The sequence below is a fragment of the Eptesicus fuscus genome, chromosome 6, assembly GCF_027574615.1.
Source record: "Eptesicus fuscus isolate TK198812 chromosome 6, DD_ASM_mEF_20220401, whole genome shotgun sequence".
Taxonomy (NCBI): Eukaryota; Metazoa; Chordata; class Mammalia; order Chiroptera; family Vespertilionidae; genus Eptesicus; species Eptesicus fuscus.
The window spans coordinates 24,963,103-25,035,191 of NC_072478.1; the positions used below are offsets into that span (position 1 = coordinate 24,963,103).

At 40.5% G+C, this 72,089-nt stretch overlaps 5 protein-coding genes and 1 pseudogene across 5 annotated transcripts in view; 2 read left to right on the plus strand and 4 right to left on the minus strand.

Annotated features, from left to right (window-relative positions):
- Nucleotides 1-4,376: 4,376 nt before the first annotated feature.
- LOC103304457 (olfactory receptor 18-like) lies at nt 4,377-5,333 on the plus strand. Its single transcript, XM_008161347.2, has one exon. The coding sequence runs from the start codon at nt 4,503-4,505 to the stop codon at nt 5,331-5,333; it is 831 nt and encodes a 276-aa protein (XP_008159569.3). The 5' UTR covers nt 4,377-4,502.
- A 12,650-nt stretch (nt 5,334-17,983) lies between these two features.
- Nucleotides 17,984-18,916, plus strand: LOC103304458 (olfactory receptor 7D4-like). Its single transcript, XM_008161348.2, has one exon. It carries the CDS (start codon nt 17,984-17,986, stop codon nt 18,914-18,916), a length of 933 nt encoding a protein of 310 aa, XP_008159570.2.
- A 10,513-nt stretch (nt 18,917-29,429) lies between these two features.
- On the minus strand, nt 29,430-30,374 carry LOC103304459 (olfactory receptor 18-like). Its single transcript, XM_008161349.2, has one exon. The coding sequence runs from the start codon at nt 30,372-30,374 to the stop codon at nt 29,430-29,432; it is 945 nt and encodes a 314-aa protein (XP_008159571.2).
- A 16,270-nt stretch (nt 30,375-46,644) lies between these two features.
- Nucleotides 46,645-47,578, minus strand: LOC129149299 (olfactory receptor 7D4-like; annotated as a pseudogene).
- Nucleotides 47,579-53,515: 5,937 nt separating this feature from the next.
- Nucleotides 53,516-54,463, minus strand: LOC129149300 (olfactory receptor 18-like). The gene has a single exon (XM_054716896.1). The coding sequence runs from the start codon at nt 54,458-54,460 to the stop codon at nt 53,516-53,518; it is 945 nt and encodes a 314-aa protein (XP_054572871.1). The 5' UTR covers nt 54,461-54,463.
- Nucleotides 54,464-71,471: 17,008 nt separating this feature from the next.
- LOC103304925 (olfactory receptor 7D4-like) overlaps nt 71,472-72,089 on the minus strand; it is a 918-nt gene continuing 300 nt past the window's right edge. The window contains exon 1 of the mRNA XM_054716897.1: nt 71,472-72,089. This exon is cut by the window's right edge and continues 300 nt beyond it. Coding sequence (XP_054572872.1) covers nt 71,472-72,089 — 618 coding nt within the window.

Below are 72,089 nucleotides of genomic sequence, written 5' to 3' on the forward strand. Positions count from 1 at the left end.
TAACCACAGGCAAATATATCAATCATCTGGAAATAAGAATCACTGGTTTACATTACTGAACCCAGTTAATGCCTTTATTGTATGTAAACTTTTAAGATTTGGTGGACATGTGTATAGATTAAGGTGACCAGATTTTAACATTGGTAAAGCAGGACACCATTGACTGGGGGGACGGGGGAGAGGAGGGGTTCTTTATTTTTTGCAGAGAGGAAGAGAGAGGGATAGAGAGTTAGAAACATCGATGAGAGAGAAACATGATCAGCTGCCTCTTGCACACCCCCTACTGGGGATGTGCCCGCAACCAAGGTACATGCCCTTGACTGGAAAACCTGGGACCCTTGAGTCCGCAGGCCGATGCTCTATCCACTGAGCCAAACCGGTCCAGGGGTATGCGGGGGGGTGGGGGGGGGTCTTGATTAAAAGTTTGGTCTATATTGCAATCGCTTTTGTTTTTTTTAATTAAAGGAAATTCACTTCTTAGATCATCGTTGAATTTGCATCCTCTTTTCTTATGTTAAAAATCTAAAAAAAATAATTTAAAATTATATTATAAATTATTACATACATATTGCTTAAAAACACAGTAAGTAGGTACATAATTACATGAACATATTTTATTGTTAGTTTATAAATTAAATTAATTTGATTGTTATAAAGTAACTATATTTTAAAAATTATTTTAATCCTATATTTCTTTCTAAATAATAACAATACTAACTTGTATTATTTTTCCTCTGAATTTGCTTCTAAGATAAGTCGTGTCACTTTCAAGGCCGGCGCTAGACGTTTTGCCGCCACTATAAAATATAAATAATACGAGTACTGTCTGCTAAATTCAAGAAAATTTGTGTATTTATGAAATAAATAAATTACTTACCTAAATTATCTGATTACCTGATTTGTAATGACATCACTTGTTTAACTAGCTTACTAGCATGCAGTACGATGTGTATCATCTGAGAGACAGTTACAAAATGTTTTCATCGTTGCCAATCCTAAAAAACGCAATTGTTCATTAAGTTCAAACAATGGTGGTCGAATTCTAACAACTGATCAACAATGCGAACTTTGATAAGCAGTTCTCGATAATCAGTTCTCAACAATTATTTGATATTATTAAAGTTTAACATTATAAAATTAACAAAAATAATATAAAACTCATATCCTGGCTAAATAGCCACATGGCTGCCGAAAACTGTATATTCCCTTCCCATTCTCCCGCCTTTTCCTAGCTTGTCGTGCATTCTTTCCAAAAATCGGGACTTTTTTAAAATGCCGCAGGACGCGGGACAAATTGTTAAAAATCGGGACTGTCCCACCAAAAGCGGGACGTCTGGTCACCTTAGTATAAATACACTTTTCTTGTGGCCCCCCAGACAAGCCTTGCATATAAATTCACTGGTTTATGAAAACTGCCACCTCCCGGTCTGTAGTGAGCTTTCTGTGGTCTCTCCCTGCTTTGCATGCATGGGGGGCTGGCTCAGATTTCACCTGGAAGTTCCTTAGACTGAGAACCAATGGAGTCTCCCTTGTCAAATATTAGTTGCCTATGTATGCAGTGGTTTATTTCTGGGCTCTTGATTCTGTGCCATCGGTCTCTGTGTCCATTTTTAATCCATTCCTACATCCCATTGTGGCAATCCCTGCTCTTCTTTGCTTTTAGCTGTGACTTTATGTCTAAGCTTGGCCATTCTCTGGGTGGAGTGAAATAAAACAGGTCTTTCCTATGGGGCACTAAAAAGCTTGCACACTGTAAATCCCAATATACAATACTTATGTCTATTAAAAGTAAAACCTAAAAAAGAGAAATAGACTTTTCCTTTTAAAGACAGAAGATTTAACAAAGAAAATGGAAAGAGTTAAAGGTTCTTATTAGAGAAGGCCTAATTGTCCCTAATTTACATGGTTAATACAATAATTTTGCAGATGTCACACTGAAAAGTCATAAATTGAAAGACTCTGCATTCTATGTAAAGATTCTTGAAATTGTAAGTCAGAAGCAAAGTGTACAGATGCACTTTACCCTGAGAGGAGGGAAGTTCCAGACCCATCTAAATACATTCACTATTCTCCATTTCCTCTTTGTTAATATTAGGAAGTCCTCAGAGGTTAGGAAAACAATGGACCAATTTCACTAATTATGAGCTCTGTGCATTGAGCGCTCAAGGCCATACAGGGTGCCAGTCCCAGTTAAGAGTCAGGTGTGTGGCTCTTCCTCCCAGAATTGAGACCTGCTTCAGGAGATCCATTGCTGAGTCTGTCTTCACACCATTCCTGAGAACAGAGCCTCAGCCTTCTCATTACCAGGCAAGAGACAGCAGTGGATCCAAACTCCTAAGTCATGACTCAGCAGAGAGACAGCACAAACCAGTGAGTGGCAAGGGATAAATGGTGGATGGAGGGGGAATTACGGAGAAACTTGTTTCCTCATTATCAAGGCAGCAGGACAGCTGAGATAGCCAGATGGGAGGGCATCGATAAGCAGAGTTACAGCTCAGAGGCCTATGAAGTTTATGTTATTTTTTCCATTGGGGATTTTAGAACTCTCATTCAGAATTCTGCTCTCATTCAGAATTGTGCCAGATTCAGAGCTGTGTTATGTAACTTCCATTGTCACCTGCATAATACCCTCAACATCAGGGTATACAACCATTGTTATTTTCGAGTTAAGGAAAGGAGCAAAATATTCCTATTCAATTTGTACCCAAGTCCTTAGGTATAAAGGGTGGAGTCAGATTTGGATCTGAGCAGTGGGACGCTGTTCACAGGACACAGGGTGCAGATGTCTTTCCCTACAATTTAGGTTTACATAGCTATTGAGCTCTTCAAATGTGGCTAGTCCCAACTGAGATGTGCTGTCCTTATACTAGTAAAGCACCGGGTTTTGAAGACGTATATAAAAAGACTGTAAAATATCTCAATTGTGTATATTGGTAAAACTATGTTTTTGGTATAATGGGTTAAATCAAACATGAAAATGAAAATAAACCGAAAAAAACCTCCTGGCAAACCTACTCAGTCTCTCCTTTCTCTTTCCAGGTCACCCCAGGCAGCATGCCTGTGGGGAAGCAACTTTGTCTCATTTATTTCTGATTGCCCAGCACCCACACTGTGGTTGGCACAGAGTAGGCAACTAAAACAAACAAAAACATTTATATAATCTGTTACATATTGAGTATATGTTGTTAGTGTATAATAACACAGCATAGTCCATATGGCTGACACACACTGGCGTTTTTCTGCCTGGGTTTTCATCACTTCTAGGGATGTCTTGTGACTAAAGAAATGAATGATAGTTGTCATTTCCCTCCAAGCACCCTTCCTAGAATGACTAATTGAAACTGATGAGGGGGCTTTGAGAACTTCTGATTTGTAGCTAAGTTGAACTGAAGACTGTTTTTATTTTGTTTGTTTATTTTGCTCTTTAGATTCTGCATACAAGTGTAATCATATCGTATTTGTCTATCTCTGTCTGACTTATTTCACTTAGTATAATACCCTTTAGATCCATCTATTCTGTCACAAAAAGTGAGATATCATTCTTCTTTGCACACAAAAAAATGGACTCATACAGTTATTACATAGTTCTTATCTTGACTAATTAAATAACATTGCAATAAACACAGAGGTATGAATACTCTTTCAAATTATTGTTTCAGTTTTCTTCAGAGATATTCCCTGAAGTGAAATTGTTGAGTCATAAGACAATTTAATTTTTTTAGGAACTTCCACAATACTTTCCATAGTGGTTGCACCAATCTGTATTCCCACCAATAATGAACTAGGGTTCCTTTTTCTCCACATCCTCACCATCAGGTTTTGTATCAGCTAGCCTGGACCAGAAGGAGAAGACAGAGAAATGGTTTAAAAACTGTTAGTAGCCAAACATCACACACACAAAAATGGACTCAGATAGTTTATCACATAGTTCTTATAGCGTGCTTATTAATACTACAAATTAAATTAATTAATCACACTGCATTTGAATAAAACAAAGTACATTTAACGGCATATTAGTGTCCTTGAACTAATAAGGACAATAATAAAGAGCATATTTTTAGGAGAGATGGCTAGTTCTCATTCCTTTTTTTTCTTTCTTAGGAGGGTACTGATAGGCTAGTGTGTGCTTATGAATTTATAAAGCTCTAAATAACCTTACTCCTCTCATTTATTTGGCCCCTTCTTTTGCAAAGTGAAGAATGCAGTAATAGGCTCATGGAGCAAAATGCAATATGCAAAGAGTTCCAAGAAGAATGTCTGTCATAACCAAGAAATATTACTAAAGGGGCATTGTTCTTAAGTGTGAAAACTATGAATTGCTTAAATTCAAAATATAGACACACTAATGTGCTTGTTTCCTTTATACCAGCTCTCCAGTATTTTCTCAAAGGTGTCTCTGCTATGTGGAGCCCCAGAATCTAACAGGTGCATTGGAATTCCTCCTTCTGGGCTTCTCAGATGATCCGGAACTGCAGCCTCTAACGTTCAGCCTGTTCCTGGCCATGTACCTGGTCACTCTGCTGGGGAATCTGCTCATCATCCTGGCCATCGGCTCTGACTCCCGTCTGCACACCCCCATGTACTTCTTCCTCTCCAACCTGTCCATGGCTGACATCGGCTTGTCTTCCACCACCGTCCCAAAGGTGCTTTTGGACATTCAAACTCATAGCAGAGTCATCTCCTATGCTGGCTGCCTGACTCAGTTGTCTTCTTTAAATTTTTTTGGATATTTGGACAGTGCACTCCTCACTGTGATGGCCTATGATCGGTTTGTTGCTGTCTGTTATCCCCTGCACTACCTGGATATCATGAACCCCCATGTCTGTAGCCTGCTGCTTCTGCTGTCCTTTTTGATCAGCCTTTTGGACTCCCAACTGCACTGCTTGATGATTTCACAGCTTTCCTTTTGCACAAACATGGAAATTCCTCATTTCTTCTGTGACCCTCCTCAACTTCTCCAGCTTGCTTGTAATGATACCTCTACTAATAAAATATTACTCTATTTTATAGGAGCGATCTTTGGTGGCATTCCAGTCTCAGGAATCTGTTTCTCTTACTACAAAATTTTTTCTTCCATTTTGAGAATTTCATCATCAAGTGGAAAGTATAAAGCCTTCTCCACCTGTGGTTCTCACCTGTCAGCTCTTGGTTTATTCTATGGGACAGCCCTTGGGTTGTACCTCAGTTCCACTGTCTCACATTTTTCCAGGAAGGCTGCAGGGGCCTCTGTGGTGTATGCTGTGGTCACCCCTATGCTGAACCCTTTCATCTACAGTCTGAGGAACAGGGACATCAAGAGGGCCTTGCAGCGATTCCTCAACAGAATAGCCTAGTCTCACTACCTGGGCCATTGGAGATTTTTTTCTTATTCATTTATTTATAATAAATTTTGTCTGTGGATTAGAAATGACTCAAAACCAAACATTGGTAGTTTGCAAACATACCTTTTCAGTCAGACAATTTTTGCAGCTTATGGTATTCATTCCACTTGATGTATCATGTCTAAAAATAGTTTATTTGGGCACATCCTTGATGGGATTAAGGAAGTATTCTGGGATCCTATGTATGTCAAAATCACCACCCAATTGAATTCTATTACAATATGGAATTTTCTGTATTTGTTACCTATGACTCAGGCATTCTATAGAAATTCACAACTCTTTTTTAATGTGCATGTTATATATGATTCTCAACCATTTCGCTGTCCATGCTATTTTTTGTGTCTGTGCTATTTTTCATAAAATTTTGCCTTTAATCAAATCTATTAGTGCAGGTGTGTGAGAGAATGTGTGTCACTGATCTTCAATCTAGGAAGCATCTGATGAACTTTAAAAATCTTCATGCCTTAGTCCAATAATCATATATTAAGATTTAGCTGAAATGGAGAGTGAAAAGAGTATAATATTTTTTAACAGTATCCCAGTTGGGTCTAATGCGTATTTAGATACGGCCGAGAACTACTGAATTTTGTCTGACCTTTTATTAAAAAAGGACTTGTATGTCTTCGGTTCTTTACTGTTCATTATCAGATAGTGAAGATCTTAAAGTGATCAGAGCTCAGAAGAAGCAGATATGAAAGAGCTTCCCTTGGTAACAGTCAATGTGATTTCCTCCACTCACACTCTGGGTAATATCTTTTTTTGTATATCTTCTCCCTCCACACTCCACAGCTGTCTCTCAGTACTTGATATTAAGCTATAGTTTTTCTGCTCCAAACCTACCCATTTACTCTTTCAGTTGTTACACTGTGTTGCGGCCTCTGATTTCCCACCTGGCTTCTCTTTAGATTCTTCCAGCAATTGTCAATAAGAGGAAAGGTTCTTCCAACCATTTCCCTTGCCCCTTATCCTTTGTGGTTGTCACTACATCTTGCAGTTATGACACTATATTACCATATTTTTTTCATTTATGCCTTACATCTTTCAAAAACTATTTAATCATACCTATATTAAACTATTTCCATTAAAAATGACTAGTGTGGCTACTCTCTCCTTACTGAACCCTCACTGATAAACTCATAATCTGAGGAATAAAGCTATGGTGTGATATACAATTGGAAGAATTTAAAGTGAGCTGAGGAACAAAAGATAATTGTAATGTAATGTCTGGGTCAGGGGCATACAATTAAGGTTTAAAATAGTGGTATGATATTTCCAGTGGCTGTGTTATTTTCATTGTGCCTGTAGGTTGTTAAGTCTCCCAAGTCATTATGAATGAACTTAACTCTATTTTCATTTTCATTACTCAGGGATAGCAAAGGACCATGTCTTCAGCAAAGGGTACATTTTTCCTTTCACTGGTAACTGCGTCCTTAGTATTCCACTTTGTAACCATCATTCCTTCCCTATAATCATGGACAATCAGTCCTTGATCTCCTATTTTCTGATTCTATACTAGAGGCAAAGTGCACAAAATTCATGCACTGGTAGGGTCTGCAGCAGCTTCGGGTTGCTGGCCAGGATCTCCCTCCCTTCCCCTGGGCAGCCCCACCACCTGGTTGAATTCCTGGTCAAGGGGGTAATTTGAATACTATGCTTTTATTATATAGGATACTTAGGTATCTTTGTACATATCAATTTTTCCTTAAAAGATACTATACATATTTGCAGAGGTAGAAGTCTGAGCTTTCCGAGAAACTATCCAATAACTCATTTAGTTTAACCACTACACTATATAGCCTACCAGCTTCAGTACAGTGAATTGAGTATCTAATTGGCTCAGTTTACTATTACACTTTTCCTCCTACCATAGCATTCTAAAATGTGCCAACACTCACATCTCCTTGTTCACTTTCCTATACTCCTGCCATTTGGTCCTTTGGTATCACCAAAGTTTTCCTCTGCCATTTAGGAAAACACACATAATTAGCATACTTGTCTTGATTGAGACAGGAGGGGATTCACCCTTTCCGCCATAAAATGGCATTACATTTTTGGAATTCTTTTTTATTAGTAAGCACATATCCTAATATTGATTGAAATCCTTTGTTAAAAAATGATCAAAACTTTCTTGACTTCCAAACTTCCCTTAGGTGCCACACATGGTCTAGAGATGAATGTTAGACTGGCCATTTCTAAGAAGGAATGCAAGCACAGCGATTCTGAGATTTCCACACACTCCCCATGGAGGGCATGAAAGATTCAGGACTAAAAATGGATCTCCTTATTCCCGCACCAGGGCACTGTCACCTCCACTTTAGCTAAGGAGTGGTTCTTTCAAACCTACTTCGTCCCCAATGGGAAAGGGAGGGAGAAGAACTAATTTATCCCCTTTTGGTTCAGTGAGTTCACCTGTGAATTAGGAAATGTGTCAGTGATTTATAGGGGCCATAATGTCACAAACATTGTGGATTTTATGGCTTTCTATAAATAGTCATGCATTGTACAGTCCAGTTTTGAAATCTAAAATGGAAAATAAATTGCTATGAAGATGAAAATTTCATGTGGAGCTCTCTGGAATGGTTATTATAAAACAGACTTCAAGGGTACTTTCAAATGCATACCCTTATAATAAAAGGATGTGGTTAATAGAAAAGGATTTTTGTATTGGAACAAGAAATACTGTCAATTAGGCGTTAGTTAAATTGCACATGTACCAATTTGTTGGGAGCACAAGAGACTTGGTTGGAAAGTTGTAAGGAGGACCTTCTGATAAAAGGGAAGTGTGTGGAAGGCCGCCTGATCTGTTTATTGGCATTCCCACCTAAAGGAGATTTAGGGGAGTGTGGAAGGCGGTGCCCCTAATTATTCCTTGACTTTTCCAAACAAGTCTGTGTGAGTTTAGACCCCTGGGTGTTTAATGGAATCCTTAATCTTAATCCCTGGATGCCCTTGCCTAGAGTACAATGTGAGCACATGTGTCCTCCCAAGATTACTCACCCTACTGATTGCAGGACTCCAGCAGCAAGGTAACCTACAGGAGTGTCTGCCCCTGGTGGTCAGTGAGTGTCATAGTGACTCACCGAGTGGTCGAACCAATGTTCGGACACTTAGCATATTAGACTTTTAATATCCTATCTAATAAAAGAGTAATATGCATATTGACCATACCTCCACTACACCCGCAAGCCACGCCCACCAGCCAATCAGGAGCAAGTATGCAAATTAACCCAACCAAGATGGCTGTGGCCACTGAGAGAGCAGGAGGCTTGGGTTTCCCCACCAATGGAGGAAGCCAAGCTTTCCGCCTATCCTGGCCTGCCTTGGCCTCCGCTTAAGGCTACAAAGTTTAAATTATAGAAGATAAATAAATCCCAACAAAAATGGCGGCATCCACTGAGCTGGAGAGAGCAGAAGGCTTGAATTGCCCCAGGTGATGAAGGAGAAGCCAAGTTTCAGCAGCCCTGGCCTGCCTTGGCCTCCACTTTAGGCTACAAATTTTCAATTATAGAAGATAAATAAATCCCAGATACCAGGGCCTCTGCTTGGGTCGCTGGGGGGCATAGCCAGCCTGCAAAGCACCACAGGCCCCTCACCCAGGCCGCCCCATACCCCAAGGGAACCCCCACCCAGATCCGGGACACCCTTCAGGGCAAACCAGCCAGCCCCCACCCGTACACCGGGCCTCTATCCTATCTAATCCTCCTATCTAATAAAAGAATAATATGCAAATTGACCATCAATCCAACACACAAGATGGCTGCCGCCATGTGGTCACGGATGACTGATTCCATGTGGACATAAGATGGCCACCATAACATGGCCAGCAGGGGAGGGCAGTTAGGAGGGACCAGGCCTGCAAGGGAGAGCAGTTGGGAGCGATCAAGCCTGCAGGGGAAAGCAGTTAGGGGTGACCAGGCCGGCAGAGGAGGGAAGTTTGGGGCAACTGAGCCTGTATGGAAGGTCAGTTGTGGGGGACCCAGGCCTGTAGGGGAGGGCAGTTAGGGGTGACCAGGCCTGAAGGGGAGGCCAGTTAGGGGTGATCAGGCCTGCAGGGGAGGGCAGTTAGGGGTAAACAGGCTGGCAGGGGAGCAGTTAGACATCAATCAGGCTGGCAGAGAAAGAAAAGCCTGGCTGCTGGCGAAGATCAGAAAGAAAGAGGGAGAGAAAGAGAGAGGTAAGTACACCGATCAACAGCTTCCACTGAGGCTGCAGATCAGACCCTGACTCACTTTCTGGGTCTCTGCCACCTGGGCAGTCAGTGCTGGGTCACCAGGCTGCAGCTGGGCAACCCAGCGCTGACTTCCCGATGGTCAGCGTTTAGTCGTGAGTGGTTGTTACAATCCTGGGCTTTTATTATTAAGATAGTCCAATCTATCAATCCATTCCTTGATAATTAATTCCATTAATTTTACAGTTAGATTATACTTCCCCATTCAATACTTGAATTTTATTATTCTAACTATTGTATTCTTAAAATTTTTTTAAACACATTTTTATTTATTTCAGAGAAAGGAAGGGAGAGGAAGAGAGATAGAAACATCAATGATGAGAGAGAATCAGTGATTGGCTGCTTCCTACAGAGCCCAACTGGGGATCGAGCCTGCACCTGGGCATGTGTCCTGACTGGGAATGAACCATGACCTCCTTGTTCATAGTTCGACGCTCAACCACTGAGCCATGTCAGCTGGGCTGTATTCTTATTTTTGTGTTTTTATCTTTTTAGTCCACTTTCTCACAGCCTACATTGAATTAACATAATCCTGGTAGGAGTTTTCTGAAAGTCTGCCATTGGTATTTGAATTATATTCTAGTAAAATTGCTGCATGGAGATCAAAGGAAGCAATATACATGCTGTCCTTGGTAGTGATCAAAGTTCCGTCTATTGATGACTGCCCTGGTGTGCCAGGGATTTTGACAAACTAGAGCACATTAAGGCAGGATTACCATGACGATAACACTAATAGTCAATATTAAAGGAATCATACTAAGAACATCACATGCATTATTTTATTTGCATCACAGCCCTATGTTGTTCGGTAGAGTGTTAGAGAATAGTATTATGCCTAATTTAGAGGTAAAGTTACTGAGCTCTATTTAAACAAGTCAGATAGGGGAAGAAGGTTAAGACTTAACCCTGCTTTCAAGCTAACACATTAGCCTGATAAGAGTCATAGATGCCAGACTCCTGGGTCAGAGACAAAGGACTTTATTACTCCCATGCTGCATGAGCTTGAAGTCTGCGGCAGTTTTCCTTTCCCTCAAGCCCATGGGAGTGAAACCAAACAGGCCCACGTGGACACCGTGCATGAAGTGCATTTGTCACAGCTGAGGAACCCCAGGCTTAGGAAACCACAACCATTAAAGGGGCCACAAACATACCTGTCTAACTTTTGCTCCTGGAGGGAGACATTATCTTTCATATATCAGGCCTGTAGGGGAGGGCAGTTAGGGGAAATCAGGCTGGCAGGGGAGCAGTTAGGCATCAATCAGGCTGGCAGCAGAGTGGTTAGGGGGTGATCAGGCTGGCAGGCAGAAGCGGTTAGGGGCAATCAGGAAGGCAGGCAGGCAAGCAGTTGGGAGCCAGCAGTCCTGGATTGTGAGAGAGATGTCCAACTGCCCGTTTAGGCCTGGTAGGATCGGGCCTAAACAGGCAGTCGGACATTCCTCGAGGGGTCCCAGATTGGAGAGGGTGCAGGCTGGGCTGAGGGACACACACCCCCATCATGAATTTTATGCACTGGGCCTCTAGTTTGTATATATATATATTATATATAATATATATGTATATTATATACATAATATATATATTATATATAATATATATATTAAACATATAAATAAAAAAGAGTAAACCATTGCAATTTTTTTAAAGTAGAATTTCAGACTCTACACCTGGAGATGTTAACTAGATGAGTTGAGGATATGTATAAGTCTGGGAAGATATATATTAACAAGAGTCTCAATTAATAGTTTTGATAAAGCTAAAATTATGAAACATTACTGCAGGGCAATGGGTCTCAGTGGATTGTCATAGGGACCAGCAAAATTTGGTTGTGAAAATTCCTAATTATCATATCCAAACTCAGGTCTACCAAGACAGAAATTAGGGAATGGAAGTCTGAAATCTGTCTAACAAATCCTCAAGGTCATCTTAGTGCAAGCTAATGATTGAGAACCATTACCCTAATGAATCCTGGGACCCTTTGCTACTCAAACATCTCTCCAGTGAGGAAACTGTAAGTCCAAAAATGATGACACTTGTTCCCAAGAGGAGATCCAAGAAAGACTAGAGTAATTCTTTCCAGAGAAAAGAAATCCAAATGAAAAAAAAAAAAAAAAATCAGAGCTGGTCCTTTTGTTTATCTCCAGGGACAAGGAATTGGCAAGACAGAGACCTTTTCCTTTGTGAACCCTGTTCCTGAAGAGTCAGCCTGATAAGGGAATCAAAAATCCATTGATCAGTTTGTCTAACAAGCTTCAGAGGGGATTCTGCCCCCAGGGCAACAAACCTGTAACGTCAGCTTATAGTAACCAAGGCTCTAATGTGCCACACCCAAGACACTGACGCCTTCTCCAGAAGGAACCTGCAAATCCCTACACCACAAGGCTGGCTCTGTATTCCTTTTTTCTTCATCACCGACTTCCATAAAAGAACAAGATTCAGAGGAGTTGGCCCCTGTGTTGGTTCCGCATTGCCAAGCCTGCAGAGCCCAGTAAGTGCTGTAGGAAAGAGGGAAATGAGGTGGTGGAGTGAATAGTGTATTGACTGTTGTTAAACAAAGGGCTGTCTATGGAGAATGAGCTCTAGAGGTTACTTACTTGAGAGGGTGAATGGCTAGACTCCTTGTTTGACGTTACCATTGCATGAGGAGTGTTTATTTCAGTTACCGGTATATGATATTTGGTTAGATGGTTGGTGGAAATTATGGGAAGGGGGAGGAAGAGGCCACTCTGACGCCATAGCACTTTTCAGAAACACACTGTATATTGGTATAGTTACCAGTGTTTGTTTTACAAATGGATGCCCCAGATGCTGATAGAGAGTTAGGTTCTTTATAGCCTCTAGATCTCTTCTTTTCTCTTATTACCTGGTCCAAGAGCTCCAGAGCCTTCATCTTCACTCAGCCTAGACAAATCTTTCATAATTCTTCTTTGCCACTTCCTTTACTTGGGAACATTTCCTGTTTCTAAAAAATGATCTTTTCTTCCCATCCTCCCACATGCACCCTTATCCTTGCTATTATTAGGGACCTTCCAGAGGGAAGGGTCTGAGGTCCCTGGTATCTAGGACCACAGTGTATACAGACTGGGGAACAGTGGGTGAGAGAGGAAAAGGAAAGGATGTAGGAAAGTCCAACATCTAATCCCTTATTGACATCTTACCCTTTTGCTCTGGGAATTCTAGGAAACACTAAAACTCACATGTCCCTTTCCCATAGTTCCCCTTGATTCTATTTGGGTGTCAGGTCTCATTCTTAATCGGGGATATGGAAACATTAGCAATATCAGAATTACTTCTTCACCGCTTTTGGCCTTTGTTCCTCTTCTTTAAAACAAGTGAGTTGGCTCTTGAACTCTAATGATGTGAGAGTTCCCCAACCTATTCCCTCTGCCCTTAGTTTTGTTGGCTTTAAACCCATCTTTCACTCAAGACACAAAGGAAAACTGTGACACAAATCACATCACTCCTTTGGTTGCAGTTCCCCCACAACCCCCATTCCTTATTCATTCTTCTTTTCAAGGTTCCCAGGTCACCTCTCTAACCTAATCCTTCCCTGTTCCCATCCCCCACTGTGTGCTTCAGAGAGTTGTTCAAAGCACTCTGTCCCATGCTGCTTCTTGCTTATAGACTTTCCCCCTTGCTCTCTTCTCTGCAAGGAAAGACCCTACTCAATAATCCACCTGTATAACTACTTACCCAGGGATCTCTTACTCTAGGAATTCTTCCCTGACTCCATCAGTCCAGGCTGGATTTGGGACTCCTCTAGGTACTATACTCTCCTGATGCCTTCACCTTATCATTTGATTCACTGTATTACAATGACCTGTTTGTGCATCCATGTCTGGAAGGCGGGCTCCCTGGGGATAGGGACCATGTCCCAAAGAAGCCCTCCTTGCCAAGTGGCTTCCAGAAGTTTTTCAGTGACTGACAATCAGCCTGGTTCAGTTCTCTACTTCCAAGAATGACTCAACAGAATTGCTCACTGACATTAGATTCTAGAAACAGAATAGGACATATGTATTTGGTGCATGAGTAAAGAGGAGCGTGTAGGTGACAAATGGCTGTATTCTGCACTTCTGATTTCTAAACTCTGGTCCTAAGGTAAAAGGTTTCTATTGTGTGGGAAACTCTTTCTTAAGATGAATGTGATTACTCATTTCATGACCCGTTTAAATCATAACTCAGTTGCTTCTGCAACTCCAGGTGGGACATATGGCGGGGATGTAGGGGGGAGAATCATTGTAGTGGATTTGAATTCCAGAACCTAAGAAAAAAACCCTGCAGCATCCAGTCCCTCCACCCCCTCCCCAGCTTTGTCCATCAGAATAAGATGCATTCTCATTAGTTTCTCTCCCTCATTCCCATGATTTTTTTCATTGGATACCTTTCACTGTCTCAATCTCTTTATTTGGCTCAAGGAAGCAATATTTTACTAGGCATAAAATAATCTCTTTGGCCAAATAATTACATTCTTCCCTTCATCAAACACACGTCTTTCTTAAACCTGGAAGGTTCCCATGAGCCATTCATCTCTTCCTCCAAGGAAGCAATGAGCATCGGAGAACACATCCCAGCTTCAGAGGATGACCCCTTCTTTAACCATTCCTCAAATCAGCAAAGATCATGGGAAGAATTTTAATACTACCCCCCATGGTGCTCATGAAATACACTAAGTCCTCTCTTAATTTTCTCAATAGGTTCCTGGACTGTGAAGAAGCAACAGGTAACAACACCAATTCTAACACAGGCTAATCTAATTGCTACAAACAAGAGTTAAGTTCCTATAGCATCTCATCAATGTTATAACAAAACAACATTGAATGAAATAATGTTATTTGAGGACCTGGTGTACTTGTAAGAAGAGAGAAATTGCACCAGGATGTTTGCATATCAGTCCAAAAGGATGAGGGTCAGACATGAGGTGATGCTTAAAGCAACACTGAGAAGATGGAGAAAGGGGGCATTTGCCAATGTCTGCCTATCTTCTGGCTCTCTCGTTCCCAGGCCCTGGAGGTCCTGTAATCAGAGGTAAAAGAATGGGCGTTGTTATTCACTTTCCTGTATAGCTCTCTCTTGCAAATTGTATCTTCAACTGTTTGAGGAGGGAGCACACAGGAGGCACTGGCTCCTCATACAGGGATGAAGAGTGGTTAGCGGTATCACATGCAAGTAAAAGGACTGAGAGTAGGAATGTTGAGGGACTTCCAGGAAGGGAATTGGAAGATGATGAATATCTTCATTTATAATCCCAGAAAAAATAACTGTGACAATTAATTATTTGTGACATGTTTGTACACTTGTCATTTCCCTATTTAGTCTCTCACTCACCTTCTGTTTGTGCCTCTGGATAATTATGACAGAAAGCCAGGAATGTATATGTAGGCATTTCAGACAAAGGCTGTGGAAAAGCAGTTGTTGATGCAACTATGGGTAAAGATCCCAGGTGATATGTAAGAACAAAAGAAAATTGGGACCTGGAGGGTCAACATTGGGAATGAATATTGCCCAGGTCTGAGAAGAGGACCTGGCAAATTAACGAGCAGAAACTTTATGTTCCTTTTCTGTCTCCCTTTCTACCTTTTCTCCATCAACATCTTATCCTCTCCCCACATAGAAACTTCTTTGAGGGTAAGAAGTGGTAAAGTTTATAGAGTAATGCACATGCAGGGACTACATGATGAGCTGCAGCAATGGGAAAATATTGGCTTGCAGGCTCATCCATTTATTAAATCTGCCACCAACCAATATGGAGAGTCCTATTGTGCTAAGAACTCACAGGTGTTGAGAATGAGGCGGTTGGGAGTTACCTAAGTAGGTAGGAAATCAAAAGAACCAGCTAGAGTGAGGTTTAGGCAGAGGGAGGAGGTCTTGAAAAGTTTCAGAGACATAAGGGAATATGGCCCATCTGGGCAAAGAAAAGCTTTTCAGAATGATCAGAATCCTATACAATAAAAGGGTAATATGCAAATAGAATGAACAATAGAATTCCCATAGCCCCTACCTCTGGCTGGCTCACCCCTCAATAGCCCCCCCCCACCCTGATCATGGGGCAAGGCCCACCTGCAAACCCCTTCTCGGCCCCTCTCCCTGGCCAGCCCTACCCCTGATCAGCCCCCCACCTCAGCCAGCTGACCCCCAATGGCCCCCATCAGGGCAGGCCTGCTGGACCCCACCAGTGCACTGGACCTCTAGTTTAGTATAAAAGCTGAGATGTACAGGAAGGCAGGGGAGGGTAAGAGATCAACCAAAGGACTTGTATGCTTGCATATAAGCATAACCAATGGACACAGACACTGGGGGGCGGGGGAGGGGGGGGAGGGCATGTGCCAGGGGTTGGAGGAGGCCAGGGGGAGGTCAATGAGGGTAAAAGGAGACATATGTGCTACTATTTGTAATACTTTAAACAATAATAATAATGATTTTAAAAAGCTGAGAAGTGGTGAGAAATAAGGCTGGAGGATCAGATTGGAGCCCTGATACACCAAGGAGTCTGTATGTTCTCAGAAGGTGGCACAAAGGCATTCTAAATATTTTAGGCAGTGGGGTGACACCATCAGATTTCTCATATGAAAATCTCAGTCAGACAGTTGTGTGAAGGAATGTAAGGTGAAACTGGAGACCAGGAAGGAAGCCCCTGCAATAGGCTAGTAAGAAATGAAATAGTTTCCTCTTTTCCAATGCAGTTGATGCTTTTAACCCACAGCACAGTCAAGGGAATATTCAGAATCCCAGGAAGCTCCCACACACTCACTCCTATTCTGCTCAAAAAAAAAAAAAAAAAATCAATGCAAGACAGCAAGCCACACTTAGCAAAAGTCAAGAGAACCTTTTACAAGCAGTCATACTTTAGAAATGTGTCATTACAACTTGCTCTCAATTGATCAGAAACTGCCAGAGATTATTGCAAACCACCCCTCCCCCAAAGGGTCAAACAAAGATATTCATCCGTTGCTAAAATCTTTGCATCTGATATGGCCATTTTTATACCACCTAGAGACACTACCTGCTTTGTGGTTTTAAAAACTGAGACATAATTGACATGTAACATTCTATAACATAATGATTCATTATTTGTATATGTTGCAAAATGATCACCACAATAAGTCTAGCTAACATTCTTCACCATAAATAGTTACAAACATTCTTTTGTGTGTGTGTGATGGGAAATTTTAAGATCTACTCTTTTAGTAACTTTCAAAAATGCAGTACAGTATGTTTGTCCCTTTTGAACCCCTGCCCTCCCACTTTGATTTTTATACTACAGAAGACTGACAGTGATGACAGCCAATGGTGATCTCTATTGTGGTTAGGGGAATTACGGAATAGCAAGTGTAGAAAAATACTTACAACAAGGTAAAACAGAACACCGAAGATCCATGTATGGTTGTTATGCTGTTCCTTGTCCCTGGTTACAGGACCCATTTCTTGATTACAAGACCCTCAGGACTTGTGAAGAGAGTCAGAGGGTAGATGGGCTCTAGATGAGTGTCCCCATGCTCCCAGCCCCATTCTAAGCATCACCACCATGTGCGTGCCAAATCTGAATCTCATCCTTTCTGGCTCGTATGTGAAAATCCTGGTGCAATTTATCCTTCCCTCAGTGTTCAATGAACATTGTAGATAACATGACTCAAAATTCTGTATTACATGACCTTTGTAGTTGTGTCTTAGGGTCCTGCAATGGTTTAAGCCTTGAAATCTGCTCATTCTTTGGGCATTTTAACCAATCTCTTAACTTCACAGATGAAGGATATTTGGTCAAATGACAAATATCCAGGAAGCATCTGGCCCTGATCCTACAAGATGTGACTGGTCCCTGGTAGATTAAGCATTAAGCATTTGTGAACATGGTTTTTTATTTAGTGAAAATATTTTCTTTTGTTTCTCTTTTTTCTTTTCCTTTGAGAAGTAAACCTACATTCTACTCATCCTTCAATACTCTGTCCAGATATTTGAGATACTCTCAAATTTTCTTACCTCTGAGAAATGGACCCTTTTCTGAGTTCCAGAGAATGCAGACAACCCAGATCAAGTTACTGAGCTTCACCAGACCTCATGGTCCACAATTTGTGTTAGAGTGAGTACAACCATTTCTTCTCTAAGGCCCAAAGTTGCTCTAAACTGTTTAGAGATAATGCTAAGCCAGAGATGAAGAAGATGTATGAATGTTCCAGAGGATAATGGGCAAGTGTTGATCAACATTACAAAATATTGCATGTAACAAATAGCAGAATAATGAATTTCTAAATTTTGCAGTTAAGGCTTTTATGCCCATCATTTACTTTTAAAAAAATTTTAAGTTAGAAGCAATCTACAGTCTGTCCAGTGTCTATTTCATGTTATTTTCTTTCCTCAAACATCTAGATGATGTGTCAGCAACATGGAACCAGGAAATCAAACAAGTGTTTCAGGTTTTTTACTTCTGGGATTTTCCCAAGACTCAGAGCATCAACCCATCCTATTTGGGCTGTTCCTGTCGATGTTTGTGGTCACCATGCTCGGGAACCTGCTCATTATCTTGGCCGTCAGCTCTGACCCCCACCTCCACACGCCCATGTACTTCTTCCTCTCCAACCTGTCCTTTGTTGACATCTGTTTCACCTCCACCACCGTCCCGAAAATGCTGGTGAACATCCAGACACAGAGCAAAGCCATCACCTATACAGGCTGCATCACCCAGATGTATTTTTTCTTGGTTTTTGGAGGTATGGACACTTTTCTCCTCACTGTGATGGCTTATGACCGGTTTGTGGCCATCTGTCACCCCTTACTCTACCCAGTCATCATGAACCCCCGTCTCTGTGGCCAGCTGGTTCTTGTGTCCTGGTTCATCAGCTTAACATACTCCCTGATCCAGAGTCTGTTGATGTTGCGGCTGTCTTTCTGTACCAGCCGGGCAATTTCGCACTTTTATTGTGAACTTGCTTGGGCCCTCACGCTTGCCTGCTCAGACACACTCATCAATCACATCGTACTGTATATGGTGACTGGCCTTCTTGGCATTATTCCCTTCTCAGGCATCCTTTTCTCCTATATTCAAATTGTCTCCTCAATCCTGAGAATCCCATCAGCAGATGGGAAATATAAAGCATTTTCTACCTGTGGGTCCCACCTGTCCGTGGTTTCTTTATTCTATGGGACAGGCCTTGGTGTATATCTTGGTTCTAATGCATCTTCCTGGAGGGGCATGATTGCCTTGGTGATGTACACTGTGGTCACCCCAATGCTGAATCCCTTCATCTATAGCCTGAGGAACAGGGACATTAAGAGGGTCCTGCAAAAAGTTCTTGGGAGAACATTCTATGTTCAATAAATGGGAACATTCGTCTTGGGATTTCAGGCTGAGTGTGGTAGCAGCAGTTGGCTAAAGAAATTCCACCTCTTAATCACATTGGATTTTGCCTCTCATCCAATTCTCTGTAAGTGACTTTGGTTAAAATTGCCTTTTAAGCTCTGTCTTAACCTCTTATGGTGACTCCTCTGTTATTCTCAGTTCTACTCTCCTCAAGCTTTCCTTTTACTTATCCATTATTGCACCTCAGCATGGATTTCCAGCCCTGCAGGTCGAGACCAGCCACTTCAGAAATCAACTTGGAACAGCTGAATAAGAATTACAACATAGTGCATTTTATTGAGAACCATTGTTAATTCTTACTAGAGTCACTAATTCAACAATAATTATTGGGCACTTTTGGTGTGCCATGCTGTTGTAGGTGTTGGGAATACAGCAGTGAAGAAAAAAAAAAAGATTAAAACTTTGCCCTCACAGAACTTAAATCATGTCTCAGAGTTTATCATATAACATTATATGTCCAACAGAAAATATTCTGGTGGATTCATTATTTATTTGGTTATTAGTGAGGTTGAACTTTTCTCCATATGTTTGCTTAGTTCATTTCCAAAATAAGCTATAAAAATGTATCAGTGAAGATAGGAAAACTATAGGACCCAGAATATTATATTTGATCAGGTGCTAGTAAGTTATTCAGTCTAGTCTAATTTTGTAGGTGAATTCACCAAGACTCAAATAGAAGAGTCCAAATAGTGACAAAATTTGGGTGAAAGGGACATATCTCTAAGTATGATTTCAGGATAGAGCACTGTATTATAATTCAGAAGAGCAATAATTGAGCCATAGAATTGCCAATCTATGTATATGATGCTGAGAGGCTTTGGGTGATACAGAGTATGTTAGGACATGTGGATCTCCTGATATGTCATGTTTATTTGCCTATCTTCTTAACCATAAAGAAATTGGATGTTTTAAGTCTTTGGGTGGTGGTGTTTGCTAAGGAATGCAGACAGGAAAAGCAAACAAAAATGTGTAAATATTCATCTTGGTAAAAATGAATCACTGCCCACTCCAGAATGGAAGGAGTCTAACGGAATCATCTTACCCCCAAGTGGTGTCCTTGAGGGATATTACCATTTCAAAGAACCATATAATTGGCTTCCAAAATGCAGGAATAAAATCCCCATTGATCTCCAGGATTTGAGTCTGAAAACAGACTTGGGTTTGGAAATTGGAAGATGAATAAATAATTTTCAATTGTGATAGCTGCCATGTGATTTTTTTTTTTCTGCCCTTGATATTTTTGGTTCTCTCAGTTAAAAAATACTTTCGATATCTGCTCCTCTATAATATGTTGCCACCACCACAGATCCCTGTAGTTCTTGGACCCCAGTTGCCATTGTGGATTTGTTGTTCAATAATTTATCTACCTTGCCTCTCACAGTTACTGCTGCCATTTTATTTTAGAACTCAAGAAACTTGTAAACATAATTTAAAACCTCTGCTTTGGTATGGAGATTCATTAATGGAACCATATTTAAAAAAACAACACACAAGAATTACAAAGTTAAAACAACAGTAGAAATTGTGCATATCAATTGATTTAACATTTACCTCAGCTTAGCTAAACTTGAAAGCAATTTATTCCTTGATTTAGGCCCCTGAGCTCTCTTTTTTAAAGCATTTACTTTAGAAAACATATCATTGCAGATTCTTTTCATGCCCCTTTTGTTATTGGTGGAAGTAGGTCCTAGGGGTACCATTGAAATAAGAATTTCCAGAGGCCCCCATGGGAAGATGAGGTATCACAGAAAGTTTTATTTCTGTGGAACTGAAACCAAACACAATGGGTCCAAGGCCACCTGTCACTACTTGAGCCAAATTAAAGAGACAGAGTTGAATCACATATGAGAGTTAATGCCAATAATGCTGGTAGTATAGGAGAGCAGTCGGTCACCCTGGAAATTCTGCTCTGACCCTCCTCACCAGTTGGCTGATTATATACTCATGGGGAGAAGATAGCTAGGTGCAGCTATGAGTCGCAAGTGTAACATGGAAAAGGGAGGGTAGAGACAGCAGTCCAGCCTTCAGGTACTCAAAGTCCAATAACAAGGTGGCTAATCTTCTATGATGTTACAAACAGCTCAGCTCATTCCTGGGACTGGAGAATGGTCAGTTCCTGAGAAAATTCCCCAAAGGGGTCAGGGTCTGGGCACAGTAAGCAAATCAAAGAGTATCCTGTCCTTGGTCTGTTCTCAAAATGTATTTCTTTTCTGAGTAATGGACCCATCAAGGCATCCTATCTTTCTACAGCCTTGTTTCATCCTCTAGTTTCCCAGGGTCTGTAAGAAAACTTCTTATCTATAGGTAGTAAGGTGAATAGTTATTAGACAACTGTGGTTCTATTCTTATTCCATGCCCTTCCCCATTACCAGGATCACACCCCTGAGTTTCCAAAGTCCCATTTCTCTTTGTTCCACCAAGAAAGAATGTATCTGTGGCTTCAGTAGGGCTGGAATATGAACCGTTGTCCAGAGTTTCCTTTTCATGTTAAGGCAGAGTCCATTGCAACATCAGGCTAGCCTAGTTTGGTTTCCCCACTGCAGTCTATTAGTCCATTGCATGCGGGGTCTTTAAGGACACATGGCTATGAAGGAAACAGACAAATGCAAGGAAGCCCAGAGTAAGCCACAAGCCAAGAGCCTAGACTAGAGTGATCTCCTTTGTTTAGAGGATTATGTATCCCCAAATTTTTGCAGACTTGCATTGATTTTACTTATTCTGGCCCAACCAGGATTCTCCATGCTTGACTGACAGGCCTTCCCTATTCACCTCAACTTCATTGTGCATGTGTCTCTCATGGTTAGGCTCCTCCTTCCCAGTGATTCGGCAGGGAATGGGCAGGTGATTCCCTAGGGAGTGTAAAGTTGCAGCTTCCTGGTGAAGCTGCCCAAGTGACATGCCTATAATGTCTGGCCTTCCCTTTGCTTCTTTCCTATCTTACCTTATAATAGACAAATATGCAAATTAAACGCACCTTTGCTACGCCCAAGCCACGCCCACCAACCAAGCCACGCCCATCAACCATGCCCATCAGGAAACCGTTGCAGGGACACTGGGGTGCGGCGGAGCCCAAGGCCACCACCCAGGGCCAAGCCGGGACCCTGAAAGAAGGTAGAAGGCGGTGGCCACAGCCAAGGCCTGGGTCCCCGGTGCCCGCAGAAAACTGGTGCAGGCAGCCAGGTGAATGAAGGTCTATTGCACGAATCTTTGTGCAAACGGGCTACTAGTTATTAATAAGTAGCTAATTACAATGGTACCACTTTGAAATGTAAATACATTTAGGAACATCTTCTTAAATACCTGGGAGTTTTCCCTTTGAAATGTAATCATCAAGAAAAATAACATTCCCGTCTCCCATCTTCTGCAGGAGAGTAAGAGCCGAAATTCAATAAGTAGCACTTAGCAAATAGAGATGGCCTAATCATATTAACAAACTTCCTGCTAACATCTCATAGTACTATTCTTATTGTGTGATTTTTAGCCCTCAATTGAGGATATGTTTTTCACTGATCCCAGAGAGAGGAATAGAGAGGGAGAGAGAGAGAGAACCATCAATTGGTGCTTCCTATATGTGCCCCAAACAGGGATCAAATCCACAAACTGGGTATATGCCCCGACCTGGAATCGAATCCATTACTCTTTGGTGCATGGGATGATACTCTAACCAACTGAGCGACACCAGCCAGGGCTTCCAATACTTTTCTATTAGCTCACTCTATCTTTAAAAATACCCCTGTCTATGACCGGCCAGCATGACTCAGTAGTTAAGTATTGAACTATGAACCAAGAGATCACAGTTCGATTCCTGGTCAGGAACAATGCCTGGGTTGCAGACTCGATCCCCAGAGTTGGTGTGCAGGAGGCAGCAGATCAATGTTTCTCTCTCATCATTGATGTTTTTTTATTTCTCTCTCCCTCTCCCTTCCTCTCTGAAATCAATATATATATATATATATATATATATATATATATATATATTTAAATCCCCCTGCCTTAAATTAGAGAGATACATGCAAAACAAAAAGAAAGAAACTAGACCAACTTCTTATACTATATACAAGAATAAACTAAAAATAGATTAAAGATGTGAATATAAGGCCAAAAACCATAAAACTCCTAGAAGAAAACAAGCAGTAAACTCTCCATCATTGCTCTTAGTATGTTTTTCTTCTGATATATCTCCTCAGACAAGGGAAACACAGGGAAAAAAAAATAAATGGGGCTATTTCAAAATAAAGAGTTTTTGAATGTCAAAGGAAACCACTAATTATATGCAAAGGCAATCTACCTATTAGGAGAAGATGCATCTGATAAGGGGTTACTATACAAAATTTATAAAGAACTCCTACAACTTAAAACAAACAAACAAACAAACAATCCAATTAAAAATAGGCTGAGGACCTGAATAAATATTTCTCCAAAGAGGACACACAGATGGGCAATAGACATGAAAAGATGCTCAACGTCACTAATCATCAGAGAAATGAAAATTGAAATCACAATGAGATTCACCTCACACCTATCAGGATGGCTATCATCAAGAATTCAATAAACAATGAGAGCTGGCAAGGATGTGGAGAGGGCAGCCCTTGTATACTGTTAGTGGGATTGCAAACTGGTGCTGCTACTGTGCAGAACAGTCTGTTCAGAACACTAATTCAAAAAGACATGTGCACTCCTATGTTTATTGCAGCATTATTTTCAATAGCCAAGATTTGGAAGCAGCCTGGGTGCCTATCAATAGACCAATTGGACAACGGGGAAGTGGTACATATACAGGGTGGGGCAAAAGTAGGTTTACAGTTGTTCAGATGTAAAATAATACAATAATTAGTAAATAGCAATACAAGAATAAACTCTGAGTTTTGTATACTCACAACTGTAACCTAGTTTTACCCCACCCTATATACAATGAAATATTACTTGGCAATAAAATAGATGGATGAACCTAGAGGGTATTATGATAAGTGAAATAAATCAGTCAGAGAAAGACAAATACCATATGATTTCACTTATATGTGGAACCTAGAAACAAAATAAATAAATAAAACAGAAACAGACTCATAGATACAGAGAACAAACTGATAGTTGTCAGATGGGAGGGGAGTTGGAGGATTTGGTGAAAAATATAAAGAGATTAAGAAATACAAATCAGCCCTAACCGGTTTGGCTCAGTGGATAGAGCGTCGACCTGCAGACTCAAGGGTCCCAGGTTCGATTCCGATCAAGGGCATGTACCTTGGTTGTGGGCACATACTCAGTGGGGAGTGTGCAGGAGGTAGCTGATCAATGTTTCTAGCTCTCTATCCCTCTCCCTTCCTCTCTGTAAAAAATCAATAAAATATATTAAAAATAAAAAGAAATACAAATCAGTAGTTATTAAATAGTCAGAAAGGAATAATGTACAGCATAGGAAATATAGTCAATAATATTGTAATAACTATATATGGTAAATTATGGTATCACTTTATAAATTATATAAACTTCTACCTACTATGCTGTACACCAGAAACTAATATAAAAATAATATTGAATGTCAGCTGTAATTAAAAAATTTTTAAAGTCATTCCCTATTCTCCAACACCCACATCTCCTCGCAGTTATAAATCTACTTTCTGTCTCTACCCATTTTCCTATTCTGGATATTTCATATAAATGGAATCATACAATTTAAAAAACCTCCCTGTCTCTCTCAGTGGAGCTCAGTTCAATTTCTCTCCCTTATTGCAATAGTTTTAACCCCTATTGCAATAATTTTAAATAAAGTATTGTTTACTGTTCCACACTCAGGCCCGAGTTGAGCACCACTTGACCTGCACTCAGCCCCACGTTGGGCACCACTTGAGCTGCGCCAGCACAGCCAAGGGTTCGGGGAGCCTGAGCGGGGGCAACGAAGGATGGAGAAATGATAGACAAAGAGAAAAAGCTGGGTCTAGGTGGATCTTCTGTGCCTTGATGAGGCCACAGACAGATCCAGACTGCAAAGCTGGTGCTTTATTTATAATCAGGGACAAACAAGGCAATTGACAATGTTCTTGTAAGTTACACGTGTTTTGGCAGCACTTGCTGCCCCTCACAGCCCACTAGCTACCCAGGAAGGATCTAGGGAGCAGTTACAAGATCAAGCTTAATTATGCTTAGAGGACTGTGCCCTCCAAGCTAGGACTTGTTTGTGACTTTGCCAGCAGGTCAGTCCGAGGCTTACCCCTATAACTGCTTCCTAAAGTTTACCTGTTTGAGTATGTCTCATCCAATTTTTCTTTGCCATAATCAACAGCTTTTCTAGAAATTTCTCTATAACAAATTTCTACTTAAGTATTTTTTTGGCAGTAAAAGTGCCCAATGTCTTGCTTGTTTATGCCAATAATATAACGTTTCACACAAAAAAATGGCACCAGAAGAGGAGCAAAGCTCACTTTCTTGATGACATGTATCAGTTTAACTTGGGACAGAATAGTCCAGATAGCCTGATACAGAGATTGTCTTTCATAACACTCAAATTCTGTGCGTTCATTCAGAAGGCCATGCTAATAAAAGAGGAATAGAGACTAACTTGATGGATAGAACATCAGGAGAATTTAGGTGGGTGGTCAGACATCTTTAAGTGCTGTTATTTAAGTGGAAATTTAATCAAGAAATGGGAAGAACATTCTATTCATTGATAATTAAGTTTAATGATCTTCAGGCCACAAAGAAGTCTGCTTGAAGAACTACAAGAAAGCCAATATGTCTAGACAAACTTAGCATGCAATGAATCACCCATAATGGGTCCCAGCTGCAGAAGATCTGATTTAGCAGGTGGAGTAGGGCCTGAAAATTTGCATTTATAAGCTCCCAAGTGATGCTTACATTGTTGATCCAGGGACCAGTGAGGGAGTTGGAAAGTGATAGAAGAGACTAGATTATGAAGGGTTTAGAGACCTTGGCAAGGAGTTCAAATTTCATTCTAGGACTAACAGAAAATGGTTGGAAGGTTCTAAGCAGAGAAGTCAAAAGTTCTGATTACTCCTAAAAAATCAATCTGGGCCGAAACCAGTTTGGCTCAGTGGATAGAGCATCGGCCTGCGGACTGAAGGGTCCCGGGTTCGATTCCGGTCAAGGGCATGTACCTTGGTTGCGGGCACGTCCCCAGTGGGGGTTGTGCAGGAGGCAGCTGATCGATGTCTCTCTATCATCGATGTTTCTAACTCTCTATCCCTCTCTCTTCCTCTCTGTAAAAAAATCAATAAAATATATTTTTAAAAAAATCAATCTGGCTGCCATGTAAAGGGGGAGAAAGTGAACATTGAGAAGCTATTTAAGACACTCTTGCAAGAACAAAATGTTTATATGAACTGTTTTTTGAAGAATGGGACAAGCAAATCATATAACTAAGGCAATGTTGCTCAGATCATTTATTGCTTTGGTATGGGGTACAGCTAAAATGACAAAATCTGGGGGGCCTGAGTGGTCTGAAGAGAGCAGATTATTTCTCACCTGAAAATCTGAGCAGCAATATGCTAGTTAATGTTGACCGTGGAAACAAGAAGAGAGTTAAATAGGATGACTGCCAGCATGCAGTTAAAGCTCCTTCCACTAGCTGACGTCACCTTTCTGTGTATCTCTCTGTTCTAATGGACGAGCTTTGGAATGTTCCTCAATTGTTCAGAAACCTCCTCTTCTCAGGATGACAGGAATAATTTTAATATTACACAGTGTCATTAACCCTGTTCTCAATGACTTCCAAATCTATACCACAGAGGAATCAAGGGAACCTGGTCAAACTTGTAACAAGAAATCAGGGGCAGGTGGGTGCTTATGATTGGACCATAGGGCATCTAGAAGTTTGAAGAGGATGACAGAGGCCAAATAAATTATCATTCTTGACTCATATTTTATTTACACCTTAGGGTTTCATATTTTAAAATAAACTTTTTGAAGTATTATACTCATGCAGATGTTATTTTACTTTATTATTTCAGACTCTTCACTCCCTTTCTTTCTAACATCTTTGAGGTTGGATGACTAGATTCATTAAGATTTTCTATGGTGACCTCTCTACTGCCCCAAATTCAATACTTCATCTCTTCGCCTTGAAATTTCCCATCACTGATCCAACCTTAGGTTTGTAATTTGCAGATCATTTCTGACTGTTTAAAGAACTCCGTGGAATTGTCTTTAAAATCTACCCCAAATAATTTTATTAGTAAGAAGATATCCCAAGGTGGCTTCCTTGCACAGCAGACTCTGTGACAGTGATTAGCATGCAGGGCGTTTACCAGCCAGTGCTCCTGGAATCAACACCTGTGGAAGAGCAGATCAGTAGTCATGAATTTGGCCCCACTTACAGAGAAATATGACCTTCATCTTAGGTCCTTGGAAGTAACTTTTAAGCCCTTGAAATTTCCCTAGTGATAGGAGTTATTGATTGCTTATTTGTGGTGGGCCCCATGGACCATAGCTGATAGTTTATGGTAATGAGATGTCTGAAAAAGGGGATTGGTCATGCCAAAAAGCCCAACCATGTAAATTGAGAGATGGAGCTTGTGGGAACCACGCCAGAGGTGCCTGATAGTCAAGGCCAATTAAAGCACAGAGGCCTTGTTGTCAATACACCGGACTGTCCAAGGCCACTCTGTGCCTAGGCTAAGATACCATACATAGCTGCAAGGCCACAGTGATCTCACAGTACATTGTGCCCTTCTATAGTCAAATGATTGATGTCACTGTTGACAACCATCCTTCTTTGTCTTAGTGGTAATATACATTATTGACCAGCTAGTGTGAGAAGCAGAGGCTGATGGCACAGAGAATGTAGCTCTCATGTGTGCAGAAGAGAGGAGAGCTCAGATGCAGCTAAGAGCTGATACTGCTATGATGTAAGGCTAAGAGCTCAGAGAGAGCTCAGATATAGCTACCATGTTAATTAGCCAGTGTGCTGGGAGAGAAGCTCGGAGGTGGTTACTATGTGAGGCTACAGAGACCAGCCTGTGTGCTGGGCAGGTGAGATAGGAGAAGCTGCTGAGCCAGAGAGGCTAGAGAAGCTGCTGAGGCAGAAAGCTTAGGTACAGCTACGATGTGAGGCGGTGAGTCTAGGGCAGTGGTTGGCAAACTCATTAGTCAACAGAGCCAAATATCAATAGTACAATGATTGAAATTTCTTTTGAGAGCCAAATTTTTTAAACTTAAACTTCTTCTAATGCCACTTCTTCAAAATACACTCTCCCAGGCCGTGGTATTTTGTGGAAGAGCCACACTCAAGGGGCCAAAGAGCCACATGTAGCTCGCAAGCCGCAGTTTGCCTCGGGCAGCCCTGGGTGGCTGGGAAGCCATCATCCAAGGCTTGCTTGCTCCTAGGGCCGACCCTGGGCAGCTGGGCAGCTGCCATCCTAGGCTTGCCTGTGCCTCAGGCTGGCCCTGGGCGGCTGGGGGCCTGAGGGGACTGGGCGCCACAATCTTGTGGCTGTGGGTGTCGCCATCTTTGAGGGCATGACAGTCAATTAGCATATTCCTTTTTTATTGGCTGTGGGCACCGCCAACTTTGCGACAGCATGAGGGTCAATTAGCATATTCCCTCTTTATTAGATAGGATGAATATGACTACTTTAGGTGCCTCACATAAGTGGAATTATATAGCATTTGTCCTTTCATGCTTGGCTATGTAATTGATTGAGAAGATGTTAGATGGAATAGGAAAAAGGAATATTGGGAATCATATATCCCAGTTTTGCTAGGAAAGTCCCAGTTGATAACTATTTATTCAAACTCACTACTGATGCTGTCCCATTTTAATTTAAAAATACCGTGGTTTGGACAAGAAATTAAACAGACATCCCATTTTTCTCAAGGATATGACCAAGATCATGAAGGAACAAAAATATGGAAGAAGAGAGAAGAATCATGAGGAAAGTATAGAAAGAATAAATAATAAGAAAGAGAGAGCTATGATTTTTTCTTTTTTAATTTCTTTTATTTTTTCCATCAGCACTTATCCCCCAAATGCACTCTATCATCTCCATCCACACCCCTTCACCACATAATTTCCACACTGTTGTCCATGTCAATGAGTTCTCCCTCTTTTTTGCTCAAACCACCCCCATCACACACACACACACACACACACACACACACACACCACCACCACCACCACCAATATGCCCCCCATATCTGTCTACTTGCTCTCTATTTATAATGATAGAAACAAGACTCCTTATGACCGAGAGTCCTGGGTAATGCATAAGGAAAGTGAGAAGGCTATACCTATGTACTATGCATAATCCTGGAGGGGCTACGACTTAAGTAGGAGTCCAAAATAATCTCCCAATTTCATTACAGCTGAGCTAAGAGGGGAAAGTGTGTAAACAGAAAGCAAAGACTCATATAGACACATCTTCACTGTGTGACTGCTGATTCAGAAATTCTGGTTGCACATGTTTGATTTTGCTGCTTTTCCCAGTCCTGTGAACCAAAAATGATAGCACAAGCATTGAGATCAGCCTATTCTTTGGACCATCCTCCATAGGGCACTCTTGATGTCTCTGTTCCTCAGGCTGTAGATGAAGGGGTTCAGCATGGGGGTGACCACAGTGTACATCACTGAGGCTACTGCATCCTTCCTTGGGGAAGATGAGACAGCTGAACTGAGGTACACACCAAGGCCTGTTCCATAAAATAAGCAAACAACTGACAAGTGAGAGCCACAGGTAGAGAAGGCTTTATATTTTGAACCTGATGATGGCATTCTCAGAATGGAGGACACAATTCTATAGTAAGAGAAAAGGACCCCTGACAGTGGGACACCACCAAAGATGGCTCCAATAAAGTAGATCAATATGTCATTGGTGGAGGTGTCAGAACAGGCAAGTTTGAAGAGTTGAGAAGGTTCACATAAGAAATGAGGGATTTCCACATCTGCACAGAAGCTAAGTTGTGACACCATCAAGTAGTGCAGCTGGGAGACCAAAAGGCTGAAGAAAAATGACAGCAGGACCAACAAGCCACAGAGGCGAGGGCTCATGATGACCAGGTAGTGTAGGGGCTGACAAATGGCCACCAACCGGTCATAGGCCATCACAGCCAGGAGTAGACTGTCCATACATGTAAAAAGAGGAAAAAGGGTAACCTGAATTAGGCAGCCTGCATAGGTGATGGATTTGCTATGTGTCTGGAGGTTCACCAGCATCTTGGGAACTGTAGTGGTGCTGAAACTGATGTCAACCAAGGACAAATTGGAAAGGAAGAAGTACATAGGTGTGTGGAGGTGGGAGTTAGAGATGACAGCCAGGATAATGAGTAGGTTCCCGAGCACAGTCACCAGGTACATGGACAGGAACAGCCCAAACAGAAGAGGCTGCAGCTCTGGATCATCTGAGAGTCCCAGGAGGAAGAATTCTGAATCACCTGTTTGATTCTGTGGTTCTATGCAGATAGGACACATTTTTGGAAAAAGAGAGAGAGAGAGAGAGTTAAATAACTGAAACAAGTCTAGAGGCGTCCATATATTGGATTCAAGCAGTTCACCCAGTATTTACACTTGAGAATCACATACAATTGCCCCATTACCTTCAGCAACATGTCTCAGTCGTTAATTTTAGAACTCTTTCCTTATTGATGTCTGACCTATTTGCCAGTTTCTATATACACCCACTTTAGAGTCACTGGTCACAGAATATTAGAGAAGAAATGACATTTTGAAATAAGAAATCCATGAACAGAATAAACTATCACCCTTCTACCTTTGAAGAAAAATATGGAATGAGAAATATTCTTTTCTAAGAAACAAATCATTCCAATTGAAAGACACTAAGAAACAATTGAAAGTACTTTACCTTACCCAAATGCAGTATAAGAAATTCTTTAATTTGGAATGTAATCGAGAAGAATTAAAACCACATTAACTGTACGCTAACTTAAAATAAAATGTTCATAATCAGATTTACAGGGCAATTATATTGAAGGGTTTACATCTTTATTTGGTTTTATGACATCAATCTTCCATAGAGATAAGTGCTCACTCAAATATGTGGGTTGTCTGGTCAAAGCCTCTCAAATATAATTCAAATTATAAATAGTTGACCTTGGTAGACTTCATATTTTGAAAAGTATGTTTTTGTTAAATGCACAAAATCATAAAGCACCACTGATCCTGAAGATGGTATTAATTTACAATAACCAATGATTAAATAATAATTAATGAAAACTCTGTACTTACTTTTATTTTTGAAAGGTTATTTCCAATTAAGTGATACACAATCTCAGAGAAACATCTGAGCTTGAGTTTATACTTAGTGTTTTGGTTTGTAGTGGATTGGTAATACTTCTTAAATTTGTCTCTAATCACAAACATTTCTGAAGAATTGATTTCTCATCAAAACCAACTTTCCAATGAACAGTTGAGAAATTGAGGACCAAACAAGACCTCAAACCTTAAATTGTCCTTCTTATGCCAGTTTAAGAGCTTTCCAGGTCAGTTCTTCCTTAAAGAGGGATTACATTTCTCCTAAATCAGGCTCCTGAAGGCAACTTGGGTTATTTCTCTTGACAGGTCAAAATATGAGGCAATTACTGAGGAATTACTTTGTCAAAATAGTTATTCCTTTGTGTGACATGCTAGATTCCTATGGATATATCTGATCATTTCTATTTTGTAATACTACCTAACTTTACATAAGCCATATCATAATAAACTATTTTTCCCCTAAAAATGATGTAACTTGGGAAAAATCAAAAGTGAAAAAAGAACCAAGACTACTATGACAAACACCTAGGTAGTGTGCTCATCTGTAAAATGGTTATATTAATTAAACTGACCTTATAGGATTGCTGTAAGAAGTAAAATTAAATTATAAGTATAAAAATACTTAAACATTGGTTATCAATACTAGTTGATTATTATAATTACCTTTTAAAATGCATCCTTTAAAATTTACATAAGTCCTTTGGGCCTACTAACATAGAGCCAATGCAGGGAACCATTGCCAGGCTATTAATAAATGATGTATTAATGTTATCAATTGCTATCAATACCATATTACCCACTACCCATATTAAAATATGAATATTTAATAATATGTGCTGAGGAACTCATTTATCATTGATAAAACTTGAGGGTATTTTGCTATCCCTGCATGATCTCCCTCTGCACTTAGTTGTCCAAAGACAAACACTGTCATTTGGTGGATGCATTTTCCTTTCAATATTTTCATAACATTAGTATTGAGTTATGTATTCATGAACAGTTTTCTTAAAAACTTACCTAAATATTCTCATCCTACGTAACTATTGCCTAAGTTCTCATTTACCACAGCATTGCTTTCAAGTCTCTCTGTGAAATACATACTTCAATTTCAGCACTTTAAGTGATGCTTAGTGTCACCTGAGGAATAAACTTCATTTTATTTTCAATTTTTTATTATGACAGCACTAAGAAAATTCTAAAGCCTCTTCTCCATATCACACAAGTGAGAATTTTCTAAAGACATATGCATAAAAGATAATTGTTTAAGTTGAAAAAATTGGCATATGGGCAACTTTACTATTAATTATCTACACTTGTTTTCCCAATATAATAATTACACAAAATCAACTCCATGCTCTGATTGCCAAGTTATAAAATTAGGAAGTTCCCAAAAGTCTGACTAACAATAGTCTTTTCATGATAGAGCCATGAAAACACCCATCTTGTATAGGGAATGATGTTTTCATATCTCAGGTTTACAAAAAGTGCTGAAAAATGCATTACTATTTATAGGAAACCCTACGATCTGCAACATTCATGCAATATAGGTCCCTGCAAACGACAGATGAACTTGCCAAATCCCAAGAGAAGGACTTGATGGTGGTGCCCTTGTTTGGAAAGAAACAATCATTGTGCTGCAGTGGAGGGGACAGAGCCTGGGCTGGGAATCAGGAGGCCTGTGTCTGAGTCCCACAGCTGTCACCCACTAAATGGAAAGTGTTTGTAAATCCTTCCACCTCTCTGCTGGTATCTCTTACATAGAAATGGAAGAATATCACCCATCTCTGGCAAATGTGTGGCACCAAATAGTTTGCCCTTAATAAACGTTCACTGACAATTTTTAAATCAGATTGGAATAGTGGGTTTGTTGATGAAAAACAATCCAAGAAAGGCTGAAGGATGACATTTTATTCTATTACTAGAGGCCCGATGAATGAAATTTGTGCAAGGGTAGGCCTTCACAGCCCCGGCTGCCTCCCAGCCCTGCTGCTTCCCGGCCCCACCCCCCTTCTGCACCCACCTTGGCCTGGCACTGCCCACGTCCGCCACCACACACCCCCGGTTCCCCGGTTCCACAGAGCCCCCCAATGATTGCCCCACAGAGTCCCCCCGATTGATCACCCCCCCGGGCAGTGGCATGGGCCTCCCTCTGTTGGGCGATCAATTGCAGAGCCACCTCCCCATCGATCGCCCTGCAGAGGGTGGCCTGGGCCTCCCTCTTTGGGGTGATGGCGGAGCCCCCTGATTATTCACCCCACTGGCTGGTGGTTTGGGTCTCCCTCTCCGGGGCCATTGTGGGGCAATGGCGGGCCCCCCATCAATCCCATTGCACCTGCCTTGGCTGGTCTGGTGCCAGTGTGTGTTATAGCGTGGTCATCCAGAAGGTTGTCCAGATGGTCATCCTGCTGTTTGGTGGTTCGATTGATTTGCATATTATGCTTTTATTATTATAGATACGGCAGAGAGAGGTAGAAGCCTATCATGTCCCAGGTAATTCACTCATGGAATGAGTGGAAATTCTGAAATGTGTCTCAGTTCACACAATAAGATTTACTTCCCTTTCTCTTTTACTCTCTCTCTCTCTTTTTTAATTTTTATGAAAATCTCCACCATTTTTATTTGTATTTAAAAGCTGTTGATTCTATTAAATGGAAAATGAGAGGTTTCTTAGACAATCCCTGACATAGATGCATATAAACACTTTTATCTTCTGCTAGCCCCAGGAGGCATTGCTGGAAGGGGGGAAATTACTGAAAAGAAAGCACTGGGCAGGTGGAAGCCTTATCACCCACGCACTATTTCTGAGATCCAAAGAAGAGTCTATTCAATATTTAGCAGAGATTGTTGTTCTCTGCTAGTCCCTGGGGGATCAGAAATGAATGAGACTCAGTTGTTGCCCTCCAGGTATTCAGATTCTACCTATACGGTCAAAAATACCTGAAACTTTCTATATGGGTGCCCTCCCAGCTGTTTGTCCCAACTCTCCTAATTGTCCTAATGATGAAAAAAGTAAGTTTCTGAAGTCCCTTCTCCATCCATCGTCTCCACAGTACTCACTGGGCAGGTCTGTCTCTGCTGGAGTCTGACCAAGTAATGGGAATCTACTGCCCCTGTCCTGCCTGGCAAGCAATGAAGGTTCAGGTTCCATCAAGACTGGCAGGACGTCAGAGTTAGTCATGGGCTCCTGATGCAGTGGATGCGAGAGGAGAAGACTCAGATGTGAAGCCCCTGGACAGAGACGGGAAGCTGAAGGGCTGGAGGCACAGCTGATTATCTATTGCTGCATGGCCCTGGGAGCTCAATGCACAGAGCTCATAATTAGTGAAATGGGTCCGGGTTATCCCAATCTCTGAGGACTTGCTGTTGTTAATAGAAGAGGAAAAGGGAATGTACTTTTTACGGGTTTCGACCCTTCCTCTTCTAAGGAGAAAGCTCCCTTGTACTTCTCATTTCCAACATCTAAATTGCAGAGATTTTATAAACTCAAACAATTTTTTTTCAATTAACGAATGCAATGTGTATTTGTATGTGTACACATTCATTGAATTGATCATTCTATGTAGGGATAACTATGTTTTCTACACCAAGGATAATATTTAATTTCTATTTGTTATTTAAGATTTATGTTTCTAAATAAAAACTCCCTCCTTTTTTTCTATAAGAAATTTTGGATTTCACGTGTTGAGATGTTGTTTTTCTTTTCTTATTTTGAAAGACAGCCAGAGTTCTACTTTTTCTAGAGAAATTATGGATGTTGTTACATTAGACAACCACCTATTTTGATATATCCAATTGACAATTTTCTTAAATCCTGCAGAGAATTTCACAGATGCCTGTGTTCTAAATGTAGGGCTGCGGTCATCATGTCTTTTAAAAAATTTCATTTCTTGGGGTGACATTTCTTAATAACATTACATAGGTTTCAGGTGTGCAATTCTGTAGTGCATCATCTGTATATTGAATTGTGTGCTCACCACCGCAGGTCAAGTCTCCTGCCATCACCATTTATGCCGGGACCCTTTACCCTCTTCTACCGCCCCCCACAACCCTTTCCCTCTGGTAATCACTATTCTGTTGTCTGTGTCTATGAGGTTGTGTGTTGTTGTTTTCTTAATCCCTTCACCTTTTTCACATGCACCCCTGACACCCTTCTCTTTTAACAATGATCAGTCTGTTCTCTGTATCTATGAGTATGTTTTTAATTTGTTCGTTAGTTTATTTTGTTCATTAGATTCCACATAAAAGTGAAATTATATGATTACTTGTCTTTCTCTGACTTATATGGTACTTGTTTTTCACTTAGCATAATACTCTCTAGCAACAATTAAAAAATATATTTAAAAAAAGAAAGAAAAAATAGCCAAGAGGTAAGATTTCCTTTTCTTTTTTAATATAACAGAGTAATATTCCATTGTATACGTGTTGCACAGCTTTTTTATCCACTCATATATTAATGGCATTTGGGCTGCTACCAAGTCTTGGCTATTGTAAATAATGTGGCAATGAACATAAGGTTCTTTCAAATTAGTGTTTTGGGTTTCTCCAGATACACTTTCAGCAGTGGAATCACTGGGCCATCAGACAGTTCCATTTTAAATTTTTTGTGGTAACTCCATACTGTTTCCCACAGTGCCTGTACCAACCTGCATTCCCTTTTCTACACATCCTCGCCAACACTTACTGTTTGTTGGTTTATTGATGATAGTCATTCTGACAGGTGTGAAGTGATATACTCATTGTGGTTTTGATTTGCATTTATCTGATGATTAATAACATTGAGCATCTTTTCATGTCTACTACCCATCTTATGTCCTCTATGGGTAGGAAAATTTAAAATGGAACTGTCTGATGGCCCAGTGATTCCACTGCTGGAAGTATATCTGGAGAAACCCAAAACACTAATTTGAAAGAACCTTATGTTCATTGCCACATTACTTACAATAGCCTGAATAGGTCCTTTGCCTGTTTTTTAATTGGATTGTTTTTGTTTTCTTTTTGCTGTTGACTTAAGTTGTTTATAAATTTTGGTTAGTAAACCTTATCACACCTATCATTGGTGAGTATGTTCTCTCAGTCAGTGGGTTGTCTTTTCATTTTCTTGATGATATACTTGGCTGTGCAAAAACTTTTTAGTTTTATGTAGTCTCATTTGTTTATTTATTTTTTCTGTTATTACCCTTGCCTGAGGAGACATATCAGAAAAAAATATTGCTCCAAAAAATGTCCGAGATTTTATTGTCTATGTTTTCTTCAAGGATATTTATGGTTTTGAGTCTGAAATTAAAGTCTTTAATCAATTTTGAGTTTATTCTTCTGTACAAGTAAGAAGGAGGTCTGGTTTTGTTTTTTGCAGGTATCTGTCCCATTTTTTCAACACCATTTTTGAATAGATTATCTTTATTCTATTTTATGTTCTTGCCTTCTTTGTCAAGTGTTAATTGACCATAAAGGCATGGGTTTACTTCTGGGCTCTTTATTCTTTTCCATTGACCTTTATGTCTGTTTTTATACCAGTATCATGCTGTTTTGATTACTATAGCCTTGCAGTATAATTTTATATCAGGTAGCATGATTACTTTAACTTTGTTCTTCTTTTTTTTTTTTTTTTTTTAATATATTTTATTGATTTTCACAGGACAGGGAGGAAGGGAGAGGGACAGAGAGCTAGAAACGTCGATGAGAGAGAAACATCGACCAGCTTCCTCCTGCACACCCCCCACCAGGGATGTGCCCGCAACCAAGGCACATGCCCCCGACCGGAATCGAACCCGGGACCCTTCAGTCCGCAGGCCGACGCTCTATCCACTGAGCCAAACCGGTCTCGGCTAACTTTGTTCTTCTTTATCAAGATTGCTCCATTTGGGGTCTTTTGTTCTTCCATATATATTTTGGAAATATTTGTTCTAGTTCTGTGAACTATGCCATTGGTATCTTGATAGGAATGATGTTGAATTTATACATTGCTTTGGGTAATTTGGACATTTTAATGAAGTTAATTCTTCCTACCCAAAAACACAGTATATGCTTCTATTTATTTGTATCTTCTTCCATTTCTTTCTTAAGTATCTCATAATTTTCTGAGTAGAGGTCTTTTATATCCTTTGTTAAATTTATTCCTAGGAATTTTTTTATGCAATTGTAAATCAGATTGTTTTCTTCGTTTTCCTTTCTGATAGTTCATTGTTGATATATAAAAATGCAACTGATTTCTGGATATTTATTTTTGCCCTTCTAATTTACTGCACTTATTTATCAGTTCTTGTGGTGTTTTGGTGGAATCCTTAGGTTTCTCTATATACAGTATCATGTCTTGAGCAAATAATGACAGTTTTACATTTTCCTTTCCAATTCAGATGTCTTTTATTTCTTCTACATGTCTGATTGCTGTGGCTAGGACTTCCAGTACTATGCTGATAAGACTGGTGAAAGTGGACATCCCTGTCTTCTTCCTGATCTTCAGGGAAACACTTTTAGTTTTTGCCTGTTGAGTATAATGTTGGCTCTGGTTTTGTCATATATAGCCTTTAATGTGTTGAGTTATGTTCCCTCTATTCCACTTCGCTGAGAGTTTATATCATAGATGGGTGTTGGATTTTATCAAATGTTTTATTCTTTATCTATTCATATGATCATGTGATTTTTATACCCCATTTCATTTATGTGATGTATCCCATTGTTTTATTTATTGTACCTACTTTGCATCCTTGGAATAAATCCCACTTAGTCATGATGCATAGACTTTTCAATGTATTGCTAGGTTCAGTTGGGTAATATTTTGTTGAGGATTTTAGCATCTGTGTTCACCAGAGATATTGGCTATAATTTTCTTTCTTTGTAATGTCACTAAATGCTTTTGGAATTAAGATAATGCTGGCATTGTAAAATGAGCTTCAATGTCTTCCCTCCTCTTGATGTTTTTGGAATAGTCTGAGGTTAGGTGTTCTTTTTTAAATGTTTGGTTAAATTCACTTGTGAAGCCATCAGTTCCAGGAGTTTGGTTTGTTGAGAGCTTTTCTCATTACTGCTTCAATTTCATTACTTTTATCTATCTATTTAGATTTCCATATTTTTCCTTATTCAGTTTTGGAAGATGGTATGTTTCTATGCATTTATCCATGTTATCCAGATTATTGAATTTGTTGCCATACAGTTGTTTGTAATATTGTCTTATTATATCTTGTAATTCTGTGGAGTCAGTTGTTACTTCTTGTTTTTCATTTCTGACTTTCTTTACTTGGGTCCACTTGTTTTTTCTTGATGAGTCTGTTTAAAGATTGTCAATCTTTATCTTTTCAAAGAACCATTTCTTGGTTTCATTAATTTTTTTGTATTGTTGTTTTTTTGTTTTGTTTTTATTTGTTTTTAGACCCCATTTCATTTATTTTTACTGTGATCTTGGTTATTTTCTTTCTTCTACTCATTTTGGGATATTTTGTTTGATGTTCTTTTTCTGGTACCTTTAAGTGTAAAGTTATATTGTTTATTTGAAATTTTTATTTTTGCTTCAGGTAGGCATGCTATGAATTTCCTCTTAGGATAAGGTGACCAGATTTTTTTTTTAAATATATTTTATTGATTTTTTACAAAGAGGAAGAGATAGAGAGAGAGAGTTAGAAACATCGATGAGAGAGAAACATCGATCAGCTGCCTCCTGCACACCTCCCACTGGGGATGTGCCCGCAACCAAGGTACATGCCCTTGACCGGAATCGAACCTGGGACCTTTCAGTCCGCAGGCCGACGCTCTATCCACTGAGCCAAACCGGTTTCAGCAAGGTGACCAGATTTTAACATTGGTAAAGCGGGACACCATTGACTGGGGGGGGGGTGGGGGGGGTTCTTTTTTAAAAAATATATTTTATTGATTTTTTACAGAGAGGAAGAGAGAGGGATAGAGAGTTAGAAACATCGATGAGAGAGAATCATCGATCAGCTGCCTCTTGCACACCCCCTACTGGGGATGTGCCCGCAACCAAGGTACATGCCCTTGACCGGAATCGAACCTGCGACCCTTGAGTCCGCAGGCCGACACTCTATCCACTGAGCAAAACCGGTTTCGGCCCCGGGGGGGGAGTGGGGGGTTCTTGATTAAAAATTTGGTCTATATTGTAATCGCTTTTGGTTTTTTTAATAAAAGGAAATTCATTTCTTAGATCATCATTGAATTTGCATCCTCTTTTCTTACTCATTATGTTAAAAATCTAAAAAAATAATTCAAAATTATATTATAAATTATTATATACATATTGCTTAAAAACATAGTAAGTAGGTACATAATTACATGAACACATTTTATTGTTAGTTTATAAATTAAATTAATTTGATTGTTATAAAGTAACTATATTTTTAAAATTATTTAATCCTATATTTCTTTCTAAATAATAACAATACTAACTTGTATTATTTTTCCTCTGAATTTGCCGTAACGTAAGTCGTAAGTGTCACTTTCAAGGCCGGCGCTAGACTTTTTGCCGCCACTATAAAACATAAATAATGCAAGTACTATCTGCTAAATTCAAGAAAATTTATGTATTTATGAAATAAATAAATAAATTACTTACCTAAATTATCTGATTACCTGATTTGTAATGACATCACTTGTTTAACTAGCTTACTAGCACGCAGTACGATGTGTATCATCTGAGAGACAGTTACAAAATGTTTTCGTCGTTGCCAATCCTAAAAAACGCCATTGTTCATTAAGTCCAAACAATGGTGGTCGAATTCTAACAACTGATCAACAATGAGAACTTTGATAAGCAGTTCTCGATAACCAGTTCTCAACAATTATTTGTTATTATTAAAGTTTAACATTATAAAATTAACAAAAATAATATAAACTCATATCCTGGCTAAATAGCCACATGGCCGCCGAAAACTGTATATTCCCTTCCCGTTCTCCCGCCATTCCCTAGCTTGTTGTGCATTCTTTCCAAAAATCGGGACTTTTTTAAAACGCTGCGGGACGCAGGAGAAATTATTAAAAATCGGGACTATCCCACCAAAAGCGGGACGACTGGTCACCTTATCTTAGGACTGCTTTTGCTGGGTCCCATAGATTTTTGGGGTGTTGTGTTGTCATTTTCATTTGTTTCAAGGTATCTTTCTATTTCTCCCTGTATCTCATTGTTAATCCATTCACTGTTTGATAACATGTGATTTAGCCTTCACATCTTTGTTTAGTTTTTAGTGTTTTTTTTTTTAATTGGTTTCTAGTTTCATACCATATGGACAGAGAAGATGCTTGATGTGATTTCATCTTCTTAAACTTATTGAGACTTGTTTTGTGTGTAACATGTGGTCTATTCTAGAAAATGTTACATATGCACTTGAAAAGAATGTATATTTGGTTGCTTTTGGGTGAAATGCTCTGAATGTATAAAAAAAAAATCTATTTGGCACCCAGCTGGTGTGGTTGAGCATTGGTCCATTCACCAGTCCATTTATTGGTTCAGTTTCCAGTCAGGGCACATGCTGGGGGCTAATTCCAGCAGGTCATAAATGCAAGAAGTTCATCAAAAGGTTGGTGGACCATGAAGCTTCAGCAGGGCTGAAGATGCAATTTATTCCCTGCTGGAATAGCTGAAAGTATTTCCTCAAACATGAAAATACTTTTACCTGTTATTAAAATACATGTTATTACCTGCTGCTGGCCTAACAGCTGAACAGCCGAGGGCAGTTCCCCCAACCTGATAATTTACTGTTTACCAAACTTTACCTTGGATATGTGTGTTTGCTTTGCTTTAGGGCAAAAATCCTATAAAATAAAAGCCTAATATGCTAAGTGTCCAGTCGTACGGTCAGCCATTCAACTAATCAAAGCATAATATGATTATGATATGCTAAGGCTACATAAACGCTCGCTATGATGTGCACTGGCCACCAGGGGGCAGACAGTTGACTAGCCGACCAGTCACTATGACATGTACTGACCACCACAGGGCAGATGCTCCAATCAGTAGATTAGCTTGCTGCTGGGGTCTGGCTGATCAGGACTGAGTGAGTCAGGCCAGATATGCCCTGGAGCCCTCCCGCAGTCCCTCCCAGCTGGCCAATCTCCTGTTTCCCTCCCTGGCCCCAATTCTGCACCGCTGGGGTCCCTTGACCTGGTCTGCACGCTCTCACAATCCGGGACCCCTTGTGGGATGTCAGAGAGCCGGTTTTGGCTCAGCAGCAGAACAACCAGTCACTATGACATGCACTGACCACCAGGGGGCAGACGCTCAATGCAGGAGCTGACCCCTGGTGTTCAGTGTGTTCCCGAAGCGGGAGCACTGCTCAGCCAGAAGCTGGTTTCAAGGCTGCGAGTGCAGCAGTAGTGTCGGGAGACTCTCCTGCCTCTGCGGCAGCACTAAGGATGTTCAACTGACGGCTTAGGCCAGCTCCCCATGGTGGACTGGCCTAAGCCATCAGTCAGACATCCCCTGAAGGCTCCCAGACTGTGAGAGAGTGCAGGCCGGGGTGAGGGAGCCCCAAGAGTGCACAAATTTCATGTACTGGACCTCTAGTGTGTGAACAAAAAGCCCTGGGTCCAGAGATTTGAAGAGCGAACTTAATTACTAAAGCTAAGCCTTCCCTGGCTCCCCCATGTATTCCATACTTATATTTCATGTCTAGTCTCTTTATTAATTTACTCTCAGCCCTTCTACAGATTCCTGAACCTTTCTAAATGCTGACAATGACCCCAGCAGGCACATGTCCAGCTCCCTGTTAGGCTCAATCACTGAAAGAGCCTTTGGCAATACTTGAATTGCATGAAGTAGGTACTCAGTCACCAGGTATGAACAAGTAGTGTGAACCAGATTGATGAAGGTCAAACTCAGTGCTAGTGCTCAGTCTGAGGCTACTCAACAAAAGTCCCAGGGTATACCAGGACTAGCTGTCTCTTGACGTATGCCTACAGACCTTGGTGGTGGGATAGAGACTCATGGAGTCATCAGGGTAAGAACAGCAAAGTTAATCAGGGTCACACAGACCAAAATATTGCAGTTTAAATGGAAGGTTCTGCACTGGTTTGGCTTGCAAGGAAAAATATAGCCCCCATCCTAGAGCCACACAACTCAATCTATGGCAGATTTTGTCAGAAGCTCAAGCTCAGAAGGTTGGGGCCACTGAGTATTAGTAGGGTGGGGCTAGTGAATGTCCCATGCAGTGAAGGTGCCAGGCAGGTTCACGGGAAAGTGTGGGGTATGGTCCCACCCCCGAGAACACACAACTCAGTCACTGAAACCTTGGGTTTCTGCCCAGACCTATTACTCCAGCCCAGTAGATGACACCTCAGCAGGGTGTGACCTCCACAGGGTGGGGTAACAATGAGTTCAGAGGATACAGGCTATTGCTTTTCCCCATGCTAATACCACATGGATGAGCATGTTGCACCCTAGACAGATGGTGTGTACAGTGTAGGAGAGTGACTCAGTACAGGGGTCCCAGCTGCTATCCCATTAATTCTCTTCCAGAGCCACAAACCCCAGTCTCTCCTCATATGACTCTACTCCAATCTGCTCTCCCTCCTTCATAAACCAGGGTGAATGTCTTTGAATGAGGTTTTGTGGATTGGCCTTTTAAGAGGGCATCTGTGAAACTCTCATCTCTCCCTAGCATACAGAATCCCTGCTGATTTTCACAGCCCCTTCTTATGTGTGCACCAGCTCTGGTTCTCTGGGCAGCACAACCTGGCATGGGATGGAGATCCCCATGATTCTCAGCAGGAACCTTTGCAGCAGAGATATCCCTCCAGAATCCCTCATGTCTCCACACTTCTTTACCAGTCTGGATATAGCATGTTCTGTAAATTCTTGGTAATAAGACTTTTGTGCAGCTAGTCTTCAATTGGTTATTCAGGTTGATTGTATTATATTTTAGTTGTAATTCCAGTTTGAACCAATCTTGAACCAATAACATTTTCATGTACCTCTTGTCCATCTGTACGTCATCTTCAGAAAAATGTCTATTTAGATCCTATGCCCATTTTTAAATTAGATTGTTTGGGTTGTGATATTGAGTTGTGTGAGATTTTAACATATTTTGGATAATAACCCCTCATAAGATATATGATTTGCAAATATTTTCTCCTGTTCTGTTAGTTTGCCTATTCATTTGGTTGATGGCTTCCATTACTGTGCAGAAGCTTTTTAGTTGGATGTGCTCCAGTTTATTTATATTTGATTATTTTGCTTTTATTTTGGTCAACTTCTTTTTGTATTTTTGGGAGGACCTCTTCTATGATTTCTATTGGTTTTTTGTGATGGAAGACAGTGAATGAGGTACACTAATAAGAAGAGGGTCAATGGGACAATCCATAACATCTGCTACGTTGGTGGTCTTAAGGTCACAACTGATACGCAAATGTGTGCTATATTGTTTTGAAAAGCAAAAACACTCCTGGATGAAAACTACTGATCTACCATGACTGAGAAGATTCAAGAAAAAGAAAATGCAGATAAAAATGGAGTGAGGGGAACGCCCTGGATTTCCTCAGGTTCAGACAGAATGAACCTACAACATCAACCTCTAGTCAAGAGAGTCTGTGCATGGAGAAGAAGGCCTTAGTGCTGGAATAAGAAGCAATAATGTCATTTGCTGTATAAACAAATGAAAAGATTATAATGACCACAATGATCTGATGTCCATCTATGTATCTAACCAATTTCTAGTAACTCAGCCATAGTTCCATATAGCTTCCTTATTGTCATACTCTTGAATGTCTCTTGAATGTTACCTAACATATTTCCCAGTTAAACTTCTTCTCATTTTTTTATTTAATACTCAAGCATATTCTCATATTAGCAGTTTTTCATGAATACTAAGTGTTGGTGAAGATGTGGAAAATATGAAACCTTCATGAATTCATTATGGGAATATAAAACTGGTGTAACTACTTTAAAAAGAAACTTAGAAGTTTCTTTAAAATTTTAGACATAAATTTCACTATGACCTAGTAATTGCAGTCCAAGGTATCTACCCAAAACAAATGAAAAGGTGTATCAGGACAATGAAATGTGCACAAATGTTCACAGCAGCATTATTAACATCTCCAAACTGGAAATAGCTAACTGTTCATCAGCTGTAAATGGATAAGCAAACTGTGGTATAAACATTCAATAGAAGCCTATTCTGAAATTAAAAGGAATAAAATATTGATACATACTTCTACATGAATAACCATATAAAACATACACCAAATAGAAGAAGCCAGATACAAAGGCCACCTATTTTATGATTCAATTTATATGAAATATGTAGAAAACACAAATGTATAAAGACATAAAGTGATCAGGGGTTTCCTATGCTAAAGGGGAAGTGGTAATTAACTGTAAGTGGGCAAAAAGATATTTTTGAGGTGATAAAAATATTGTAAAACTGGATTTTGATAACAAATACATAACACTAGAAATTTACTAAGATAATTGTAAATTATCTTAGTAAATTTCTAGTGTTATATACTACATCAATAGGTGAATTTTATGTGTGTAAACTATCTATATATATAAAAGGCTAAAATGCAAAGTGTCCCCTCGGGAGTTCGACCAGGAGACTGGGAGTTCAATCATTCACTATGATGTGTGTTGACCACAGGGGGCGATGCGGAATGATGGAAGGCCACGGTGGGCAGTTGACAGCCGGGGAAGGAAGGCCCCGGGTAGCAGCTGGAAGAAAGGCCCTGGCTGGCAGCTGAAAGGCCCCGATCAACCCTGATCTCCGGCCAGGCCTAGGGACCCTACCCATGTACAAATTTTGTGCACTGGGCCTCTAGTATCTCAATAAAAATATTAAGACATAAATTTTAAAAAGTGTGTTTTTTTTTCCTGAAATTACTCAATGTGAGTTCAAAACTTTTGTTTGAACAGGATCTGCTACATACCAACATTCTTATGCTCATCAATCCACAGTACAATTATTTGTATCTCTCTGGTTTCTTCCTCAGTTTGTAGAGTAGACAATAAACACACATTGAATTAAACTAAATGAAAACAAGATCAAATAACTCTTTCCTGCATAAAAACAATTGGTTTTTGAATAATTGTACAGTCCTTACTATGTCCCAAATAATTCGTTTCTATTTTTTCTCCAAAGTCCCTAATTCCTTTTATGATATTATCTTAATTGATCACATTATTAGCCCTGTGTTGATTTTTGTTCATGCAAAAGCAGATGCTGAACCAAGGGTTTATGTTCAAACACTTTATTGGAAGGAGCCAGGGACATGGATGGGAGAGAGGGGAACTGATACACAAAAGAAAATATATTGAATGCAGCTTGCATTATGGCACCTACCATTGTGAATAAACAGAGATTTCATCTCCAGGGGAAATTCCTGTAAATGGTAAAAAACATAAACCTCAGCATTATTCCAGATAAAGGATGAAAGACATCCTGTACTCTACTCCTCTCCATCAAGAGTTGTCTCTGATGGGACATAATTCCCTGTCACTTCTGCTACCACATATTGGGCAAAGTAGGGTCCAATGGAAATTGTTATGCAATGGAAATTGGTGAGAGGATGTCAGAGAACATGGAAGGAATGTTACCAGCATGTACTCCTCCATGCTTCCTTACAGAATCAATTCTGTCAACATTCTTCCCCCCAAAAGAATTAAGTTCTAAACATGTTACACAAATATGTATCTATTCTTCCTGAGGCATCCCCACAGAGTTCCAGAAAATAACTAAATCACTTGAGAAAACAACTCTTATTGTATTGTACTCATTGTTACATGGTTTGGGATCTTAGAGGTCTTTTTCAAAATTGCAATAATGAGAAACATAAGTCAAATAAAAAAGGAAATGAAGGAAGATGGATTGAAGAAAGGATAATAAATAATACTTCTCAGTTTTCCAGGCAGTAAATTCCTATAAGGCATCTGACGAAACCATCCTTCAAATCTAGATTCCTACTCTGAACTTGAAAATCACTTTACAGTTCCTGTAAAAGGTAGGATAGTAAAGTAAGCTTTCCAGGTTGTAGTCCAAAGTGAATGAGAGAAAATCTCTCAAAAAAATGTTTTTAAGATGAAATTAAATCATTCATGTGAAGAAACAAGAAGAGTCCTGATAGCATTATCATGCTGTTCTGATTACTGTAGGATTTTCATATAATTTTATCTGGGGGGAAAAAGGATACATCACAATTAAGGTGAAGATCAGCAACATAAGAGGACAACTTTTGGGGAAATTAATTCAGCACTTGATAAGATAAGTGCTTTATGTTTAAAGTGAGAAATCTTAAGAATAGCTGCAGGAATGCTGACCAAACATGGAATACTGTAGACTGCAAATAAGGAAAAAAAGTAAAAAAGGAATTTCTGAGAAAAACTAATAAAAAAACAAACAAAAGCAAAATCATACACGTTTGGAAATAGAAGGAATAAAGCCTGTCTTTGAGGAGTAAATAAGAACCAGATATTTAAATTTGCAAAATTTACCTTTGGGGCCCACAATGTACCCTTAGTTCTGAGGCCAGAGATCCATCACAGACAAGGTGCTGCTAGGTTGAGGAGCCTTCTCAGGGCCCCCTTCACATCCTTGTTCCTCAGGCTGTAGATGAAGGGGTTCAGCATGGGGGTGACCACAGTGTACATGACTGAGGCAATTGAGTTTTGTAGGGAAGAATGGGTCAGAGCAGAACTGAGGTGGACCCCCAGGCCTGCCCCATAGAACAAGGAGACCACGGAGAGGTGAGACCCACAGGTGGAAAACGCTTTAGATTTCCTTCCTGCAGAGGACATTCTCATTAAGGAGGAGACAATCCTAGAGTAAGAAAACAGAATTCCTGTGACAGGAATCACACCCAGAAGGGCAGTAGCCACATTCAAGACGATGCTATTGATGAAGGTGTCAGAGCAGGCCACCTTGAGGGTCTGAGTCAGTTCACAGAAGAAATGTGGGATTTCAGTGCTGACACAGAAGGTCAGCCGCCTCATCAGTAGAATATGAAGCAGCGAGACCGAGACAATGATGAACCAAGACATCAGAACCAGAGTGCCACAGAAGCGTGGGTTCATGATGACCATGTAGTACAGGGGGTGGCAGATGGCCACATACCGGTCATAGGCCATCACAGTCAGGAGGCAGTGGTCCATTTCACCAAAATTCATAAAAAATACATTTGAATGAGGCACCCAATGTAGGAGATGCTTTTGCTCTGTGCCTGCATATTCACCAGCATCTTTGGAACGTGGTGCAAGTGAAACAGATGTCAACAAGGGACAGGTTGGAGAGAAAGAAGTACATGGCTGTGTGCAGGTGGGAGTCAGAGCTGATGGAAAATATAAAGCATTTTCCAAGCACAGTGAACAGGTACATACACATGAACTCTCCACAGAGGAGGGGCTGCAGTTTAGGATCACCTGAGAGACCCAGGAGCAGGAATTGTGATGCTTCTGTGTGGTTTTCAGCTTCCATGCAGCTGGTGTGTATTCTAAAGAAGGAAAAAGCAACATTCAGTAAACAGCCAAATGGCATCTCAGCTGGTCATCACCTTTTCAGTCCCCCTCTGTGTGGGCATAGTTCATGATCTAGTAGTCATTCCAATGCCAGTCATTCACTCATTTAAGTGGTTATCCAATTTTATTTTAAATGATGATTTAATTGTGCAGACTTCCTTTAATTTAGCTGAAATCTTTCTCTTTTTATCTTCAACTCACTGGTTCTAATTCACTTATTGAAATCTATGAACATAAACCAATTTTTTCTTTCATACTAGCCTTCCAAAATAACTGAAGATGTTTAAGGTGCTTACTTTAACAATCTCCATACTACTTTCATTTCATAATAGTGATTAAAACATGTGTTTTCAGCTCAAACAACCTTAGTTCTATGACTTTATATTGATGTCATAGCTAACTAACTCTCTATGTGCCTTATTGTGTTTCTAAAATGTGGTTTCTGCTGTTACAATTTTTACGAGGTAATAAAATGCCTTTAATCACAGTAAGATCTTTCTATGTTATAGCTATTATTATTATTATTAATCTATTCTTTCATTACAATTATTTTTTATATATAACTCTTCCAAAGTACAGCATAAACCTGTGATTTAGAAATAGGATGTGAGTCAGACTTCCTGGAACAGAATTTGGTCTACCATGTTACATCTCTGTGACCTTGAAGAAGTTATTTAATCTCCCTCAGCTACAGATACTTTACCTCCACAATGAGAGTATTAAATATTCCTTACATTGTAGGACAGATGTGTGATTAAATGACATAATGCATATAATTTTTCTAGTGTTGTTCCTGTGATACACAGTGGGCATGTGATAAAAGTGAATTTCTATTCTTAACATCACAATAAATCTGTCTTACATGGTAATCATGTTTAGTATTTCTCTTAAACTTGGGCAGTCATCATTGTAAACACAACAGGTCTATCATTTTTTATCACCACACAGCACTTCTAATTAATAAAGATCCTTATGGTTTCCTGTTTCAGAGACTTCCTGCCAAGTGGATTCTTCCAGAAGAGGAAGATGCACATTGACTTCAGAGATAATAGGGGGAAACAGAAGCACACTACCATCATAATAAAACAGAAAGCATGTGTGCGGGCATGAGCTCATTTGAACATGCTCTCAAGTGGAGATGTGCTGCATTCAAATCAGTGGCATGAACTGAAAAAAAATTTACATATTTTATTAAGAAATATTCAAAGTGTTTATACATGAAATCATCCTAAAAATTGCAAGGCAACTTTAAGACTTGAAAATAAAAAGGCAACAAGCCAAATGGAAGAAGATATTTGCAAATAATTCTCCCAATAAGGTGCTAATCTATAATAATAAAATAGTAATATGCTAATTTGACTGGATGAAGCCGGGGCTGTGAAGGAAGCCTGGGTCCCAGGTGCCTGCAGGTGGCTGCAGAGAAGCCCAGGTCCTGGGTGCCAGAGGGAAGCTGGTGCTGGCATCCAGAGAAGGGAAGGCCTACTCTTGCATGATTTCATGCATTGGGCCTATAGTCCTATATAATAAAAGTCTAATATGCAAATCGACCAAATGGCGGAATGACCAATCCCTATGAAGTGCACTGACCACCAGGGGACAGACCCTCAATAAATGGAGTTGGGAAAATTGGACAGATAAATGCAAAAAAATGAAACTAGACCACCAACTGACACCATACACAAAAATAAACTCAAAATGGATAAAGGACTTAAACATAAGATGGGAAACCATAAAAATACTAGATGAATCTACAGGCAGCAAAATCTCAGACATATGCTAAAGAAATTTCTTCACTGATACTGCTCCTAGGGCAATGGAAACTAAAGAGAAAATAAACAAATGGGACTACATCAAAATAAAAAGCTTTTTCACAGCAAAAGAAACCATCAGCAAAACAACAAGAAAGCCCACTGTATGGGAGAACATATTTGCCAATGTCATCACCAATAAGGGTTTAATCTCCAATACTTACAGGGAACTCATACAACTTAACAAAAGGAAGATAAACAACCCAATCAAAAAATGGTCAATGGACCTAAATAGATACTTTACAAAAGAAGACAAGGAAGGCCAAGAGGCATATGAAAACATGCTCAAAGTCACTAATCATCCGAGAGATGAAAAGCAAAACGACAATGAGGTACCATCTCACACCTGTCAGAATGGCTATCATCAACAAATCAACAAATGACAAGTGCTGGCAAGGATGCAGAGAAAAAGGAACCCTCATGCACTGCTGGTGGGAATGCAGACTGGTGCAGCCACTGTGGAGAACAGTATGGAGTTTCCTCAAAAAACTAAAAATGGAACTCCCATTTGACCCAGTGATCCCACTTCTAGGAATATATCCCAAGAAACCAGAAACACCAATTAGAAAGGATATATGTACCCCTATGTTCATAGCAGCACAATTCACCATAGCTAAGATTTGGAAACAGCCTAAGTGCCCATCAGCAGATGAGTGGATTAAAAACGGTGGTACATCTACACAATGGAATACTATGCTGTGGTAAAAAAGAAGGAGTTGTTAGCATTTGCAACAGCATGGATGGAACTGGAGAGCATTATGCTAAGTGAAATAAGCCAGTCAAAGAAAGATAAATATCACATGATCTCACTCATTTATGGAATATAATGAACAACATAAAGTGATGAACAAAAACAGATACAGAGACAGGGAAACATCAATCAGACCGTCAAACCTCAGAGAGAACGTAGGGGAGGGTGGGGGTAAGGCGGAGAGATCAACCAAAGGACTTGTATGCTTGTATATAAGCCTAACCAATGGACACAGACAACAGGGGGGTGAGGGCATGAGTGAGGGTAATGGGGGAGGGGATAATGGGGGAATAAGAACACATATGTAACACCTTAACCAATAAATAAATTTTTAAAAAAAGAGGTCATGGGTTCAATCCCTGGTCTGGGCACCTATGGGAGGCAGCCAATCAATCTCTCTCTCTCTCTCTCTCTCTCTCTCTCTCTCTCTCTCTCTTTCTCTCTCTCTCAGCTCTCTTCATCCCCTCTCTCTCAACTCAATAAATATATCCTCAGGTGAGGATTAAACATAATAATAATAAAATAAAACCTCTGGCCACTAGTGCTCAGGTGTGATACCAGGTTAACAACTCTGTGAGTGTTATCTCATATTGTAGCCAGGAGGAGGTAATGGATCAGAACTTCATGGGGAGAAAACAACAAGAAGTTTTATACGTGGGACCTTTTAGATATGTCCAGATGTGTATATTCTTTAGACTAGTTCTAATTTGCATTCTTTTGCTATAATAGAACTGTAATCATAAGTGTAGCACTGTTCTAATTTCTGTGACTCATTCAGGTGAATTATTAAACTTGAGGAAATTGCCCCAGTGTGAGTCATTCTAGCAAATTATAGAATGTGAGGGAGTCCCTGAATTTGTGGCCAAATGGTCTGAAGTGAGGGTGGCCCTGGGGTCTCCTGAACTTGTAGCTGGTTTCTGAAGTGAAACAGTCTTACAGGGACTCTTCCCTCAGTCTCTGTGGTTATGCAAACTCTTTGAAGCAAGGAAGGGCTGTGGAAGAAGTCAAGACAAGTTGCAGCCCATCAAAGGCCTCCTAAAATAACCAAGAAGGTCTTGGTTGAGGATGATCCTTTACTGTTGGCTGGAATTGGTGCCAAGATGTGGGCTGCTTCAGAAGGAGGCATGACTTTGTTTTTTTTTTTTGTTTGTTTGTGGTTTTTTTTTTTGTTGTTGTTGTTTTTAATTTCTTTATTGATTAAGGTGTCACATATTTGTCCTCATCCCCCCATTCCCATCCCACACCCCTCCCCACGGATGCCCCAACCCCCTGTTGAACTTAACCATTGGTTAGGCTCATATGCATGCACACAAGTCCTTTGGTTGATCTCTCCCCCCTCCCCCCAACCTTCCCTATCCTCCCTCTGAGGCCCGATAGTCTGATCGATGCCTCCTTGTTTCTGGTTCTGTTCTTGTTCATCAGTCTATGTTGTTCATCATTTCCCCTAGATGAGCGAGATCATGTGTCACTAGAGATACACTTATAAGAACTGAATGTGAGACGAGCAATAATAGTTATGCTGACAGGCAAATGAATCAGTCTGTAGCGAGTGTTTCCTTCTGGATCAACAGTTCTTTTGAGACCCAATTTCAATGTCCACCAGTTCCTTATGTGTACATGTCGGCACTGACCCCTCAGCTCTGGATGGTGGACAAATGGTGGTAATGCAGGTCCGACTCCCTCTGGTTTGGTCTCGGCCGGACCCAGGGGCATGGATTCACCCAGACTCAGGGGCACGTGGCCTCACCCGGACCAGGGGGTGCGTGGCCTCACCTGGACCCAGGTGCGCGCGGCTTCACCCGGACCCGGGACCCAGCCTCACCCAGATCCAGGGGCACACGGCCTCACCTGGACCCAGGACCCAGCCTCACCCGGATCCAGGGGCACGTGGCCTCACCCGGGCCCAGGACCCAGGGAGGCATAACTTTGGTTAAGACGGCTCTCTGAAGTTGAGGCAGATTGCTATAGAGGTTGATGCTCAGGGGTAAGTGGTACACCCAAAATTAGGAGCAACATGTCCCTCAATCCTAATAGGACATCTTTTCTTTTATTGTGGTAAAAATAACCATGCATAAAATTTACCATCAAAACCATTTTAAATGTCCAGTTCAGTGGTATTGTGTACATTCACATTGCTGTTCAACCATCACCACCACCCATCTCCAGAACTCTTTTCATCTTGCAAAAATGAAACTCTTTATTTCCCAATTAAACACTAACTCCCTATTCCCTCTTCCCACAGACCCTGGAAACAAAAATTCTACTTCATGTCTTTATGAATTTGACTACTTTAGGTGCCTCATATAAGTGGAGTTATACAGTATTTGTCTTTTCATGTAGGGCTAATTGATGTGGAGATGTTAGATAGAATGGAGAAAAGAATTATAAGGAATATTGGGAATCATATATCCCAGTTTTGCTAGGAAACTCCTATTGATACGAATTTATTCAAACACGTTATTAAACCATTCAATTTCAAGATATTCTGGTTTGAACAAGAAATAAAATAATCACCCCATTTTCTCAAGAATCTAATCACGATGATGAAGGAACAAAACTATGAATAAATAGAGAAGAATCTGGGGAAAGTATAGAAAGAATAAATAACAGAAAGAGAGAGCTATGATTTTTCTTTCCTTTTTTCCATCACCATTTATCCCCTCTATGCAGTCTTCCACCTCCACTGCCACCCCAATCACCACATTGTTGTCTATGCCCATGAGTTCTCCCTCTTTTGTTTTTCTTTTCTCTTCAATCCCTCCACCCACTACCACCCCAACACCCTCCCACAAAGCTGTCTATCTGTATCTATTTATAATGATTGAAACAAGACTGCCCATAACCAAGAGTCTTGAGTAGTACATAAGGAAAGTGAGAAGGGTATACTGATGTCCTATGCATAATCCTGGAGGAGCTATGACTTAAGTAAGGAGTCCAAATTAATCTCCCAATTCCATTACAGCTGTGCTAAGAGGAAAAATTATGTAAACAGAAAGCAAAGAGCCATATAGGTACACAGTATACGCTATGTGACTACATATTCAGAATTTCTTTTTTAAATATATTTTTACTGATTCAGAGAGGGATGATAGAGAGATAGAAACATCAAAAATAAGAGAGAATCATCGATCAGCTACCTCCTGTATGCCCCACACTGGGGATTGATCAGGTAACCCGGACACATGGTTCGACTGGGAATCAAACCGTGACCTTCTGATTCATAGGTCAACACTCAACCACTGAGCTACACTGGCAAGGCCATATTCAGAATTTCTTGTTGTTTGACTTTGCTGCTTTTTCCAGTCTATGAACAAAAATGATAGCACAGGTATAGAGATTAGACTATTCTTCTGACCATCCTCCATAGGGCACTCTTGATGTCTCTGTTCCTCAGGCTGTAGATGAAGGGGTTCAGCATGGGGTTGACCACAGTGTACATCACTGAGGCCACTGCATCCTTCTTCAGGGAAGATGAGACAGCTGAACTCAGGTACACACCAAGGCCTGTTCCATAAAATAAGCAAACAACTGACAAGTGAGAGCCACAGGTGGAGAAGGCTTTATACTTCCCACCTGCTGATGGCACTCTCAGAATGGAGGACACAATTCTATAGTAAGAGAAAAGGATCCATGAGAGTGGAACACCACCAAAGATGGCTCCAATAAAGTAGATCAATATGTCATTGGTGGAGGTGTCAGAACAGGCAAGGTTGAAGAGTTGAGAAGGTTCACAAAAGAAATGAGGGATTTCCACATCTGCACAGAAGCTAAGTTGTGACACCATCAAGTAGTGCAGCTGGGAGTCCAAAAGGCTGATGGAAAATGACAGCAGGCCCAACAAGCCACAGAGGCGAGGGCTCACGATGACCAGGTAGTGTAGGGGCTGGCAAATGGCCACCAACCGGTCATAGGCCATCACAGCCAGGAGTAGACTGTCTAAACATCCAAAAAGAGAATAACAGGTAGCCTGAGTTAGGCAGCCTGCATAGGTGATGGACTTGCTATGTGTATGGAGGTTCAGCAGCATCTTGGGAACTGTAGTGGTGCTGAAACTGATGTCAGCCAAGGACAAATTGGAAAGGAAGAAGTACATAGGTGTGTGGAGGTGGGAGTCAGAGATGACAGCCAGGATAATGAGTAGGTTCCCGAGCATGGTCACCAGGTACATGGACAGGAACAGCCCAAACAGAAGAGGCTGCAGCTCTGGATCATCTGAGAGTCCCAGGAGGAGGAATTCAGAGTCAGCTGTCCGATTCTGTGATTCTATGCAGATAGGACACATTTTGAAAAATAAGAAAGTATTAAATAAATGGAACAAGGGTACAGGTGTCCATACTTTGGATTCAAGCGATTCATAAATAAAGTATTTACAGTTGAGGACCATACATCCTTTCCTTTTATTACCTTCAGTGACATTTCTCAGTTGTTAACTTTTTTAGAACTCTTTCCTTATTAATGTCTGGGCTATTCACCTGTTTCCATACACACCCACTTAAGAGACACTGGGTCAATAAATACTAGAGATAAAAGAACATTTTGAGACTACAATTCCATGAACAAAGTAAAATATCAGCCTTTCACTTTTGAAGGAAAAATATGGAATGAGAAATATTCTTTTCTAAGACAAAAATCATTATAATTAAAAGAAACTAAGAGGTTGAATGTACTTTATCTCACCCAAATGCAGTATAAGAAATGCTTTTAACTTGGAATGTAGTATAGAGGAGCTAAAACCACATTAACTGTATTCTAACTTAAAATAAAATATTCATAATCAGATAGCATTTTTATATGGCAGTTATCATTAAGGTTTTCATCTTTATTTGGTTTTATGACATCCATCTTCCACAGAGATAAGTGCTTATTTAAATGTGTGGATTGTCTGGTCAAATTCCCCTCAAATATAATTCACATATAATTATTTGTTCTTGGTGGACTTTACATTTTGAAAAATGTTTGTGTTAAATGCACAAAATCATACAGCACTACTGATCCTAAAGATGGTATTAATTTAGAATGCATCAATTATCCTATATAATAAAAGCTTAATATGATAAGTGTCCAGTCATCTGATCATCCATTCAATCAAAGCATAATATGCTAATGGTATGCTTAGGCCACTCAACTGCTCGCTATGATGTGCCCTGACTACCAGGGGGCAGACGCTCTGACTTGTAGGTTAGCTTGCTGCTGGGGGTCCAGCTGATTGGGACTGAGTGCAATGGGCCAGACAAGCCCTGGAGCCCTCCCACAATCCCTCCCCGGCTGGCCAACTTCCTGCATCCCTCCCAGGCCCCCATGGTGCACTAGTGGGGTCCCTCGACCTGGCCTGCGCCCTCTTGCAATCCGGGCTAAGGGACTCCCCACCACCACCACCACCTGAGTGCACAAATTTTGTGCACCGGGCCTCTAGTTAAATAATAACTTTCATGAATACTCTATAATTACTTTTTTTTTGAAAGGTTATTTTCCACAAGTGATACAGAATCTCAGAGAAACATCTGAGGTTGAGTTTGCACTTTTCTGTTTTGGTTCAGAGTGGATTGGTAAAACTTCTTAAATTTGTCTCTAATCACAAACATTTGTGAAGGGTTGATTTCTCATCAAAACCAACTCTCCAATGAACAGTTGAGAAATTTAGGACCAAAGCCAGGCCTCAAATCTTACATTCGCATTTTTATGCCAGTTTAAGAGCTATCCAAGTCAATTCTTTCTTACAGAGGGATTGCATTTCTCCTAAATTCATCACCCTGAAGGCAACTCGGGTAATTTCTTTTGTCAGGTCAAAATATGATATAATTACTGAAGTATTATTTTGTCAAAATATTTATTCCTCCCTCGTGCACTGCTGGTGGGAATGCAGACTGGTGCAGCCACTGTGGAGAACAGTATGGAGTTTCCTGAAAAAACTAAAAATGGAGCTCCCATTTGACCCAGTGATCCCACTTCTAGGAATATATCCAAAGAAACTAGAAACACCAATTAGAAAGGATATATGCACCCCTATATTCATAACAGCACAATTCACCATAGCTAAGATTTGGAAACACCCTAAGTGCCCATCAGCAGATGAGTGGATTAAAAAACGGTGGTACATCTATACAATGGAATACTATGCTGCTATAAAATAGAAGGAATTCTTACCATTTGCAACAGCATGGATGGAACTGGAGAGCATTATGCTAAGTGAAATAAGCGAGTCAGAGAAAGATAAATATCACATGATCTCACTCATTTGTGGAATATAATGAACAACATAAATTGATGAACAAAAACAGATCCAGAGACAGAGAAACATTGATCAGACCGTCAAACCTCAGAGGGAAGGTAGGGGAGGGTGGGGGTAAGGCGGAGAGATCAACCAAAGGACTTGTATGCATGTATATAAGCCTAACCGATGGACACAGACAACAGGGGGGAGAGGGCATGAGTGGGGGTAATGGGGGGCGGAATGGGGGAATAAGGACACATATGTAACACCTTAATCAATAAAGAAATTTAAAAAATATTTATTCCTTTGTGTGACATGCTAGATTCTTATGGATATATCTGCGCATTTCTATTTTGTAAATACTACCTAACTTTACTTAAGTAAACAATATTTTAATAAACTATTTTTGCATTTTTAAAATGATGTAATTTGGGAAAAATTAAAAGGGGTAAAAAAACAAAGACTACTATTACAAACACTTGGGTTGTTTGTTCATCTGTAAAATAGGTATATTAATTGAACTGACCTTATAGGGTTGTTGTAAAAAATAAAATTAAATTATAAGTATAAAATACTTAAACCTTGGTTATCAATGGTATTTGATCATTATAATTATCTATCCATCTTTTAAAATTTAATGATGGGCTGGCTATAACCTAGAACCAATCAAACCAGAAGTTCTACATTAAGTCCTTTGGGCATATTAACATATAGCCAGTGTAGGGAATCATTGCCAGGCTATTAATAAATGTTGTATTAATACTACCTACTATTATCAGTACATTTTTAGCCAGTTCCCAGATTAAAATGTAAATATTTAATAATATGCTATAGAACTCATATTTTTAAAATACGTTTTTATTGGTTTTTTTAGAGAGAGAGGAATGGAGGAAAGAGATAGAAACATCGATAAGAAATATAGATCCTGCACGCCCCCTACTGGGGATAGAGACTGAAACCCTGGCATGTGCCCTGACTGGGAATCAATTGTGATCTCCTGGTGCCAGGACAACACTCAATCCACTGTGCACACTGGCTGGGTAGAACTCATATTTATCATTGATAAAACTTGAGGTTATTTTGCTATCCCTGGATGATTTTCCCCTGCACTTCAGTTGTTCAAAGACAAATACTGTCATAAATTTGGTGGATGCATTTTCCTTTCAATATATTTATAACATTAGTATTGAGTTATGTATTCATAAGCAGTTTTATTGAAAACTTACCTAAATATTCTCATCCTATGTATACTATTCCCTAAGTTCTCATTTACCACAGCATTGCATTTCAAGTCTCTGTGAAATATATACATCGATTTCAGCACTTTAAATGATGCTTAGTGTTACCTGAGGAATAAATTACATCTTATTTTTCAATATTTTATTATGACAGGGCTAAGAAAATTCTTAAGCCTCTTCTACACATCACACATGTGAAAATATTCTAAAGACATATGCATAAAAGATAATTGTTTAAATTGAAAATTTTGACATATGGGCAATTTTACTATTAATTACCTATACTAGTTTTCCCAAGAGAATAATTAGACAAAATCAACTACATGCTCTGATTGCCAAGGTATAAAATTAGAAAGTTCCCTGAAGTCTTACTAGCCATAGTCTTTTCAGGATAGAGCCATGAAAATACCCATCTTATACAGGGAATGATGCTTTGATAGCTCACGTTTATAAAATGTGCTAAAAAATGCATTACTCTCTACAGAAAACCCTACGATTCTACATCCATAAAGGTCCTTGCAAACCACAGATGAACTCACCAGATCCCAAGAGAAGGAATTGGTGGTGGTGCCCTTGTTTGGAAAGAAACAATCATTGTGCCGCAGTGGAGGGGACAGAGCCCCGGGCTGGGAATCAGGAGGCCTGTGTCTGAGTCCCACAGCTGTCACCCACCAAGTGGGATGTGTGAGTAAATCTTTTCACCTCTCTGTGCTGGTATCTCTTACACAGAAATGGGAGAATAACACCCGTCTCTGGCAAATGTGTGGCATCAAACAGAGGTTTGCCTTTAAATAAATGTTCAGTTATGTTTTAAATCACATTGAAATAGTGGGTTTGTTGATGAAAATCAATCCCAGGAAAGGTTGAAGGACGACATTTTATTCTATGATATGGCAGAGAGAGGTAGAAGCCCATCACCTCCCAGCTAATTCACTCATGGAATATGTGAAGTGTGTCCCAGTCCACACAATAAGATTTACTTCACTTTTCCTCTCTTTTTTATTTTTATGAAAATCTCCACCATTTTTCTTTGTATTTAAATCTGTGGATTTTATTAAATGGGAAATGATAGGTTTCTTAGAAAATCCCTGACACAGATGCATAGGAACACTGTGTTGTCCTCTGCTGGCTCCAGGAGGCATTGCTGGAAGGAGGGAAATTACTGGAAAGAAAGCACTGGGCTGGTGGAAGCCCTGTCACCCACACACTGATTCTGAGATCCAAGGAAGACTCTATTCAATATTTAGCAGAGACTGTTGTTCTCTGCTAAGCAGAGGATAGGCCCCGGGGGATCAGAAATGAATGAGACTCGGTTATTTCCCTCCAGGTATTCAGATTCTACCTATAAGGTCAAAAATACCTGAAACTTCCCATACTGATGGCCTCCCAGCTGTTTGTCCTAAATCCCCCTTTTTGTCCTAATGATGGGGGAGAAAATGCTCCTGACAGTCCCTTCTCCATCCATCGCCTCCACAGTACTCACTGGGCAGGTCTGTCTCTGCTGGAGTCTGACCAAGGAATGGGAATCTACTGCCCCTGTCCTGCCTGGCAAGCAATGAAGGTTCAGGTTCCATCAAGACTGGCAGGACGTCAGAGTTAGTCATGGGCTCCTGATGCAGTAGATGCGAGAGGAGAAGACTCAGATGTGAAGCCCCCTGGTCTGAGATGGGAACCTGAAGGGCTGGAGGCACAGCTGATTATCTACTGCTGCATGGCCCTGGGAGCTCAATGCACAGAGCTCATAATTAGTCTAATGGGTCCGGGTTATCCCAATCTCTGAGGACTTGCTGTTGTTAATAGAAGAGGAAAAGGGAATGTAGTTTTTAAGGGTTTGGGTCCTTCCTCTTCTCAAAAGAAAGCTCCCCTGTGCGTCTCACGTCAGGCTTCCAAGTTGCAGAGATTTTATAAACTCACAATTTTTTTCAATTAACGAAAGCAATGAGTATTTGTATGTGTACACATTCATTGAATTGATCATTCTATGTAGGGATAATTGTTTTCTATACCAAGGATAATATTTAATTTCTAATTTGTCATTTAAGATTTATGTTTCTAAATAAGAACTGCCTCATTTTTTTCTATAAGAACTTTGGGATTTCACATGTTGAGATGTGTTTTTTCTTTTCTTATTTTGAAAGACAGCCAAAGTTCTACTTTTTCTGTAGAAATTATGTATGTTGTTACATTAGACAACCACCTATTTTGATATCCCCAATTAACAATTTTCTTAAATCCTGCAAGGAATTTCACAGATGCCTGTGTTCTAAATGTAGGGCTGTGGTCATCATGTCTTTTAAAAATTTTCATTTCTTGGGGTGACATTTCTTAATAACATTGCATAGGTTTCAGGTGTGCAATTCTTTAGTGCATCATCTGTATATTGAATTGTATGTTCACCACCCCAAGTCAAGTCTCCTTCCATCACCATTTATGCCGGGACCCTTTACCCTCTTCTACCGCCCCCCACAACCCTTTCCCTCTGGTAATCATTATTCTGTTGTCTGTGTCTATGAGGTTGTGTGTTGTTGTTGTTTTCTTAATCCCTTCACCTTTTTCACATGCACCCCTGACCCCCTTATCTTTTATCAATGATCAGTCTGTTCTCTGTATCAATGAGTATGTTCTTAATTTGTTCGTTAGTTTATTTTGTTCATTAGATTCCACTTAAAAGTGAAATTATGTGATTACTTGTCTTTCTCTGACTTATATGGTACTTGTTTTTCACTTAGCATAATACTCTCTAGCAACAATTAAAAAATATATTTTAAAAAAAACAAAGAAAAAATAGCCAAGAGGTAAGATTTCCTTTTCTTTTTTTAATATAACAGAGTAATATTCCATTGTATAAGTGTTCCACAGCTTTTTTATCCACTCATATGTTAATGGGCACTTGGGCTGCTACCAAGTCTTGGCTATCCTACCTAATAATAGACAAATATGCAAATTGACCATACCTCTGCTACACCCAAGCCACGCACACCAGCCAATCAGGGCGAGTATGAAAATAAACTGAACCAAGATGGCTACAGCCACCAAGAGCAAGGTTTCCCAGGCAACAGAGGGAAACAAGCTTTCCGCCTGCCCTTGACAGGCCTAAGCCTCCACTCAATCTACAAAGTTTCAATTATAGAAAGTAAACAAATTCAAACAGAATGGCAGCAGCCACAGAGCTGGAGAGACCAGGCCAGGGTTGCCCGTGGTAACGGAGAAAGCAAAACTTTCCACATACCCTGGCCGGGCTCAGGCCTCTGCTTAAGGCTACAAAGTTTCAATTATAGAAGGTGAATTAACTCAAACAGAAATGGCTGCCGGTGGAGCATGCAGGAGGCTTGGCTCTGCTCCAGGCTACAAAGTTTCAATTGTAGAAGGTAAATAAATTCCAGATACCAGGGCCTCCGCTTGGGTCGCCAGGGGGCGTTGCTGGCCTGCAAACCACCACAGGTGCCTTGCTCAGGCTACCCCATGCCCCAAGGGAACCCCCACCCTTATCTGGAACACCCTTCAGGGCAAACAGGCTGGCCCCCACTCCTGCACCAGGCCTCTATCCTATCTAATAAAAGAGTAATATGCAGATTGACCACCACTCCAACACACAATATGTCTGCCCCCATGTGGTCAAAGATCCTGCCCCCATGTGGACACAAGATAGCCACCACAAGATGGCCAGCAGGGGAGGGCAGTTGGGAGGCACCCAGCCTGCAAGGGAGGGAAGTTGGAGGCGATCAACCTTGCAGGGGAGGGCAGTTAGGGGTGACCGGGCTGGCAGAGGAGGAAAGTTGGGGGCAAACAGGCTGGCAGGGGAGCAATTAGGCATCAATCAGGCTGGCAGCAGAGTGGTTAGGGAGTGATCAGGCTGGCAGGCAGAAGCGGTTAGGGGCAATCAGGAAGGCAGGCAGGCAATCAGTGGGGAGCCAGCAGTCCTGGATTGTGAGAGGGATAACCAACTGCCCATTTAGGCCCGATCCCAGTGGGCAGTTGGACATCCCTTGAGGGGTCCTAGATTGGAGAGGGTACAGGCTGGGCTGAGGGACACACACCCCCTCCATGCACGAATTTCATGCACCGGGCCTCTAGTTGTAAATAATATGCCAGTGAACATAAGGTTCTTTCAAATTAGTGTTTTGGGTTTCTCCAGATACACTTCCAGCAGTGGAATCACTGGGCCATCAGACAGTTCCATTTTAAATTTTTTGTGGAAAGTCCATACTGTTTCCCACAGTGCCTGTACCAACCTGCATTCCCTTTTCTACACATCCTCGCCAACACTTATTGTTTGATTTATTGATGATCGTCATTCTGACAGGTGTGAAGTGATATACTCATTGTGGTTTTGATTTGCATTTATCTGATGATTAGTAACATTGAACATCTTTCATGTCTACCGCCCATCTTATGTTCTCTATGGAGAAGTGTCTATTCAGGTCCTTTGCCTGTTTTTTAATTGGATTGTTTTTGTTTTCTTTTTGCTGTTGAGTTGTTTAAGTTGTTTATAAATTTTGGTTAGTAAACCTTATCAGACCTATCATTGGTGAATATGTTCTCTGAGTCAGTGGGTTGTCTTTTCATTTTCTTGATGGTATACTTGGCTGTGCAAAAACTTTTTAGTTTTATGTAGTCTCATTTGTTTTTGGTGTGTTTTCTTTCTGTTATTTCCCTTGCCTGAGGAGACATATCAGAAAAAAATATTGCTCCAAAAAATGTCCGAGATTTTATTGTCTATGTTTTCTTCAAGGATATTTATGGTTTTGAGTCTGAAATTAAAGTCTTTAATCAATTTTGAGTTTATTCTTCTGTACAAGTAAGAAGGAGGTCTGGTTTTGTTTTTTGCAGGTATCTGTCCCATTTTTTCAACACCATTTCTGAATAGATTATCTTTATTCTATTTTATGTTCTCGCCTTCTTTGTCAAGAACAAAGAAGTGTTAATTGACCATAAAGGCATGAGTTTACTTCTGGGCTCTTTATTCTTTTCCATTGACCTTTATGTCTGTTTTTATACCAGCATCATGCTGTTTTGATTACTATAGTCTTGCAGTATAATTTTATATCAGTAGCATGATTACTTTAACTTTGTTCTTCTTTATCAAGATTGCTCCATTTGGGGTCTTTTGTTCTTCCATATATATTTTGGAAATACTTGTTCTAGTTCTGTGAACTATGCCATTGGTATCTTGATAGGAATAATGTTGAATTTATACATTGCTTTGGGTAATTTGGACATTTTAATAATGTTAATTCTTCCTACCCAAAACACAGTATATGCTTCCATTTATTTGTATCTTCTTCAATTTCTTTCTTAAGTATCTCATAATTTTCTGAGTAGAGGTCTTTTATATCCTTGGTTAAATTTATTCCTAGGGATTTTTCTATGCAATTGTAAATCAGATTGTTTTCCTTTCTAATAGTTCATTGTTGATATATAAAAATGCAACTGATTTCTGGATATTTATTTTCCCCCTTCTAATTTACTGCATTTATTTATCAGTTCTAGTAGTGTTTTTGGTGGAATCCTTAGGTTTCTCTATATACAGTATCATGTCTTGAGCAAATAATGACAGTTTTACATTTTCCTTTCCAATTCAGATGTCTTTTATTTCTTCTACATGTCTGATTGCTGTGGCTAGGACTTCCAGTACTATGCTGATAAGACTGGTGAAAGTGGACATCCCTGTCTTCTTCCTCATCTTCAGGGAAACACTTTTAGTTTTTGCCTGTTGGGTATAAGGTTGGCTCTAGTTTTGTCATATATAGCCTTTATTGTGTTGAGGTATGTTCCCGCTATTTCACTTTGCTGAGAGTTTATAACATAGATGGGTATTGAATTTTAAGATGGTATGTTTCTAGGAATTTATCCATGTCATCCAGATTGTTTAATTTGTTGCCATATAGTTGTTTGTAATATTATCTTATTATCTCCTGTAGTTCCCTGGAGTCAGTTGTTACTTCTTGTCTTTCATTTCTGACTTTCTTTATCTGAGTCCACTTTTCTTTTCTTGATGAGTCTGGTTAAAGATTGTCAATCTTTATCTTTTCAAAGAACCAGTTTTGGGTTACATTGATTTTTTTTTTTTTGTATTGTTGGTTTTTTGTTTGTTTGTTTGTTTTTTAGACCCCATTTCATTTATTTTTACTGTGATCTTGGTTATTTTCTTTCTTCTACTCATTTTGAGATTTTCTGTTTGATGTTCTTTTTCTGGTACCTTTAAGTGTAAAGTTATATTGTATATTTGAAATTTTTATTTTTGCTTCAGGTAGGCCTGCTATGAAATTCCTCTTAGGACTGCTTTTGCTGGGTCCCATAGATTTTGGGTTGTTGTGTTCTCATTTTCATTTGTTTCAAGGTATCTTTCAATTTCTCCCCGTATCTCATTGTTAATCCATTCACTGTTTGATAACATGTGATTTAGCCTCCACATCTCCGTTTGTTTTTCAGTGTTTTCTTTTTTAAATTGGTTTCTAGTTTCATACCATATGGACAGAGAAGATGCTTGATATGATTTCATCTTATTAAATTTATTGAGACTTGTTTTGTGTGTAACATGTGGTCTATTCTAGAAAATGTTACATATGCACTTGAAAAGAATGTATATTAGGTTGCTTTTGGGTAAAATGCTCTGAATATATTTTAAAAATCCATCTGGCACCCAGCTGGTGTGGTTGAGCATTGGCCCATTCACCAAGATGTCACTGGTTCAATTTCCAGTCAGAGCACATGTTGGGGGCTAATTCCAGCAGGTCATAAATGCAAGAAGTTCATCAAAAGGTGGGTGGACCTTGAAGATTCAGCAGGGCTGAAGATACATATTACTGCCTGCTGGAATAGCTGAAAGTATATTCCCAAACCTGAAAATCTACATGTTATTACCTGCTGCTGGCCTAACAGCTGAACAGCTGAGGGTAGTTCCCCCAACCTGATAATTTACTGTTTACCAAACTTTACCTTTGATATGTGTGTTTGCTTTGCTGTAAGGCAAAAATCCTATAAAATAAAAGCCTAATATGCTAAGTGTCCAGTCGTAGGGTCAGCCATTCAACCAATCGAAGTGTAATATGATAATGATATGCTAAGGCTACTTAACCGCTTGCTATGACGTGCACTGACCACCAGGGGGGCCAGACAGTCAACTGGCCAACCAGTCACTATGCACTGGCCACCACGGGACAGATGCTCCAACCAGTAGGTTAGCTAGCTGTTGGGATCTGGCTAATCAGGATTGAGCGAGATGGGCCAGATATGACCTGGAGCCCTCCCACAATCCCTCCATAGCTGGCCAACCTTCTGATTCCCTCCCTGGCCCCAATTCTGCACTGGTGGGGTCCCTTGGCCTGGTCTGCACCCTCTCACAATCTGGGACTCCTCATGGGATGTCAGAGAGCCAGTTTTGGCCCAACAGTGATACAACCAGTTGCTATGACATGCACTGACCACCAGGGGACAGACGCTCAATGCAGGAGCCGACGGCTGGTGTTCAGTGTGCTCCCACAGGGGAGCACTGCTCATCCAAAAGCTCATGGCTGGTGAGTGCAGCAGTGGTGGCAGGAGCCTCTCTTGCCTCTGCGGTACCACTCAGGGTGTCTGACCAATGGCTTAGGCCCGCTCCCCATAGTGGACAGGCCTAAACTATCAGTCAGATATCCCCCAAGGGTTCCCAGACTGTCAGAGAGTGCAGGCCAGGGTGAGGGAGGCCCCAGAGTGCAAAAATTTCATGCACCAGACCTCTAGTGTGTGAACAAAAAGCCCTGGGTCCAGAGATTTGAAGACAGAACTTTGTTACTACAGCTAAGCCTTCCCTGGCTCCCCCATGTATTCCATATTTATATTTCATGTCTAATCTCTTTATTAATTTACTCGTAGCCCTTCTACAGATTCCTGAACCTTTCTAAATGCTGAGAATGACCCCAGCAGGCACATGTCCAGCTCCCTGTTAGGCTCAGTCACTGAAAGAGCCTTTGGCAATACTTGAGTGGCATGAAGTAGGTACTCAGTTAGTCACCAGGTAGGAACAAGTAGTGTGCACCAGATTGATGCAGGTCTAACTAGGTGCTAGTGCTCAGTCTGAGGCCACTCAACAAAAGTCCCAGGGTATACCAGGACTAGTCTCTTGATGAATGCCCACAGACCTTGGTGGTGAGATGGAGTCTCATGGAGTCATCAAGATAAGATTAGCAAAGTTAATCAGGCTCACACAGACCAAAATGTTGCCATGTAAGTGGAGGTTCTGCACTGGTTTGGCTTGCAAGGAAAAAAATAGCCCCCATCCTAGAGCGTCACAACTCAATCTATGTCAGATTTTGTCAGAAGCTCAAGCTCAGAAGGTTGGGGCCACTGAGTATTAGTAGGGTGGGGCTAGTGGATGTCCCATACAGTGAAGGTGCAATTCAAGTCTGTGGGAAAGTGTGGGGTATTGTCCTACTCCCGAGGCCACACAACTCAGTCACTGACACCTTGGGTTTCTGCTCAGACCTATTACTCCAGCCCAGCAGATGACACCTCAGCAGGGTGTGACCTCCACAGAATGGGGTAACAATGAGTCCAGGAGATACAGGCTATTACTTTTCCCCATGCTAATACTACATGGATGGGCATGTTGCACCCTAGACAGATGGTGTGTACAATGTAGGAGAGTGACTCAGTACAGGGGTCCCAGCTGCTATCCCATTATTTCTATTCCTGAGCCACAAACCCCAGTCTCTCCTCATATGACTCTACTCCAATCTGCTCTCCCTTCTTCATATACCAGGGTGAATGTCTATGAATGTGATTTTATGGATTGGCCCTTTAAGAGGGCATCTGTGAAACTCTCATTTCTCGCTAGCATACAGAATCCCTGCTGATTTTCACAGCCACTTGTTATGTGGGCACCTCTTCCTGGCTCTGGTTCTCTGGGCTGCAGAGCCTGGCATGGGATTGAGATCCCCATGATCCTCAGCAGGAACCTTTGCAGCTTAGATATCCCTCCAGAACCTCAGCCTCTGCCCAGGAGTGTGAGGACAGCCATTTTCATGTTTCCACACTTCTTTACCAGTCTGGATATAGCTTGTTTTGTAAATTATTGGTTATAAAACTTTTGTGCAGCTAGTCTTCAATTGGTTATTCAGGTTGATTGTTTTATATTTTAGTTATAATTCCAGTTTGGTCCTGGGAGGAGGAGAATGTACCTTGCACCTACTCTGCTGCCATCTTGAACCAATAAAATTTTCATGTACCCTTGTCCACCTATACGTCATCTTCAGAAAAATGTCTATTCAGATTCTTTGCCCATTTTTAAATTAGATTGTTTGGATTGTGCTATTGATTTGTGTGAGATTTTAACACATTTTGGATAATAACCACTCATAAGATATATGATTTGCAAATATTTTCTTCTATTCTGTCAGTTTGCCTATTCTTTTGGTTGATGGCTTCCATTGCTGTGCAGAAGCTTTTTAGTTGGATGTGCTCCAATTTATTTATAGTTGATTATTTTGCTTTTATTTTGGTTAACTTGTTTTTGTATTTTTGGGAGGACCTCTTCTATGATTTCTATTAGTCTTTTGTGATGGAAGACAGTGAATGAGGTGCACTAATAAGAAGAGGGTCAGTAGGATAATCCATAACATCTGCTACGTTGGTGGTCTTAAGGTCACAACTGATAAACAAATGTGTGCTATATTGTTTTGAAAAGCAAAACCACTCCTGGATGAAAACTACTGATCTACCAGGACTGAGAAGATTCAAGAAAAAGAAAATGCAGATAAAAATGGAGTGAGGGGAACACCCTGGATTTCCTCAGGTTCAGACAGAATGAACCTAAAACAGCAACCTCTAGTCAAGAGAGTCTTTGCATGGAGAAGAAGGCCTTAGTGCTGGAATAGAAGCAATAATGTCATTTGCTGTATAAACAAATGAAAAGATTATAATGACCACAATGATCTGATATCCATCTATGTAACTAACTGATTTCTAGTAACTCAGCCATAGTTCCATATAGCTTCCTTATTGTCATACTCTTGAATGTCTCTTGAATGTTACCTAACATATTTCCCAGTTAAATTTTTTTCTAATTTTTTTATTTAATACTCAAGCATATTCTCCTATTAGCAGTTTTTCATGAATACTAAGTGTTGGTGAAGATGTGGAAAATATGAAACCTTCATGAATTCATTGTGGGAATATAAAACTGGTGTAACTACTTTAAAAAGAAACTTGGCAGCTTCTTTAAAAATTAGACATCAATTTCACTATGACCTAGTAATTGCAGTCCAAGGTATCTACCCAAAACAAATGAAAAGGTGTATCAGGACAATGAAATGTGCACAAATGTTCACAGCAGCATTATTAACATCTCCAAACTGGAAATAGCTAACTGTTCATCAGCTGTAAATGAATAAGCAAACTGTGGTATAAATATTCAATAGGAGCCTATTCTGCAATTAAAAGGAATAAAATATTGATACAGACTTCTACATGAATAACCCTATACAACATACACCAAATAGAAGAAGCCAGATACAAAGGCCACCTATTTTATGATTCAATTTACATGAAATATGTAGAAAACACAAATGTATAAAGACAGAAAGTGATCAGGGGTTTCCTATGCAAAAGTGGAAGTGGTAATTAACTGTAAGTGGGCAAAAAGATATTTTTGAGGTGATAAAAATATTGTAAAACTGGATTTTGTTACCAAATACATAATACTAGAAATTTACTAAGATAATCGAACTTACTACATCAATAGGTGAATTTTATGTGTGTAAACTATCCTATGTGATAAAGAGGTAATATGCAAATTAACCATTACATCATCACACTGTCACAAGATGGCTGTGCCCACAGTGGAGGCGGGGTTCCCATAATGAGCAATCAGCAGGGACCTAGGCTGTGTGGTGCCGGGCCAGGACAGGGGACCTGAGGCTGTATCCCCAGCCCAGCGGGGCTTGACTGGGGACCTCAGGCCGAGCTCCCTGCCCCAGCGTTGGGCTGGGGCACCTCAGGCCATGCACCCCACCCAGCGGGTTTTGATGGGGGACCTCAGGCCATGCCCTTTGCCCCAGGCCGGGGGACCTGAGGCCTCACCCCCGACCTGGCACCCGGCCGGGGAACCTCAGGCTGTGTACCCTGCCCAGAGGGGCTTGATGGGGAATCTCAGGCCACGCCCCCACCCAGCAGGGCTTGATGGGGGACCTCAAGGCACACCCCTCGCCCCAGTTCCAGGCTGGGGTACCTCAGGCCTCATCATTTGCCCGGCACCAGTCCGGGGGACCTGAGGGTGCGCAGGGAAACCTGAGGCTGCACCCCTGCCCAGTGGGGCTTGACGAGGACCTGAGGCTGTGCCTCCTCCCGCAGCACTCGGCTGGGGCACCTGAGGCTGCGTCCCCCACTCGGCGCCAGGACAGGGAACGTGAGGCTGTGCCAACCGCCCAGTGGGGCTTGATGGAGGTGAGGCTGGCCAGGTCTGGATCTTGCCAGGTCTGGATATCACCCAATGGGGGTGGGGCTGGCTGGGGCTGGGTCTTGCGCAATTTTGAGGCACACGCAGGTGGGTGGGGACTTGACTCTGGGTCCCGTGGCATGCCCCAGACTCTGACAGGAGGAACATTTTCATATACATTTTACTAATTTTCTTTCATCTCTGACACTTCTATTATAGATAAAGGGCAAATAGCAATATTAAAATATTTCCTCTAATTAATTCCCTTTTAATGTGCATGAATTTAATGCATAGGGCCACTAGTCTCTACATATAAAAGGTGAATATTCCAAGTGTCCCCTCGGGAGTTTAACCGGAAGACTGGGAGTTCAAGCACTCACTATGATGTGTGCTGACCACCAGGGGGTGATGCAGAATGAAGGAAGGCCCCAGGGGGCAGCCGGCAGCCAGGGAAGGAAGGCCCCGGTTAGCAGCTGGAAGGAAGGCCCTGACTGGCAGCCTAAAGGCCCTAATTGGCCCTGATCACGGACCAGGCCTAGGGACCCTACCCATGCACAAATTTCATGCACCAGGCCTCTACTATTTCAATAAAAATATTAAAACATAAATTTTAAAGAGTTTTTCCTGGAATTACTCAATGTGAGTTCAAAACTTGTGTTTGAACAGAATCTGCTACACACCAATATTCTTATGCTCAACACTACACAGTGCATCATCTGTATCTCTCTGGTTTCTTCCTCAGTATGCTGAGTAGACAATAAACACACATTGGATTAAACTTAATGAAAACAAGATTAATTAAAGTCAGCTCAAATAAGTCTTTCCTCTATAAAAAAAATGCCTTTTGAGTAATTGTACAATCCTGTGTCCCAAATAATTAGTTTCTATTTTTTCTCCAAAGTCCCTAATTAATATCATGATATTATCTTAATATATCACATTATTATCCCCTGTGTTGATTTTTGTTCATACAAAAGCAGATGCTGAGCCAAGGGTTAACCTTTTGCACTCGGATGTCGAGTGTGACTCGACACGGTTAGCATCGGTAGCAGGAATTGAGAAAAAAGCAAGCGAGTGCAAAGGGTTAATGTTCAAACACTATTGGAAGGAGTCAGGAACATGGATGTAAGAGAGGGGAACTGACACACAAGAGAAAATATATCGAATGAAGCTTGCATTATGGCACCTACCATTGTGAATAAACAGAGATTTCATCTCCAGGGGAAATTCCTGTAAATGGTAAAAAACATAAACCTCAGCATTATTCCAGATAAAGGATGAAGGACATGCTGTACTCTACACCTCTCCATCAAGATCTGTCTCTGATGGGACATAATTCCCTGTCACTTCTGCTACCACATATTGGGCAAAGTAGGGTCCAGCTGGTACTGGATGTTGCCAGTCATGCAATGGAAATTGGTGAGAGGATGGCAGAGAATATGCAAGGAATGTTACCAGCATGTACTCCTCCATGCTTCCTTGCAGAATCAATTCTGTCAACATTCTTCCCCCCAAAAGAATTAAGTTCTAAATACGTTACACAAATGTGTAACTATTCTTCCTGAGGCATCCCCACAGAGTTCCAGAAAATAACTAAATCACTTGAGAAAACAACTCTTATTGTATTTTACTCATTATTACATGGCTTTGGATCTTAGAAGGTATATATCAACATTGCAATAATGGGAAATATAAGTAAAATAAAAAAGGAAAGGAAGAAAGGATCACACACAAAAAATGACACTTCTCAGTTTTTGAGGCAGTAAATTCCTCTATGATATCTGAAGAAACCATCCTTCAAATCTAGATTCATACTCAACTTGAAAATCACTTTACAGTTCCTGTGAAAGGTAGGATAGTAAAGTAAGCTTTCCAGGTTGTAGTCCAACTTCAATTCCATCTCTTCTTTTAAAAAGTAAAGTGAATGAGAGAAAATATCTCAAAAAATGTATTTAAGATGAAATTGAATCATTCGTGTGAAGAAACTAAAGAGTCCTGTTAGCATTATCATGCTGTTCTGATAACTGTATGATTTCAATACAATTTTATCTGGAGGAAAAAAAGGATACAACCCAATTAAGGTGAAGATCAGCAACATAAAAGGACAACTTTTGGGGAAATTAAGTCAGCACTTGATAAGATAAGTGCTTTAAGTTTAAAGTGAGAAATCTTAAGAACAGCTGCAGGAATGCTGACCAAACATGGAACACCATAGACTGCATATAAGGAAGAAAAGTAAAAAAGGAATTTCTGAGAAAAACTAATATAAAAACAAACAAAAGAAAAATCATACATGTTTGGAAATAGAAGGAATCAAGCCTGTCTTTGAGGAGTAAAAAAGAATCAGATTTTAAATTTGCAACATTTATCTTTGGGGCCCACAATATACCCTTAGTTCTGAGGCCAGAGATCCATCACAGACAAGGTGCTGCTAGTTGAGGAGCCTTCTCCGGGTCCCCTTCACATCCTTGTTCCTCAGGCTGTAGATGAAGGGGTTCAGCATGGGGGTGACCACAGTGTACATGACTGAGGCAATTGAGTTTTGTAGGGAAGAATGGGTCAGAGCAGAACTGAGGTGGACCCCCAGGCCTGCCCCATAGAACAAGGAGACCACAGAGAGGTGAGACCCACAGGTGGAAAATGCTTTATATTTCCCTCCTGCAGAGGACATTCTCATTAAAGAGGTGACAATCCTAGAGTAAGAAAACAGAATTCCTGTGACAGGAATCACACACAGAAGGGCAGTAGCCACATTCAAGATGATGCTATTGATGAAGGTGTCAGAGCAGGCCACCTTGAGGGTCTGAGTCAGTTCACAGAAGAAATGTGGGATTTCAGTGCCAACACAGAAGGTCAGCCTCCTCATCAGTAGAATATGAAGCAGGGAGACCGAGACAATGATGAGCCAAGATATCAGAACCAGAGTGCCACAGAAGCGTGGGTTCATGATGACCGTGTAGTACAGGGGGTGGCAGATGGCCACATACCGGTCATAGGCCATCACAGTCAGGAGGCAGTGGTCCATTCCAGAAAATATCATAGTAAAATA

Bases quoted from the DNA above. Each gene is read 5' to 3' on its own strand.
- LOC103304458 (XM_008161348.2), top strand. From the start codon at position 17,984: ATGGAACCAGGAAATCAAACAAGTGTTTCAGGTTTTTTACTTCTGGGA.
- LOC129149300 (XM_054716896.1), bottom strand. From the start codon at position 54,460: ATGTGTCCTATCTGCATAGAATCACAGAATCGGACAGCTGACTCTGAA.
- LOC103304457 (XM_008161347.2), top strand. From the start codon at position 4,503: ATGTACCTGGTCACTCTGCTGGGGAATCTGCTCATCATCCTGGCCATC.
- LOC103304459 (XM_008161349.2), bottom strand. From the start codon at position 30,374: ATGTGTCCTATCTGCATAGAACCACAGAATCAAACAGGTGATTCAGAA.